Source organism: Melanaphis sacchari, unplaced genomic scaffold (assembly GCF_002803265.2).
Source record: "Melanaphis sacchari strain LSU unplaced genomic scaffold, SCAv2.0 Contig0_pilon_pilon, whole genome shotgun sequence".
In the NCBI taxonomy this organism is placed as follows: Eukaryota; Metazoa; Arthropoda; class Insecta; order Hemiptera; family Aphididae; genus Melanaphis; species Melanaphis sacchari.
In genome coordinates, this window is record NW_020270366.1 from 1,688,609 (window position 1) to 1,760,697 (window position 72,089).

At 25.5% G+C, this 72,089-nt stretch overlaps 6 protein-coding genes and 1 long non-coding RNA gene across 14 annotated transcripts in view; 4 read left to right on the forward strand and 3 right to left on the reverse strand.

Annotated features, from left to right (window-relative positions):
- The window catches only part of LOC112591570 (60S ribosomal protein L24), a 4,758-nt gene extending 1,131 nt beyond the window's left edge, over positions 1-3,627 (forward strand). The window contains exons 5-6 of the mRNA XM_025335416.1: positions 3,375-3,447; positions 3,518-3,627. Of these exons, the coding sequence (XP_025191201.1) occupies positions 3,375-3,447; positions 3,518-3,589 (145 nt within the window). The 3' untranslated portion in view covers positions 3,590-3,627. The remainder of the gene's footprint in view (positions 1-3,374; positions 3,448-3,517) is intronic.
- Positions 1,843-2,247, reverse strand: LOC112591582. Its single transcript, XR_003114515.1, has 2 exons — positions 2,216-2,247; positions 1,843-1,961 (listed from the first exon to the last, which is right to left on the reverse strand). It is a non-coding gene; the product is annotated as an uncharacterized LOC112591582 (long non-coding RNA).
- A 1,997-nt stretch (positions 3,628-5,624) lies between the features above and the next one.
- On the reverse strand, positions 5,625-14,668 carry LOC112597052 (mitogen-activated protein kinase kinase kinase 4). Of its 8 annotated transcripts, XM_025343062.1 has the most exons (24): positions 13,900-14,668; positions 13,493-13,698; positions 13,252-13,425; positions 13,005-13,165; positions 12,889-12,950; positions 12,625-12,830; positions 12,256-12,401; positions 12,112-12,167; positions 11,832-11,997; positions 11,585-11,705; positions 11,310-11,516; positions 10,491-10,798; positions 9,931-10,035; positions 9,660-9,852; positions 9,270-9,419; positions 8,975-9,190; positions 8,741-8,900; positions 8,284-8,648; positions 8,050-8,218; positions 7,855-7,977; positions 7,683-7,789; positions 6,225-6,404; positions 6,051-6,140; positions 5,625-5,734 (listed from the first exon to the last, which is right to left on the reverse strand). In XM_025343062.1, exons 1-23 carry the CDS (start codon positions 13,904-13,906, stop codon positions 6,057-6,059), a joined length of 3,672 nt encoding a protein of 1,223 aa, XP_025198847.1. In that variant the 5' UTR covers positions 13,907-14,668; the 3' UTR covers positions 5,625-5,734; positions 6,051-6,056. The 8 variants fall into 8 exon arrangements, with proteins under 8 accessions (XP_025198847.1, XP_025198781.1, XP_025199229.1 ...); XM_025342996.1 differs by lacking the exon at positions 5,625-5,734 and having other exon boundaries at positions 5,792-6,140; XM_025343444.1 differs by lacking the exon at positions 5,625-5,734 and having other exon boundaries at positions 13,493-13,651.
- A 19,197-nt stretch (positions 14,669-33,865) lies between these two features.
- Positions 33,866-36,371, forward strand: LOC112604191 (pyrimidodiazepine synthase-like). Its single transcript, XM_025353120.1, has 6 exons — positions 33,866-34,203; positions 34,273-34,378; positions 34,450-34,669; positions 34,908-35,037; positions 35,869-35,987; positions 36,056-36,371. Exons 1-6 carry the CDS (start codon positions 34,179-34,181, stop codon positions 36,173-36,175), a joined length of 720 nt encoding a protein of 239 aa, XP_025208905.1. The 5' UTR covers positions 33,866-34,178; the 3' UTR covers positions 36,176-36,371.
- Positions 36,372-38,119: 1,748 nt separating this feature from the next.
- LOC112595896 lies at positions 38,120-39,079 on the forward strand. Its single transcript, XM_025341285.1, has 2 exons — positions 38,120-38,320; positions 38,408-39,079. The coding sequence occupies exon 2, from the start codon at positions 38,444-38,446 to the stop codon at positions 38,912-38,914; it is 471 nt and encodes a 156-aa protein (XP_025197070.1). The 5' UTR covers positions 38,120-38,320; positions 38,408-38,443; the 3' UTR covers positions 38,915-39,079.
- An 874-nt stretch (positions 39,080-39,953) lies between these two features.
- LOC112594139 (metallophosphoesterase 1 homolog) lies at positions 39,954-42,526 on the reverse strand. Its single transcript, XM_025338793.1, has 6 exons — positions 42,143-42,526; positions 41,289-41,670; positions 41,070-41,201; positions 40,849-40,968; positions 40,518-40,767; positions 39,954-40,242 (listed from the first exon to the last, which is right to left on the reverse strand). Exons 1-6 carry the CDS (start codon positions 42,253-42,255, stop codon positions 40,085-40,087), a joined length of 1,155 nt encoding a protein of 384 aa, XP_025194578.1. The 5' UTR covers positions 42,256-42,526; the 3' UTR covers positions 39,954-40,084.
- A 333-nt stretch (positions 42,527-42,859) lies between these two features.
- Positions 42,860-52,072, forward strand: LOC112593913 (lipase maturation factor 2-like). The gene is made up of 11 exons (XM_025338511.1): positions 42,860-43,181; positions 44,553-44,733; positions 45,987-46,088; positions 46,161-46,396; positions 46,739-46,917; positions 47,045-47,150; positions 47,223-47,369; positions 47,433-47,879; positions 47,951-48,167; positions 49,349-49,500; positions 51,466-52,072. The coding sequence occupies exons 1-11, from the start codon at positions 43,085-43,087 to the stop codon at positions 51,588-51,590; spliced, it is 1,989 nt and encodes a 662-aa protein (XP_025194296.1). The 5' UTR covers positions 42,860-43,084; the 3' UTR covers positions 51,591-52,072.
- The last annotated feature ends 20,017 nt before the right edge of the window (positions 52,073-72,089 follow it).

Here is a 72,089-nt window from a genome sequence, read left to right on the forward strand (position 1 = left end):
GAAATTATTACTGAGGAAATTATTTTAAATTAATAATTTATTGTTAAGTTTAATTTGAATATTTATCCAGTGATTAGCTTTAATAAGTATTTGCTACTATTGAATAATAATGATTAGAAATCATGACTGAGGAAATTATTAAATTAAAATAAATAATATTACATTTTTTAAGCTTAACTTATCTCCCACGATTATTTTTTCTTAACTCTAATATATTTACATTCAATTATATGTGGAAAAATTTACACATATTATAGTCTAGCGTTTAATAAGAATATTTCTGTTAAATGTTTTTTTAAATATATGCTACAATTTTAAAATTAATATTATTTTTTTCACTGTGTTATATCTCTGTGATTATTATTTTTTAATTCGAGTATTTGCTATCTTGAATATAAAACATGATGAGAAACCATTTATGAGAGATTAAACTTGTATAAATAGGATACATTAGAATAAATAGATATATTTTATGAAGAATTTGTGCTATTAGTTAAATATAACTTTCTGTGATGTATATTAAAGTATTTGCTACTATTGATTATTCTGATAACAAATTGAATACTGAGAAAAACATATAAATATGTATTATATAATATAATCTCTTAATCTAGTATTCATGATTGTGTTAAAATTTCAATTTAATAGCATGAAATGTTTAAATATAATATAAATATTGGTAATATTTGTTATAATACCATTATCAAAATTAGTATTACTAAGTGAAAAATATTCAATTTAATAAAGTTGGTTTTTCATAAGATAACTCAAAATGTTAATTCCAATGAGAAAACGGTTTATTTTTGTTTAATTTCATAAAAAAAAAAAAAAAAAACTACTATCCTTATGATTATTTTTTTAATTCGAGTATTTGCTATCTTGAATTTGAACATGATGAAAAACCATCTATGAAGGGTTAATATTTTAGTATATGTTGTTTAAATGTGTTTAAATATTTAGATCCTTGTGATTATTTTTTTAATTCGAGTATTTGCTATCTTGAATTTAAACATGATGAAAAAACCATTTATGAAGGATTAATATTCTAGTATGTGTTGTTTAAGTGTGTTTAAATATTTAGCTCCTTATGATTATTTTTTTTAATTCGAGTATTTGCTATCTTGAATTCTAATATGATGAGAAAGCATATCTATGAAGGGTTAATATTTTAGTAAGTTTAAATATTTAGATCCTTATGATTATTTTTTTTAATTCGAGTATTTGCTATCTTGAATTTGAATATGATGAGAAACCATCTATGAGGGGTTAACATTTTAATATGTTTAAATAGTTACGATCATTATTATTATATTTTTAAGTGTTCTCTGTCTTGAATTTTAACTTTATGAGAAATTATCTATGAAGAGTGTATGTATTCTTTTATAAGAATCCTAAATCTTAATAGACTATAAACAATATTAATTTTTTGAAAAATGTGATTAAAAAAAAAAATTAATTCTTACTAATTATTTAAATTTATAATTCATTATTTATCAAATATAAATATCGCTAAAATTATATTATAATTTTAAATTGGAAGATTAGACCTTAATATTTTTAACATTGAAATTTTCAAATTGGCTTTTAAAGTTAATTTTATTTTAAGCCCTTGTTTATCGTGTTTAGATTTTACATAAATTTGAACGTACTGGCAAGGGTATATTAAATAATTTATCTTTTAAACACTCATATATCAATAAAAATGATTTAATGAAAGTACCTGTCGAGATAAACATACTCAGTTTAATTAAGTTCATCATACAATTCTTGATCTTAATTAATTTTCTATTTGAATTAAAGTTTTATTATGATAGTCAATTTATTATAAATGCTATGATTTTCTTTTTCCCTTGTTTATCGTGTTTAGATTTTACATAAATTTGAACGTACTGGCGAGGGTATATTAAATAATATATCTTTTAAACACTCATATATCAACTAAAATGATATAATGAAAGTACCTGTCGAGATAGACATACTCAGTTTAATTAAGTTTATCATAAAATTCTTGATTTTAATCAAATTTTTGTTTGAGTTTTAGTATCATAGTCAATTAATTACAAATACTAAAATATAATATATAGATTTGTTTCTTTTTTTTCCCTTGTTTATCGTGTTTAGATTTTATATAAATTTGAACGTACTGGCGAGGGTATATTAAATAATATATCTTTTAAACACTCATATATCAACTAAAATGATATAATGAAAGTACCTGTCGAGATAGACATAAACATAATTAATTTTATTAAGTGTATCATATCCATAATTAAAATTACTATTGTAATTTAGTCAATTTATTATATATGTCCATGACTAATCATTATACATTTAAGTGAAATACCTAATTTAGATAGGATAGTGCCTTGGCAATCGATAATAGTTATTGGAATATAAATACTTAAAATTTGTCTCATATTTTAGTATGGCAAATTTGCTGATTAGTGATACCTCCTATCAGATATTTTTTTTTTTTACAATACTGTTTAAAATTTTCATCATGCCATTCATAAATGCTATAGTTTAAATTATTATATATTATAATAATTTTAAATATAAATAATTATTGTATTTACCTATAGACTTAATTTTCTTTTTCCCTTAATCTTCGTGTTTTGATTTACATAAGTTAGAATAAAAGTATATTAAATAATACCTTTTTAACACTCTTGTATCAATTTTAAATAATATATTGAAAGTACCTGTCAAGATAAACAATTAGGTAAATTACATTTAGTTATTCTTTATAAAATTGTTATAAAGATTTATATACAAATTTAAAGTCATTTTATCATCTCCGTCTCATCTGTTTGATATAGGGAATTACATTTTTAAACTAATTAATACAGGAGTAGTAACTTCTATTTTTAAGTTAATTTACTCTGATATCATAAATTCAAACCTATTAATTATACAGATTTTTAAATTGCTTTAACTTTGTTGGATATAAAACTTCTTAATTCTTAATGTTAATTTTAGTATAATGATAACATTTTAATTAACTTTATGAGCTTCTTTTATGTAAAAACTATTATAAGTTTAGTTTAAGATTAAAAATTTTAAATTGGTAGTAATAATCACTTTAAACATTTACACATTGACAAAGGCATATTTTATAAAAGTATCTTCTACTCATGTAATACAATAAAAATATCTGTCCAGATGAACACCTAATATTTAAGATTATGAATATTTAACAATTAATTGTTAGTTGTAATTAATTATTTAATGTAATGTATCATTTAAACATATTAAATTATGCAGAAAGTATGATTACTTATAGATATCTAAATTACTAATATAGTGTATAAGTTATACTAAAAATTAAAGTCTAATAACAGATCTAGATATTTATTTTACATTTAACTTTTAAGGGCGGCTAAGGACCAAAAGAAGGCTGCTAGGGCAGCTAAGAAGCCTCCTCCACCACCTCCAACAAAAACGAAGGTAACACATTTATTATAAATAATAATTTTTATTTTTATTCATTTTTTTTTTTTTCATTTTATTTATGTAGAAACAACCCAAGAAAGTGCAAACCAAATCTGTACAACAAAAGGCTGCTCCTCGCGTTGGTGGAAAACGATAGTTATCATCATTTATTAATAAAAAATATTGAAAAAACAATGATTTAATTTTATTTATAAACCTTTCCCTTTTTAAACTATAACATGCAAAAATTGATACATTTATTTGTTAATGTTTAAGTAAACCTATTTCATCTATAATTATGATCTTAAGATTCTCAAATATCTAATTCTGTTGATATGTAATTGTCTAGAGAGTTTATTAAACAATAATTTTTTTTTTATTATTATTGAACTTAAGCCCAGTGACTAGGGCCATTAGCTGTTGTATGGGTTATGAACTATGGGTAGAGGTAAGGTTGGTACAAGTAGGTTGTTTTTACGATGGTTATGGTGTTACAGTTGATAAACACGTGTATGTGTGGCAAGGTTTTTAACCACTACAGCCCGGGTGGTCACCCATCCGGAAACTAGTAACTGTGGATGTTACTTCCAGTTGCATTTCTCGACTGGCAATAACCAACGCACCATACCAAGCCACTACAATAAAATTTGTAAATAGGTAATTTGTCATTTTAAACTATATGAAGGAAACCACTAATTTCAAATACAATTTGATACTTGAGCAATACATTATAAATGGGTAATTCCTATTATCAAACATGGTTAATTTAATAATCTATTAATGTTTATGAAAAAAAAGTTATAGTTTTATATTTGATTTTTTAATTAGCATGTACATTTTTATTTTATATTCTAAAATGGAAGATCTTAATAGACAATTGAGATTTGGACGAGTAGCTTATAATTTAAGTGTTTTAAAGGAAATACTTTTAACTTAGAGTTTTGATTTTGTGTATTGAAATACTCCAAAAAATATTCAGTTTTACTATACAAAATTAAAATATAAAATTTTTTGACTAGATGCCAAAAAAATGACATAAATAAATTTTAAATTAATGATTGGTATAAAAAACCTGCTATATGTTCTTTATGAATAATGTATTAAATAATATTTTTATACGTTTTTAATTAATTTATATGATACAAGTGGCAATTAGAAAAATCAGAGGCAGACTATTTCAGCTTAAAATTTATGGAAAAAAAAAAAGAGTTAACTCGATTATTATTTCAAATACAACACAACCACAACTCCATAATTTTTATTATTTATCTTACAATGATCTAATAACCAACCTGTGCTAACATCTAGAACCTAAAATTTATTATTTTTATTCCATCTTTAAAAATTCTTTTCTAAAACATTTACTTATACCATTGAGTATAAAATTAGTTATGCGTAAACTTATTCTAATACAATCTGCTCTTTGAATACTTGAGTAATTTTATTGATATATAATAAATTTTATAACCAATTAATGATTATGTTTTTTTAAAATAAAATGGATTATTTACATTTTTTTGGAAATAGTATAAATTACTTTGTTCAAATAAATATATAGCTACAACTGCCACTAGTTTAAATTGAGTTATTGCTGATCAGTTTGCTGCTTTTAATTCATTGAATGATGATTATTATTCATCAGTATACTCTAGAGTGGGTTATTTTCTGTCTCTGAGAGATGGTATAATGTGTAAAAACAACCAAACTTTTTAATAGTATTATAATATAATATAATATTTATTTATAAATAACAATAATAACATATAATAAAATAACATTAATACAGATAAGATATTAACTATTTTTTATTTAACATAATTATATATTTTTTTAAGGACGGCATGTATAAAAATAAATTTTAAATAATTTAACAAGTACTTGATACATAACTTAAAACAAAAATGATAAATGGTTGCTATAAATATTATTGAAAAAAATAGGTATGAGGTATTTCATATTCAGTAAAACAATATTGACAATACTAACAAATGGTCGCATAATAAGATATTGCACTAGTTGTGATGTGATCGATAATTAAAACTAATTCATAGAATGTAAGGCACTTTAAAAAAAATATAATTTGCATTTAAGGTATAAAACTATCTACATAATACATAACGATGAAAACATTTACAAATTACTTACAAACATCGTAGTATAAATGTAATTTGTTTTTCAATAATTAGACTGCAACACTTGATTATTTATTATTTTTTTCATTAAAACCACCAAAAAAATTAATTATAATTTTTAGTCCAATAATTATGTCGCCCAATGACTTGATTGCATATTTTTTAAATTTCTAAAATGATAAAATTGAATTACTAGGTAACACATATAATTTTCATTATTACATAGACGTTGTACTTTTAAAAATAGATTAAAAAATAATATTTACAGTTTTATCTACCATAAGCATATGTTGATCTTACAAAAATGATTACCACATTTTTGTGAAATCAACATATTTGATAGTCTAGTTTTAGTGAAGTTAGCAAAAAAATTTATGTTAGAAAATAAAACACATCTCAGAGTGAATATGAGTAAATAATTAAAATGTTGCACAAATATTATGTTTCGAGTATACAGTATAGGATTTAAATAATATAAAAAAGTACTGGATGCTATCGTTTAAAACCCAATTTAATGTATTCCTCCAGCATTGCAGTTGAAGATATTCGACAGGAAACACACTCTTCGGGCATGACCTAAGTGACACGGGTAAATTTCAAACAAATAATTAATATCTGTACAAATTTACTAAATTTTTCAAAACTAATGGAAATCAATACCTTGATGAAATTATGATCTTGTAGTTCCGAGACAGTAGCTCTTGAATACGGATCGTGTCGTAGACAACTGTCGACAAACTGTTGGCCCTCATCGCACAGTGTATCCGGTACAGTTGGCGTGACTCCCATGCCCACTTTAAACATGATTTGATAATTGGAATCATACTCGTGCCACGGTCTCTGTAGAAACAGTTGTAAATTAGTTATATGGGGTGTGATTCGTTTAGAGTGCACTATTTTTAAATGTTATTTTATGACGGATAACGTGCGAGTCGTATAAACTGTCGAGGTATTTTCGTTTAGTGTTGGTCTGTTAATTGACATTTCATCGAGGAAAGACTTAGCCCGGCACAACGTTTACAAATAATTCACCTGAACTACGAAAATAGCGTTCTACGAAGACGTTTTTTGTAAGCTTAGAGAAACTTACGGTCCGCATAATCAGCCTACCGAATCCACAATTTGCTAAACAATTGTAAAATTTATAACTAAATTTTTATTATTAGATAATATATAGCGACCACATCCAGTACAAAAAATGAAGAAAATATAGCGTGGGTAAATAGAAGTGCACGCGATGACCAGGGTAAATCAATTCGGCGCCGTTCTCGATAACTTAGCGTATTTTACGTAAGGACCTCGGTTTCAAAGGCATGCAAAATTCAACTGGTGCAAGAATTAAAGCTAGCAGACCTATCGAATCGTCATTGTTTCGGTTTTGGGCTCTTGAAATGGTAGAAGAGAATCAATCCACTGTTTTCGACCAAAATTGCCGTATTTGTGATGACGAAAAACCCGAAGAGATTCAAAAGATGCCATTACATCCGGACATAATAATAATTTGATGTGGTTTATGTCACATCTGTCCATATTTCTTTAAAAATGAAGCCAAGCAGAACGTAACCTGTGAGACAGTGAATGGCGTCGTTATCGCGCCATAGTAACGGACTATTTGCTGCCTGAAATCTAAGCAAGTGATCTCGATAATATTTGGTTTTAAAAATATTACATTACTTGACATGCAGCACGTGTAATTATGGATTTATTGCGAGAACAATTCATTTCACGATTTTACCATTAATGCATTGCCTAGGTCCATGTGATATCACACCTTTTAACTGTTTTCTTTGGGACTACGCGAGTCCAAAGTCTACATAGCTAAGCCGATAAATATGAATTGGAAGCCAACAACATACGATACACACGTCATTGGCCAAATACCAATCGACATACTTGGACGACGGGTCGTTGAAAATTAGAATTTTAGAATGGTCCATGTCAACCGCAGATACGGTCGATATTTAAATAACATAATATTTAAAAATTAATGTAAATAACAATTTTTTATGATGATAATGATCAGGTACTCAAAAAAATTGAAGTTTTGAAAAAATACGCCCAAACGAATCACTCATTATAATAATTATACACAAACGTTATGATGCTGTAAATGCTTACTTTGCCTGAAGCCATTTCAATTATCACACATCCTATTGACCAAATGTCTGCGGCTCTACCGTGTCCTTCCGTATTGGATTTCATGAAAACCTCTGGTGCCATGTACGCTAAAAAATTTGATTTCGTATTAATTTCAAATTTGGTAATAATATAGCTGCTATATAATAGTTACCTTGTGTTCCGACAAACCCTTTAAGTTCTCCCGGAACTGTTGTGTGCGCTTTCATTTTTACCGCCGAACCAAAATCGCCCAGTTTTAAACAGTTTCCTTCGTCAGTCAAAAAAATATTTGCGCCTAATTTAAACACAATATTTTATTATTAGATGAACATTGAATACACGTTTAAAGTATGTGGAAATATCTTACTTTTAATATCTCTATGAACGATAGCATGTTGATGTAAAACGTCTACCCCACTAACCAACTGTTTGGTAAACCTACGTAGAAGAGCTTCTGGTAGTCCGTTTTCCGTAGCAGCAACTAAATTTTCCAATGTCCCTTCAGCACACAGTTCCATAAATATGAGCATCTCTTCCTAAAAATATAATTTAAATGAAAATAATTCTTTAGATTAGTACTGATTATCTTTTAAATCATTACCCTATGAATTTCAACGCCATAATATCTAACGAGATGTTCATGAGTAATCCCTTCAAATATCCTCAACTCAACAGCTACATTTCTGATGGCATTATGATCAAATGGTTGCAATTGTATTTCTTTCATAGCCATCAGTTCTCCAGTTTCATTATTGACAGCAGTGTACACCTTACCAAAACGACCTTGTCCAATTTTTATGCCTCGTTGCCAACTAAAATGTACAGGACGAGGACGAACATACTCAATACGTTCAATATTGTAATCATGTCGAATGTGACCAATTAATTCTTGTGATCGCAATTTATCTTCTAATTCACGATCCAGTTTATTAACAGCATCCATGACACGCACATTTCTCTCAATATCTTCACGTTTTTTTTTTTTTTTTTTTTTAATAAAAAAATATATAGTTAATAAAACCAAATGCAATTATTGACGAGATCATTTATATAATTACCACTTTTAAAAGTTTTTTCAGTCTTTAAAATTTTATTTCTCCCTTCAATTGCAGAAGAATGACGTTTTTTTTTTATTACATTTGGGTTTGAAAACGAACCACCATCGTCCAATTTCCCAATAATATATAAAACACAATTTTCTACTAAATTCTTAAAATCCTATATAAAAATATTACATAGTTACAAAACTTTACTTTTAAATTGAATAGATCATAATCAAGTTATTTATATACCTTAAAATCCACATCATTAAGTCCGGCAACATTCTGGGGTTCACATACACTGAGTAAAAAATCAACTCCATTATTTGCCCATTTGGGCTTTAATCCTCGACCAGGTTCACAACGCTTGTGAACAAAATTTATCCAACGTTTTGAAATAGATACATTGTAGAGAGTTGCTTGATCTTTATATGGACCACACATAATTTTGTTAGCTTCTTTATGATACTACAAATAAGCACGTTACATAAATATATATTAAAGATTGACTATTATGGGTATTTTAATGTGATATCAGTAAACATACCTCAAATCCAAATTTATACATTTGATGTAATACTTCTCGAATACGGGGGGCAAGGGTTATATCATCAATATCACTGTTACAAGTGTCAACTGCATCTTCTAATGACGTAATTATTTCAATGATACACCGACAAACTTCTAATAATTTTTCCTATAATATGCATTAATTTTTTAATTCATGAATTTTAATTTTATTTAAGTATCTAAAAATAAAATTAGCTAAAATATTTACATTAAATTATATATATATAATATAATTTAGGAAGTAAGCATTTTACTATGTTGTCAATATTAGTGCCAAACAATCCAAAATACTAATTCAAACTTAATAAATAAAATATTTTTTATGAACTTTATTTTACTATAAATAATAGACTAAACATATACATACTTTTAAAGGTACCATTGTAGTCAAAATTGGAGACAAAGGACCATCAAACTTAACATGGTTCGATTTATCTTTTTTATATTGTTCAATTACATCTTTGCATAAATTTTTAGCTAAGGACATCACAAGAAAAGATTTTTCTCTGAATAAGCTCAACAAATTTTGTAATTCTCTGCATATAGCTAATAAATTTTGTCTAAAAGTTAATGCATTATAGTTTATTTCTTATTGTATAGTTAGTCATACAATATTTTGCTTGGAAAATTATATTTACTTGGTTTGAGAATGATCAACATTTTGTACTATCATTTTAATTTGATTATGTGTTTGGTCATTGTGATGTTTTAATATTGTTTCTAACATGTGTTTGGCAATATGACTAAAAAAAAAAAATAGTGTCAAATGTTTTCATTAAATTGGAAGGAAAAACTAAATTTATGAACATTATTGATAAAATTATTACATTTTTATTTTTGTTGAAATAAAAAAAATCGGTAAATGTTTTTAATAACTAAAAAAAGGAAAAACATTTTAATATTTTAATTCAAAATTTTATAAATGAATAAATTTTTTAGCAAAATATACTTGTTGTAGTATTTTTTAACATAATAAAAAATGTAATTAAACATTATATTAAAAATTAATTTAAACGTACATTCCAGTAATTAAGATTAATAATTATTCATTCTAGCAGTCTATGTGGTAGAACTTTAAATAACACACTTATGCAACAAAATAGTACTCTTAAATTTTGAATGAACTTTAAAGTAGTAATTATATATTACAAACTAATTCTTATAATGTAAAATTAATGTAAGGTAAAACTTTACCTACCAAAAGGTTTTTGTAACCGTTGTCATAGCATCAGGAATATGTGGAATTATAACCTTCATGTCATTCCATTCTTCTTCTAATATATTTTTTTGAGCTTTACAATAACCCATCATCACTACCCATTGTTCCATATATCCCAAATAAACTTCCAAAACAATTTTAGTACACTCGTCAAAGTGGTTTATACGTTCTTTGAATATTTTCATACCGATTTCTTTATCAGACCATAATGTTGATTGTATGTGACGAACAAAGCGTTTTCTATGCACAACAGCTAGCATTAAACCTTCCTTTAGCTCGCAAGTTAACTAAAAAATTAGAAATTGTTTTGAAATGTATTTATTTTTAAGTAATTATTATGCCTTACAAGTTCACGAATTTACATAGCTTACTATATTATATGAAATAATAGGTAAGATACAAATATGCTTAAGGTGATACAAAATTTATGAAATTGTATTTAGAATATAATTGTATAATTAGCATATTTTGTATCAATCATGCATTTAAAATGTTTTAAATTATAAAAGATTTTAAAAATAGTAATGACTGCACTAAAAAATATAATTCAAAGTAGATGGTTAATAATTAAAATTAAAATGTTAAAAAAGTTGTCAATCAATAAATACAATATAAGATGAGCTTGTTCATACAAGTTTAAAATAATGTAATTCAATTTTGTTTATGAATACTAAATATCTTTATAAATTGACACATTTTTTTTTTATATTTAAGAGTATAGTCGAATATATAATAAATGATTTTATAGTACATAAACTTATGAGCCCTAATAATTAAAAAAATATATTAAAATATTACTTGTCTGATGCTCATTATGGAAGGTTTTTCTGGTCTAGTATCAAGTCTCATACGAAGATAAGCATGTAAAAGATCTAATGGAATACGACATAGAAAAATAAATGTAGCTCTATACGAAGGCAAGTTCAATTCCTCTGATTCTTGACACCAATAACCATATCGCAACAATTCTTCATCATGAGGTACATCATATTTAATATCATCTTCCTAAAATAAACATTTAATTCATGAATGTTAAATTAATCAATATTTCGTGATAAGCAAATATTATATACCACTACCAATTTTTCTTTAAGAGTTAAATGTGCTTTGCGCAATACATTTTTGTATAATTCATCAAGAAATTTTAATGCTTTTCTTAAACCCTTAGTCTTTAATACACCAGCAATAAATTGCCTAGAACATAAATTATAATTTAATAAAATGTATTTATTAGTTAGTATTTTGATAAATAATAAAAACTTTAAAATATTATGATTATCAATGGTTTAAAGAAATAGACCATTCTAAAAAATTACCCACCTATAAGTTTGAGACGCATAGCAAGATGAATTCATTCCTATTGTGTAAGGAAAAAAATGTTGTCGAAGATGTGCAATAGGCTGAGTATTATATAAATCAAGATCTTTGTATGATATTGGTTCACGATAATTTGCTGTAGATCTTTTGTACTTGAATTCATAATTTTCTGTAATACCATTAAAAACAATTTAGTTATCAATAAATATAAATTTATTTTAAAGGTTAAAAAAAAAATTATTTATTTTGAATTATAACGTTCAAAGTATACAAAATAATTTACCAATACTAGTTCTAGGAGAAGGTGTTAATGAACCTTTACCACTATCATTGGATACACTAAAAAAAAAAAAATAATAATTTTATATTAAATTAATTTCTAATATTTATTAATATAATATATTGACTATAAATTAATTAAATTTACCAGGGAGAATCTGAACTGCAATTATTAGTTGCTATCAAATGATTTATTGGCTCCAATTCTACTTCTTCTTCTTTCATCAAATGTCTGCCTAAAATTAACAACATCAATCGCTGTCTCTTAGTCATGTTATACCAAACACACATTGCCTAAAATAAAAATACAATTTATCATTAAATATCTTTTTCAATGCTAAAAAAAATTTTAAAACATTAACTATATATATTTTTTTTTTGTTTGTGTAAGCAATAAATTTATTTTCTATAGTTTAAGTTTTACATAATAAAATGTTTCAGTAAAAAAAATGCAAGATTATAGTCATTTTTTAAAAGCTAGCAAGTAATTATTTAACAAATTAATTGAAAATCTTACCTTAACTCTATTAGTGAATTCTAAACTTTTAAATAAAGGATATTGTACAGCAAATGCTCTGCTAGATGGGAATAATGATTCAGCATACTCTAATCTTTCCATAAGTTTTTGTACTTGACTGAGGGCTCGATTTTGTTGTTCAGTACATCGAGAACAAAATAGACCAAGACATCCACTGCGACTTGAACATTGACCAAGATCTTCATCTATAAAACTCATATTTATAGAACTCAATAAATAAACTACAATAATTTGATATTTTACCTGAACTATTCGATTCTTCACAAGTTGGTGATGTACTTGAATGCAATTGATCAAACCTAAAACTAAAGTTCAATTATTAGATAAAAATTACATAAATATTTATAAATAACACAAACCTGAAATTTATAATTTCGTCAAGTAGATGGCAAATATTTTTTCTCTCTTCGCAAAGATACTTGTCTTGACTTGTTATAGTTCGATCGGTTAATCTAGCACGCAACTCCAACCATATTAAGTCTTTGAGTTCACTTTGCCATATTACCTCCTCCTGGCTTAACTGCACAGACAATTATTGTAGTTCAAGCATTAATAATTATAGTATAACAAAAAAGTATATAAATAAAATTTAATATTATTATTTACTTGTCTGTTGAGTTCATATGATCTAGTCACTTTTTCATTATTTGCTAAACACTTGAGTTTATTATAGAAAGCGATTCTGTTGACGTCTTCAGACTTAGCCAACTTATCATTGATAAACTTTCGACAGACCACTAGTTTAGAACCAACACTCCAAAACCGGTTATTCGTTTCGACCTAAACAGTTTAAATGTATAAATTACACGTCAATTTTAAAATTGGTAAGCGCCTTGCATTTACATACCTTGAATTTACTAGGAGGTTCATCATGATTGTTCGTTTGGTCTTGATCCTCAACAACTGAAACAGAATCCTGAACTTTGCTCTGCTCTCTGACGTCGAAAATCGCCATTTCGTAATCAAAGTAAAATCGAAACTTTTTGTTCACATCAAAACGATTTTTCTGGCAGAAAAACGAAAAGACCATGACTCCGATTATATAACTGTACACTATAATATTACGGTCATGTGGTGATGACGACTGTGATGTATTCAAAATTTACGTAACAATAACAACTATTATGATTACCTATTACTAATATCTATGATATGGCCTATTCAACAATGAAACCTTTCTCATTTCCTAACAGAAGCGTTGGAGATCTCGTGATGAGGAGAAGAACGTTTTTTAGTTTTTGTTTTTATACTTACTTATCATAGACTATTAGAAACTGGTTTTTCATCGTCGTCAACACATTTATCTGTGTGTCCGCGCAGGTCACAACCAGAGGACATAGTTCATCGGATTTATCTCCAACTGCCTAACGCGATAACGCGCAACAAATAATCAGCCGACCTAACGTTGCTGTTTATTTCTCGTTCTTTTCTTATTTCAATATTAATTATTGGTATTATTACAATTAATTCTCCTCTGTACTCGAAGCAACGGCGGCGACAGTGGTCAGCAGTTGTCGAGCAGTGTAACGTGACACCGATATTATCACGGAATGTAATACGGGATTATCGTACATAAACGTTAATATTATTTATGAATTATAACACTATATATTTATAACGTAATAATAGTAGTAATTGTCATGCAGTGTAATGTGTAGTTTGAAACGATTAATCATAAATCATATTATTATTGTTGGGAGTTAGGTTCAATTAGAATAAATTCAATTAGACATTATCGCCGCGAAATCCGGGCAAGAAACGGAGAGAGTCAAAGAAAAACACGTGACGACGATGCAGTCAAAACCGATCGCACATGACTCCACCGGGGGGGCAAACGAACGCGAACGTTGCCGAGAAGACCGTACGAATAACTGTGCTGAGTAACACTGTCGTCAGAAGTCGCCCGTCAAGAGACACTCGGCGAGTCGTGAACAAGTATGCTAATACGAACAAAATCCGCTCTCCAGACCGTGACCGTTGGACTGAAACTGGCGCGTCGCACTGGCACGTCTGGCACCGTATTTTTTTAATTTACGATCGGCACAGTGGCACACCGAGCGACTCGCACGCCGTCGCGACCTTAACATGGCCAATTAAGCCCCCCCACGAGTTTCATGTTATTATTATTATTATCATCACTGAAAAGTTTAACCGATGTTCTAAAATACGCACACTCAGTAACTTCGGTGGAATATTGCGCGACTGCGTATGTACCGATAGAGAGGGAAGGCTGTGGTATAATATCATTCAAATAATAATATATCGTGTGCATGCATCTTTATATAAATACCACATTATATTATATACAGAAAAGTTTCATCAAACATGTTTATCCCTGTTTTTTTCCGTTTAATAATGAATTTAATCAAATTATGACTTTTGATATTTTTTGAATCTTTTGATTCTTTGATAAACATACCTCTACTTAGGGACAATATTTCAAAGCTTTAGATTTTTATACAACAAAAAGAGTGTCTTGTGGTGATACTACGTGTTTTTTTTTTTCAAATGAGGATCATCATTTTTTTTTCTATAAATTGTCAAATAAATTATTTTTTTGAAAATGTTTCTATAAATAGTATTTCGAAATTTTAACGAGTAAGTTTTGTGTTTTGACTTATTTAACTTATTTAACTTCTTATACTTATCTACTAAATCGTCTAAACCGATAGTAATAAGTATTAGGTAAGTATGTAAAATATAGAAGCTATGATAATTTGATATTATAATTATAGTATCTAATTAATATTAATTTATCAATTTATTATGATTAGTAAAAATTGTTTGAGCATGATAAATACTATATTCCAGTGATACTCAATCTTTTTAGGACCGCGACCCAAATTTTCTTCCAAAAATCTATCGCGACCCCTATAGTCTTACATTTACAGAATCAAAAAAGTTATTTCAAAAAACAATTTTTTTTTAACTTATTTACTACTTTATAATAATAATAATTGTAATAATTCTTATGTTACTTTATACTTCTTTTATAGTTCTATAGTCTATACTCTATAGTTCTATACAATTTTAAAAAAACTTAAATTTCTTACAATCTGTATAATTAAAAAAACTTCTCGCGACCCCCCCAAAAATTGACTTGCGATCCACAGTTTGAGAAACGCTGCTATATTTAATATTAAATTTTCATACACGTTTTATATTTTTGTAAAACTTACATATGTTTTACGTATATTATCATTAAAATGAATTTTAATAACTCTGAAACTGTTGAAGTTTTGATTAGATACATTAAAATTTTTAAAAATTAATTACCTACTTAACAATTAAAAGTATAGAGAGATTGATTATCGTTTGAAAAATAAACTTATATAATTATTACAAGACTCCTTAAATAGTACAAAAATCTAAATAACTAAAAGTGTGCTTCTTACATACACCTACATACAATTTATAAATATCAGAATTTGAACAAATGCATTCTTAAAAAAAAATGGAGCTGAGCATACTTAGTGATTTCCTTGTAGTATATGTCAATATGGTGATGTATGCATATCGTAAGTGTAGTTGTATAGAGTGATCTATTTGAGCAACTATGTTTATTTAGATATATATGGGACCTAGCTTACGAATATTATTTCACATTCTCACCTAATTGTGAGAGTAACTGTTTTCACGAAAAAAAAAAATTCTCAATTATTATAAAAATGAATTTCTTCACGTTTTTTAATGACTTCTCATGTATGATTTTACTTTGTTAATTTGATTACCTTTTTAAAAACTTTATAATGTTTACTCAAATCAAATAATTTTTATTTATAATCATTTAAAGTTTAAATTCTAAATTATTGAGTTTGTAGCCCATCATAATACGACGCAATGATTCAACCGCTCTTTAAACATTATATGATAATACAAATAGAAAAATAGCTGTACATTGTACACAATAATTTATCATAAAACTTCGAAAAGTCTACATCAGCATTAGGTTTATGACTTTAAGATTAATGTTTAAAAAAATTAAGAAACAAATAATTTAAAAAAAATATATTTTTACTGGCAATTTAATGTATAAAGTTAAAGTACCTATAACCTTATATGGGTAAATATATTACCTATACAATAAAAACATTTCGATATTAAAATTGTACTTGTATATTTTTTGTTTTGCTAACACGAAAATCTACTCATAAAGTTAGAAATTAGTGTTTTCGATTAAATGAAACACTCCGTATACATGATGTACAATTTTAAGGCCCCGATAAGTCGTGTTATTATTATGTGATTTTTTTACTATTCAATTACCGCTGTTGTCTTTTTGTGTCGCATTAAAAACGTTATAAAGTAAGATTATACTGTACGTTACATTATAGCACTCTTACAAAATTAAAATTATATATTGTCAACTGTTTATTCAGCAAGTACCTATAAGCTTGAAAATTTGGCAGTGTAGTTATAAGACCGGCCGGCGTTACAACATGTCATTGTCATAAATATATATATATATTTATATATACAGCTGTATATCAGTATATATATAAATAATATAATATTAATAATGTGTGAATTATTTGAGGACTCGTGTGTATATTATAAAAATACTACGTCATCTTTATATTACATATCTTTATGATGTATTTAGTATTTGTAAAATTTAAATAATTAGTAAGAGGCACTATTTATACCTACCTATACTATACCTAGTTTTACCTAGCTATTTCTGAGAATTTCCTGTTGTGAAGTCGTAAATCATAATGTATAAAATGTAATACCTTTGCACTACTATTATAATATTATGCTTATACATATTAATTAAATATTAATATTATTATACATCGCAGGAGTAGATATAGGTATATAAAATGTATTTCGATGACGAACAACAATCCACCCGAGGGCCAGTGCTTAACATACTAATATTATATTATGTAAATATATAATCGGAATTTAAAAAAAAAAAAGTGGTTTGTAGACTTTCCATTATACTTTTTAAATATATCAAAAAATAAATTGGAATCAATAATATGTGAATTGTGAATCAATGTACATGTGAATTCGAACAACTTCAGACATGACTTATAATATATACATATTTTGAATACTGTATTAAAAAGTATAATACTAATAAAATAACTTGTAGATACAAGTATCATATACCATATAGTCATATACCTATTTATGTATTCCTCTTTGGCATTTCGTTATTAATGAGAAAACTTTTATCGAAAACACATTTTAGGTATTTTTTGTTTAGAAAATTATAGCATTTTAAATGATTTGAAATAGAAAAATTGTATATTTTATCTATAATAACTTCTTTTATTTTTTTTAAATAAGAAATCTTGTTTTCTGTAAATTTTTAATCAGATGACTTTTTGAAATTTTGATAAATTATATAAATTCAAGTTTAAATGAATAATTTTGAGGTGGGTATTTAACTTTGTGAATCAATAGTAGTAGGTCTATGATAATAAGTTTGGAAGATTAGGAAATTATGGTGATTTGAAAATTATAGCTATTAATATTTATCTTTTAACACTACCTATATAATTTGTAATAATTATCTGATAGTATATTAAACACCAATAAATGCCGATTGTGATATAAAAGTATGAAATATAATAATATTATGGTCATACATTTTAAAATTTATAATTTTTTTGCCAATTTTCGATATTTTTCACTATTCAGAACTTTATAGAAGGTTGTGATAACCTCCTCCCATAGCATGTTTTCTAACTTTAATTCGAAACCTAGAGCCATAAGTACCTATAATAGTGCAAGTATTTACCTAGGTATAAGTGCAAAATTAAAAAAAGTCAGTTCATGCTTTAGTACCTACTAACCTACGGAGTTAAATATTAAATATCTATCATTTATATTTTATATTTTTGTAAACCATTTTTAAGGACTATTTATTATTATATCCTTAATATATACGTTTTAATAATTTATAAACTACTCATTTGATTTCTGATTTAGATACGCTTGTGAACAATATATCGATATTAAACATAAATATGTAATTATTAAATTTATTACAAGTTTTTAAGCTGATTAAAATCTTGTAATTTAAATTATATTGATTGTAGAATATGAGTAATTTTTGTATTTATAACTTATTACAAATATTTAATTACATTATAATAAGTAATCATTTATCAACGAATCGATATTAATTAATTTGATATGTATACAATAAATATAAATATATTAAATAGATTTTAATATGTTTTGTAAAATTAAGTTTATACGATTGAATTTATACTAGTTTATTACACACTAATAATTATTTAATTTTTGGTCTAAACTAGGGTGTGGCTGGGTAAATTTGTTAAAATAAAATAAAATATTATGGATGCCGCTGTAGACGATGCATTAAACATATACCATAGTGCCTCTACCGTTTATAATAAGGTATAAATTAATTTAAATTAGCCTAGTTATAACCTTTTCGTGACTTAAACCAATAATATACGCGCGTATCGTTTTGATAAAAATGAACTAAATATTTTGATTTTACAAATGATAAATCAAATGTTGTATAATAAATATTATTATGATTTTTAATTGTAGCAACGTCGGAGTTATCTTTATAGTTTTAATATGGGACCAAAAACTAATAGAATTTGCATATTTGTTCTACACGATTGTAAAAAAATAAAAGACCATTTATGGAATATGGAAACAAATTTGTAACTTTGTTTTATAAAAATAGATATATTTTTTTTTTTTATTTTTTTTTTTGGTGGGAGAATTTTGTGGGATGCATTTTCTTTGAATAGCGTTAAAAACTACAATCAGTTTTTACTTCTTTCAACACTAGATTATCTGAAAGTTTCTTCACACTATCGTAGTGGTGGATAGTTGGTTAATTCAGTATTATTTTAAGTGTACATATATGTACAGACTCACGTATTATTCGTGACATATTTAATGCCGTTCTTATTATAGATGCAGTTAATGTTTTTTTTTTTTTTTAATATTTACAAAAACTCTACCCGATAACCCTCAACAAAAGTTAAAAAGAAAATGGTGCAGGGACCTTTTATCCTAGATTAAAATTAAAAAAAAATATATATTTATAAATTTAACCCCGCTTAAAAATTGGTTAGTACATATTTTAGGATTTTTAAGTGTATTAATTTTTACATATACTATGCTCTTTTAGGGCTATATTATATCTTCTGCTTCATATAGCCTACCGAATCCATTAATCTTATGTATTCAGTATATCGATATATATATATATATATATATAATTCTAAACAATTGTTATTCATTATTAACAAAAAATCTTGAATAATAATATGACAAAATTTGGAAATAAAAATTAATATAGTTTTACACCCAACCATCTCCTATGATTTTATTATACTAATATACTATCGATTGATACTATTAAACATTAAATTATCGAATAACCTAACCTATTGAATATTGTCGTTGGGCCAAGATAACCAATATTATATGACTGATGGGTCTTGGTCATAGGTAAGTAAATGTAATTAGGTTTATGTAAAACCTACTTTTAAAATATCTACATTCATTAGTTTATATTATTATATTTAATTATTTAATATGCCTAACCATTTAGATATTTATTTTGAAACATTGTATAGAGTTGTAAGAAATTTTTTATGAGATTGTCTAATCAGTTTTAATGCAACTATAACCTAATACATATTTAATAATTGTAAAAATAAATGTAAAAATGTTTCGAAAATGGCCACATCTGTTGACGTTCAGCAAATTAAATCTTTCCTCCGTATGTTAATTATAATTAATATGCAGTCTTAAAACAAACTATTTCATAATATGTACAAATTATAAAATTTATCAAAGCCATTTCCTAATATACTTGTTTAATTTACTACACTTATATAAAATAACCTATATAATATTTTTAAAACTAATATATATTTATGTATATGTATAATACCATTTTAAGTATAATAATCACCTGATTATGGTCTTAATGCATCATGCCTAATAATAAAATCATACGTTCAGTAATAATTACAATGATACAAATGAAATAAAAAACAGAACATACTAAAAAATATGTATATAGGTATATTCACTTTATCCTATACTAATTAATATGATATGTATATTGTACTCAATCCAAGTGTTTTTGTATACTACTCTTTAACACGTTAAACAACCTACGACTTGGCGCGTTGAACAATCTAGAACAATAATAATTCTTAAACATTAAACAGTTATTATTACTCTGTTTAATAAAGTATATTACCTAATGCGCAAACGCACAAGTTCCTATATAGATTGTAATTATACAGGTGTTAACAGATAAGATTATTTTAAAAGTAGATAATAATGTACATATATAAAAAAATCTATTTCAATAGCTTTTACTATATATACATGATGAAAAATAACATATGCATATATGTGTACACTGTACAGAATATTCAATTGTTTGTTTATTTTAAAACAACAAAATAATCGTTAGTTCTTTATATCGTAGATGTCATACATTTTAACTATAATATTATATACAGGGTATTTCACAAATATTTACTTCTTTTTTAACATTAAGAAATGAGTGGAAATATTATGTATTATATATATAGAATATGATCATACCACCATTTACCATACAGCATTGAAATCGGTTAGTAGTAGATATTTTTATTTTAGAAAAATTACAATCTGTATTACATGACACAATAAGTAAAATAGATGAATGACATAACACTATATTATACATAATAAAAACAACACATGAAGCACAAGATAAGGGAAATTATCCAGCAATGGTACCTTCCAGTAGTTTATTTATTTTTTTCATTAATTTGATAGGTCACGGCACCAATTTCTTTTGAGTCGGCGCGGAGAGTTGTCTGGAAGAATTCATGATGCTAGGTGAGTGACTAAAAGATTGGGATGGTGTTGTAGTTTAGAGTGGAATCTGTTATAGTACAATTTATCTACTGTTAGAATTCTTAGATCTTTGTGCGGGGTTTCATTTATTACGTACCAAGGAGCCGAGGCTATTAGCCGGAGAGTGATGGACTGGAAAGCTTGGATAGTGCGGACTTGAGGTTTGGCACATCTCCAGATTTTCATACCGTATGCCCAAATGGGTTTGAAAAGAGATTTGTACAATGTGGACTTTGTGTGTATTGTTAGTTTGGATTTGAGAATCGGTCTAAGTAGATAAAGGCGGTTATTAAGAATTTTACGTTTGGACTTTAAATGCGGTCTCCATGTCAATCTTTTGTCTAACAAAATTCTCAAGTATTTTACCTGATTCCATGTAGGAATCTCAAATCCTTAAAGTTAAACCGAGGGGGGGGGTTGTTTTTTTGCAGTGTAAATGGTACATGAAAAGATTTATCGGGATTTATTAAAATTCTCCACTTATTGGTTGCTCAGGTGTTTAATAAATTGAGGTGATTTTGGAGATAATTTGAAGATTGAATGAAGTCTGAATTGGAGTATAGTATAACCGTATCATATGCATAAGTTGCTATGGTATATATATTTAAAATAATACTCGTACACGATATTTGTATATATATATATGATGTTAATATAATAAGTAACTAGTCAAACAGATAAAGTCAATATATTGTACAATTTTTTTCTCGAATTTCTTGTTTAAGAACTAAATAGACTTTATAATGAAATAATGTATACTACGTGTAAAATAAAAAAATATATAACATAATTTAAAATTTTTGAAATTTTTTGCTATAATGGACATTTTTAATTTATAGATAACTATAAATAAGTATTCGATAAATAATAAAACAATAAATTAATGAAAAGTTTCCTATAAATAATAAATATATAATCAATTTAATATAACATTTTATTATGAAGGCGAATGATTCATTAGAAACATACAATAGATATATACATTTCAATCCTTATACAATTAAATTTGTATGCCAACTGATAATAATAGTAGAAAATATAAATTAAAAATAATAAATATTTATTATTATAATAAATATAATATAATATATTATAATAAATATTGTTAACTGAAAAATGGAACAACTATAATACTGCTTAAATATAAAAACTATACACATACATAGTATGTGTACCTAACACACATACACTGTGTGTATTACGTATACAAAAAAGTTGAACTTTGTTAAGATAATTCTTTTATAGGTTATCAAAAATCATTTATTCTAAAATATGTTATAGAATAACATTCAAATATAATATAGGCTTGAGCTAGTAAAATATTTACACTAAAGGTCTAGTATCAGGTGCACGGAAACTGTAGTACATAATGATATTATAAATGATATAATTACTATCTATATACTGTTCTTGAAAAACTAGAAGCTTCAATGTATAGATCCTAGAAAAATAACAGGATCACTATACCTGTGAGATTCTAGTTTACTTCAAAAAAATTGTGCATAACTTTTAATAAATAAAATATAAATATGCGATAGGTATATTTTCTATAATAGTTATATTTAACATACATTTTTAATGAACCGTAAGAAAAATTTTTTTAAATTTCTGAATCCAATTATTTTATTTTTCTAAGATGAAGATAATACTAAAATCCAGAATGTTAACTAAAAAAATATAAATATTTTAAATAGATTTAGGAACTATTATTTTCTAAATATCAAAAAACTGATGTACTTATAATATGGCTGAAATAATTTCATCATATGAATATTGTTTTTTCGTAATTATTCGGTAAATTTTTGACAGACTCGAGTATCTATATTAAATTTCTAATACATAAATAGATATGTTCATACTTATTTATACATATATTATACTTATATATGACGTTAAGAAAAAATCATGCACCGACAGTCCCCTTTACATAAAAAAAAGATTTTCTGCTACCATCCAGGAACCGTGACCTAACCTAACCGAATACCACTACAATGTACTCGTTTATAAATTTTTTTAAGTATCATAAACTTGTTTCAAAATTATACTCAATGAATGACTATGTGAGCGCCTATAGAATATAGTATATGTATAATAATACATATTGCCATTTACTATGCGTATATTAAATTTATTTTTTAGCATACCTAGTCGTTGTTGGTTGTTTGTTAACGCGTATGATAAGTTTGTTCAAATACGAAATTTGGTATTATATAGTGGCAGATTAATCCACGATTGATTTTACTGTGCATGCACTAACATTGGCGGATTTTGAACTCGTAACTCTGTTGAAATGCATTTGGATTGTGATATTATAGCGTCTTCAACTACAATGAGCAAGTCCCTAATTTAATAAGCAGACTATTTTTACTTTCAAAATCTTCTACCAAAACTGGTTTAATAACGTGTTGAATAACTGTCTAAAAATTTGAGTTTCTGATGCTGTGTTGGAATGGCAATATTCTAGTGCGCATGCTCCCATTAATTTACTGCAGTGATAGTTTAAATAAATGTCGAAACAGATTTATACATATCTCATGTTCATTTCCTTAACTAAGCATGTTTATTTTTTAAATTTTGATGATCGATTTTATTATATTTATTAAAACAGACAAAACAGTAGATGTTTTAAACAACTCCTCAAAAATATCTCGTTCTTGTTATTTTGTGAGTTATATCTAATCTATATAATATGTTATGCAATATATAAATATAAAATAATAAACCGATGATGTACTCGTATCAACGCATAGCCTAAACTGCTGGGTTTAGAGACTTGAAATTTTACACAGAAGTTCCTTCTACACCGTCGGCAAGCACTGACATCTATGGAATTTTCAAAATTCTTACCTCTAAAGGATAGAAAATGGGATTAAAAGTTTGATATATCGATCAACACACAGCTCAAATCGCTAGGTCTAGTAGAGACTATTTTTTAATTATTTCATCATTATCTGTATAACATTGTACAGGTACGATGTACAATGCACATAGTATATACTATATAATAATAATATATTAAAATGTTTTTGCCAAATAACAACGAATGATAAATAAATAATAAACTAACAAAATAGTGTACCGGTGTGTGTTAATATGTAATTTTAGCGTGTGTGTGATTGCACAGTTATCAGCATTGCGGCGGCGTGCATACTCTCTAACATAGGTACAGTTGTCGCCGGCCGGTGGACGGTGATCTTAAGTGTTTGCTGTCTGGTGATTACCGGTAATATTTACGTTGCGATATTCAACAGACGTCATTTGATTGGCTGCGAACTGTATGGTGGTGGGGCGCACTGATTTTGATGCCGAACGAGTGTATGATACCATTAATACCACATGTTGCTGATTGTTGTTCAATGTTCATTCGTCGATTGTGTATGCTGTACAATGTACATCGAATTTTGTACGAAAGACGTGTTCTTCGTGGTATTTACTATTCACGTCAGTAATTCTCGTTTATTCACGACCCGTTTTAGTGCAATTTTTTTTTACTTTTTGTCGATCGCCATCATAACCAAATCGAGCGTTCTTTAGAAACCCGAGCAATACAGTTGCTATAATATATGTATATAGTCAGAAGTTACCTGTATTGTACTTCAATATTAGTTGTTTTTTCACTTTCGATAATCCTATGTATTGTGCATGTAGCGAGTGATTTACTAAGTACGACGCTTATTCCCTTTTATTCTTTATTTATGAATTTATCAATATTCTGATTTTCGCAAAAAAATTTAAATATATATATAGGTACTAAAGGCCATATCTTAAAGTAATTAGAATTTCCTATACCATTTCAGCAGTAATTTTTTGTTAAATGTTGATGTGTTAGTGTGTATCTAAATTAAAATTTTAATGAATAGTTCTGAATTATTAAACTTATTAGTTATTATGTAGGTACCTATTTATAATAAATGTCTTGGTCCTTAATAATGATAATACATAAAATATATTTAATGTATGGAATATGCCATTTGTAAATGTATAGTAGTATAGTACTTAAGTAGTCATTGTAAGCTTTCGAAATTTTTATAATACCTATAAAATATTAATAAATTAATAATTTTTACAATATCACTTCTCTTTCACTTAAACTTTTATCGTGGACTATTATTTTAAGTAGGTACTTAGTTAATGTTTAATAATTCAGGAATTACATACATTCGAATGTAATGATATCCTCACATCTAATCAGTGTAACAAGGAAACTTAAATATAATCAATTATTAAATAACGACTAGATTGTTACACGTAAATAACAGGGACCCTTAGTTTAAATTTTTATCACCGATGAAAGAGTATCCGTATACATAAATCAATTTGTAATTGTAACGAATGATAAAACATGATAGACATGTGGTTTTCTCATATGTTACCAAAGAAAAGGGATGGCCTAAAAATGGTCTCTACGCCACTAAAGAGAAAGCTATTATTTTGGAATCACAGAAACTTTTGATAAATTAATATTACATGTTATAAGTCCATATAGTTGTAAATGAATACATACTAGTATTAGAGACAAAATTAAATTGTAGATAATTAAAGTCAGTAGCGATCCCAGGGGGTGGACTCTGGGTCCAGACTCCCCCCTCCTTGACTTATTTCATAGTATTTATTTTTATTTTTTAAAGTTAACCTGAAATTTTCATCAAATTTTATTGAATAAATTGAATATTAGATTTGGTATAACACATCGTATTCGATGTATAGATAAAATCAATATGAAATCAAAAGGAACAGGTGACAGTAGTTCGTCTTGCTGAAGTGCAATGGAAAGTGTTGGAGGTGAGGATTCGCTTTTGCCTTTTTTAGAGGTAGTTGGCGGTGGAGTGCCGATCCTTCTTTTTCCGTCATGCAAGTCGCGGTCCATGGAGTGGTAGGGAAAAAGGATGGTGGTTGGGGGTTGCGCGTGTGCAATCTACGAGAGACAGCCGCTGCAGAAATTTCCAAGTCAGAGAGGATTTGGATAGCGCAATACTTCAAGCGATACAGGTCAACTGTATAATATAATACTATATATTATCATGTACAATTGGTATTCTAGAATATTATTTTATCGTTTACAAATCGCAATACTATTAAATAATCGTTTATTTGTTTCTATTATATTATATCTATCGGTATTTTATCTATTGTGACATGTCGTTTATATTAGTACTTGTCTTTAGTCTTTAATCTAAATTAATATAAAATATACTTACGAGTATATATTGAGCACACGTAAACTGCGCCCAAATGACTTTTTTTTTGTAAACTGCACCCAAAATATTATCTATGTTAAAAAGGTATAATGTAAACTGCACCCGACAACTTAAGCTACGCCCCGTTTGTAAAATATACAAAACTTTTGACTTAGTTAAGTCTCTATGATTGTGCACTTTTTCAATTAAATCACAGAAATTTTATTTTCGTCTAGAAATACCTACACGTTGTTAAATAACTATTACATTCAAAATCATACATTTTTTTTAATTTAAATTTAAATTATTCATATTATATGGTTATAGTGAATTAAATATACATTAAAAATATAGCTATTGATTTTTAAAATTTTACTCAGGCGCAGTTTACATATGTGATTTTGGGTTTATCTGTATTTTGGGCACAATTTACTATCACCGTGTATATTATATTGTTTATGAATTACAGTAATATTTAAACAGTAACGGTCTAAAACTATAATGACAATCAAAAGAAATTACACAAATATGTATTTATATCACTCCACGCACTCATTATATACGTACACCATAAATATAGATAAGTAGTAAGTACTACATGTATGTTTAATTCAATTAATTCTGCATGTATGATATATATGTTTTTGACGCCACTGGATTAAATGCCTGCTATTACTAGTAATTTAAGTATCAATACATTGTAATTACATTATAATGTTAGGTATTAACTGTAATTCGTGAGCATATCCGCAACTATCAATTTTACTAGTAATGAATTATTTTAATTCAAATGATCATTAAACTATAAAGTCATTGCAAACTTAATATTAATTTCATAACCAATGAAAAATTTAAAATACCGTGCACGCACACGACGTCACAAAATTTAAGTATATTGAAAGAAAACATTATATTGTATAATATGTATATTTGTATTAACTGAATTACCGTACGACCTACTTACCCGTATAAAGTTATGAAAGACATTTTACCACCTATATAGTTTAATTTTAATTAATTTGATTTATGTATTAAATTCTTATTTATATAAATAAAATACTTTGTTATTAAATACATGTTATTCAAAAATATTTTATTAAGTTTCGAAACTTAAAAATCTAAATAAATTTTTCGATGATCGTATATTATCTGAAACAATGGTTGGGGCTGAATTTTTATTATGGTGTGAAAATGGGTAAATGTAGAAAAAAACCCACTAAAATTATGGATATTTTGGATGCATGTGATGCAAAGTTTTACACAAACATACATTTTTTATTAAACATTTTAGTAATACGCTACTAGTTTCTATAACAGCACTTGAACGCTTAAAAACATTCTTTCGTAATAAAATTGGAAATGAGTGTTTAACGGGACTTGTTCTTTTGTCAATACATTGAAAGTGTCTATCTCTACAAATGAAGTATTGGCTATAATAGCTCAAAAAAGTAGAAAATTTATACTTTAGATAATAGTTGAAAATATTAAATAATTATAAATTGTATTGTATTGTATTGTAAAATATTTTCCGGTCTTAAAAAAAAATAAAATGTTTTATATATTAACTATGGATGAAAATTATACTAAAATTTATTTTAACCCCTCCCCAAATAAAATCCTAACTATGTGTTTGACGGTACAAGCGTATAACATGGCGTATAACTTCATGTGTAAAGGTCTGTTAGTAGAGAGGGCTGTTTTGAGAACTTAAGCATAAACTAATTGCATAAAAAATGAATCGATATATTTAACTAATAATTTCAATATAATTTAGTGGTTTATTTTATTACATTTTTGCAAACCATTAAATTAATCATTTTTTTATGCGACCCGGCGATATAGAATATTAATAATGACCTATAAAATATTACCTCATGTATATAACATTATCAGCTTTTTCGAAAACCACAGCATTGCTGCTGTTAGAATTTCAATAACTTCTGTAAAATGTATTATTGAATTGTCACCACTGTTATGTCATCCGTCTAAACGAATAAGTACACAACCAGTGGCGTGTGTATTTAATGCTTAAATAAGGAATAGGAGGTGGATTAAAATGTTATACATAGTAAAAATCTATTGGTACCAATGTTTATTATACCTTTTTTTTTTTTTTAACATAGACATTCATTTTTTGTTTTATAAATCCATGTTCGTACTATTATTAATACAAAAATCCGAATGGAAACAATCCGCCACCCATTGTAAACTCTTCAAATACATATTTCTGTGCATGAGGCGCGAGTATAGTGGATGGGAGTGATGGGATAACATTTATATAATACTTATTAAGTGTCGACAGGGGTGGATTTAGGTATGTGGTGACCCCTGGGCGGAATGCATTGTGCGGGCCCCTTATACATAAACAAAGAAATATATTTTTTTACTTATAAAATAACATTTATTATCATATTTAGTAGTAATAACATTAACTACTTATTTAATAATAAATAATTATAAAAACAATCAAATTGAGTATAACTAGTATGAGTAATATCATTAGATTATTAAATGTAAATAATTAAATAAAGGATAATAATAAATAATAATATCAAGTATTTACAATCAGCACTGGCCGGTCTGGCCGTAATATTGTACCTGTATAATAGTCAGTAAGATAATGGACATAATATATGTATTCATAAATCATGTGTTAATAGTAATGTTATTGGACAAAGATTAAATATATGTGTTATTTCTGTCTTAGCGTCTTACATACAAATATGTACATATAAACTATGATAAAACCGTTTTTATAGAGCCAAACTTAGTTTGGATATCTAATTTGAATTTTAGGTAAACATATGGTATTTTTACAGAAGTTATATAGGTAACAATAGTTTTTGGTATCGATCGAGTTAATACGTAATTATTATAAGTTATAACAGTAGGTATAATTAGAGAGCGCCAGCCACTCATCCTGCTGGCTCATCCCTATACCGGTTTATGGAAATCTGATGGATTTAAATCGAAAGAGATACAATATTATATTTCAAAAAAGAATTACCTTAAATTATAAAACGGGTACAGTACAGAAGTCGAATTTTTCGTTAAAATATGTTTACATAATCAACAATAATGATCTTTGGAAAGATAAACAGCTAAACGGGTCCGAAAGCCGATTAGTACAATAAACATATTGGTTGCTGGCTAGTAATAAACAATTCTGTATTGTCGCTATAGAGATTTTCAATCCTCTCGTATTCGAACTGCAATATTCTAATTCATTAACGATTCTGAGTCCAAACAAAAAATTTTGTCACACGTTCAGCCAAACTTGAAAAATGCTACATTTTTTTCTCATTGTAAAATGTGTATTAATTTTGAATTTTTTCAAAAAAATATTTGTTAAAAAAAATTAATAAAACTAAAAATTGTTCACGAAAAAAGTTTTATTTACTATCGTATTGTATCGATTATATAAATCATTACAAAATGTACAACTCGGTGTCATAATATAGTTAAAATATCATACACTAAAGTCTATAACGTAATGAATGGTTCGAAAATCGAAACAAAACAATTATGGCATTTCATTATATAGATCACGGCTCAGATAAAACTATCTAGTCTAAACTTTGAATAAAACATAAAATGTGTAGAACATGAAAAAATACCTGAATTGAAGGAATAAAAATATCTATCGTAATATTATGAAGGCTTTTGAAGTACCTTAATTCGTTTTAAAACTTCAATATATGACATATTAAATAAACAATTAATTTCCTTAAAGTAATACAATTGTATGAGATGGGCTTATAATAATATTATCATTGTTGTTACGTGTTAGTTGTTATACATGCTTGCATATTTGTAAACATGTACCTATACTATGGTTTTCTGTTGACAAAAAAAATAAGAATAAACAATAATTATAACTTGTATTAAAATACATAATATAAACATGTATAATATTGTTCTATTATATTATTCAAAATATTTTTTTTTAAATAAGAAGTTTATACCTATTACATTTTTTGATTACTTTGATTTATTTTAACTTTATGAAAATATCTATTTATAATAAGTATAATAAAGATTTGTGTTTATAATAGTAAATATAGTTTATATACATTTATAAAAAATTTTATGAATTATAGAGTTTATACTGAAAAATATAGATTGATTATTATTATAAATTATATATATAGGTACAACTGAATTGATATGTTACAGTCTTACAGATTATTTTATCCTTATATAAATCATGAGCCACCAACTACCCAAACTACCCACCATCCACTCACTGAAAAAATTCAGAGACCATGGCCTCAAAACTTCTTCACCGCGGTACTGTGGTCTGTGACTAACTAATGAATATTTAATGGTGACCGGGTAAGAAAGTAATAATATGAATTTGAGAACTATCATGTGTTTATATCACATCATTAAACTAAGTCTCATTCTATAAAGGTGTATAAATATTCATTATCTATGAAAATGTTTAAAGTCCATTCCGTGACGATCATTCAGTTTTTTTTTCAATACATTGTCATGTTCTCGAAATACAAGTGCTTAAACGCATTGACATCTGTCCCTACTAGACGGATATAATAATAATAATTAACTGATTAAATGTATGTCGCGCGATCGGCGGCGGCGGCGGGTTTAGGCGGTCCTAAGCTGTGATAACTGATAACATATATGTCGCGCACATACGCGACCGAACGGCGGGATGTGCACCCGGTATAGTCGGGATGAGCAAACCGGTATAGGGATGAGCCAGCAAGATGAGTGGCTGGCGCTCTCTAATTATACCTACTTACAACGTTATGCACTACAGGAAGAAAGAAGGATAAGATCATGAGGAGCACAAAATGAATCAATTTTTTGCATTTTGACCTTTTTTTACAGCGAATAACGATTATAGCTAAAAAATTTAAATAAAATGGAACATGGCATGTACATGATATGACCCTAAATTGCCTACTCAGAGCGCCGTCCTAGATGAATATGAGATGTTCCAACTTACAACTATTATAAATTACCACTACCTACTACTTAATTTAATCATACCCTAAACGCCTAGCTGTAATAAATTATTTTTCTTTTGGAACTAATTTTATAATAAATTTTTGAGTTGTCAATACAGTTAAAAATTTAACATACTCATAACAGTGACCAACTTGATATTTACTATACAATAGAGCGGTGCCCGCTTATTTATATATTTTTTCACGATTTCAAGGAAATATACCTAAGAAAATCTATATAAATGTAATATTTTTGTTTTATAGTCTTCCAGGAAAAAAAAATTAAAAGTGGATACAAGGATACACAATGAACTAAATTTGGAATACAAAGGTATAAATGAAGATAATTAAGATAAATCATTAAAAAGTAAAAATATGTTTTAAATTATATGTACAAAGTATTTGTTTAAAAAATGTTTTTCATCACAGCTAATGAAAGTGCAAAGATAATTAATAAGGCTAAGATTTGTACATTATATTGAATGGTAAAATATGTATTTAGTTTTATTAAATAGGTATTCAATAAAAGTATAATAGGGTATTAGAGTATACAGTAATGGTTTATCAATATTTTTCAAACTATTAAAATGAGAAACATCTTATAATTAAAAAAAAAAATTATTTTTATGTAAAATAAATTATTTCTATTACTTTTACTTTTGATTTTTTAATAAATCTACAGTATTTTTAACACCAACATTTTACATATTTCGCGTCAATGATAAAATTACTGGTTTTATGAAATAAAAATTGGGATTTAGGTTTGTAATATGGTATATCAATATATCATATAGTATTTTACAATACTTCCATAGATATATTTCATGAAGTATGAATTTTTTGTGTTTGTATTTAAAATATACAACCATGTTCATTATATCTATCCTACTTAAAATAATGTATTTTATATAATGATTTTAAGCGGAGACGATCAGTCTGACTATATCTCTATCTTACTATAAGTATATCTTATAAAAAATGTTTAAATCGCTATTAAAGTAATTTATTTTACTTTTAATATCACAATAGGTTGATCAATTTTTTCCGAAAATATTGCATTCATTGTAATATATCAGTTTTATAACTCAAAGTTTAATAACATCTGTCTGTAAATACCGTAAAACAATAAAAATAGATTCATAGGTAATATAAATAAATAATAATATCTTAAAATAAACCAAAAATGTCATTACGCATATTAAGATTCATAATAATATAATAAACGTAAAAGTTTTAAGGTCTCACGAATTTTGTTTTTAAATTATTACAAAATAATTAACATAATTATATTTATCGTTTAAAAAAAGAATTTTATCCAAATTTGAACTTTAAATGTCAATAAAAATAATTGCCTTTATATTTTTATTACCTATATTTTATGGTTTCAGTATGAACTTCTTACGATGAACTTAGTAATACATTTTCAAAATTTAGATATAAAAAATAAAGTTTTTATCTACAAAATAGTTTGCAATTTCTTGCAATTTTTACGAATTTTACTAAGAATTCTAATTTTAAATGGTTATAAAAAAATTTTTCACTATTTATTTTAATATTTTTAAATAGATATAACAACAACTTGTATTAAATTGTCTGTTAAAATTTTGTTTAAAGTTGGGTTTGCATAAAAATTCTCATTTTTCTTTAATTTGTTTTTTTTTTGTTTTTCTCTACACTTTCCTCAAAATAATACCAACTATATCCTATTTATTACCTGAAACCACCCCCATGATAGAAAACTGATACATTTTTACCCCTCCAAAAAGTGTTAACATTAACGAATAGACACACCACACATTTAAACTAAAAAAAAACTCATTATTGTAAAATGAATACATTCATCGCTCTACTCATAATCTAAAAAAATACTATGGTTGAGAAAAATAGTAAAAAATAATCGAATTGATTGAATGAGTGAATGACGAACTTCCTGATTTGGTGATGACGATATTAATTATGAATACGGTCATTATTTTTCCGTTCGCACACGAAATGTTATCGCTTATCGCCAGAATATTTTATCCGTCGCTTATTCGTATTCATAACACCTAGTAAGTTTTTTCCTTATAAACGTAGATCATAGATTGCTGAGTACTGACCATTGTTTGTGATTTATATTTACATTATTAGTATAACTTTATTAGTTCATAATATTATTATTTATTATTTATTCTGTTTATGAATTTTGTAGTAGGTCTGACCACAGAATAAGCTAATGGTCTAACTATGATTAAGTACTAATCAGTACTTAGTATAAGGAAAACATTTACGCCGCTGAGTTCAAGGCCACCTGGTTCGACCAAATTATAGTGTCATAATATCGTATGAAAATAGGTAACCGCGTTATCAAAAAATAACAATAAAATGTTCTATTAATTCTTATCTTTGTATGATGATTTTAAATCGTTGAAACAAAAGTAGTCCGTTGTTACTTGTTAGTTGCTGGTGTTGCTACTTGCTCATCAATTCTCAATTAATCAAGTGTCAAACCTCAGATCGTCCTACAGAAACTTCCATGGCCATCAAACACTTGTCCACAGGTAAGTGTGGTGCAACATCATTGATTGATGAACTGAACTAAGCATTTTACTTTTACATACTTTTTCCAGATTCCGTCGAACCTCCAAAGGTGCCGGGCTCGTTGCGCTTCTATTCTATGCGATTCTGTCCATATGCACAGAGGATCCAGCTGGTATTAAATGCCAAGGGCATGCCGTGAGTAATCCATGATTTGATACCCAATCCACCAGTTTGTTATGATAACTTTTTGTATTTTATTTGTATAGGCACGACACGGTGTTCATTGATCTGACAAATAAGCCCAAATGGTATTTGACAATCTTCCCGGCTGGCAAGGTTCCGGCTTTGATTTATGATGACAAGTTTCTTTCTGAAAGTCTTTTACTGGCAGACTTTCTTGACGAACAGTTCCCCGAACCGCCTTTGTGGAACGGCAGTCCTCTTCAGAAAATATTGGATAAACTCGTCATAGAGTCTTTTGCAAAAGTAAGTTTTTATGGTTTAAAACTGCTTTTTAACCAATAATACTTGAAATTGTAATATAAATATATATATATTATATAAAACCCATAAAATGAATCATTGTTTGATTTACTTTTCTTAAAATATAATGATTTATTATTTTATTCTGTACACTATACACTGTTATACTATAATAAAGATAAAGTAATTACTTCATTGAGTTAACAAATTTTATTAATTGTAAGTATTATTTAATTTTTAGGTGGGAACAGCATTTTATAAATTAATGATGACTACAGAAAAAATAGAAGAAACACACTTTGATGAACTCGTTGCTAGTTTAGTCCCCATTGAAGCTGAATTAGCTAAAAGAGGATCAATATTCTTTGGAGGTAAGTAAATAAATACAAAACATTCTGTTAATTTTTGTAAGTTTCTGAAATCTATTAGAAAGCAAGTTAATTATTGGTAGGTACCAGTTCAGTATGTTATTTATACATTATTAATTGATTCAATATGCTACCTACTCAAATATTTAGATAATATATTTAAACTTAACTAAATTGTATAAAATATCTGTATTCTTGTATCTTAATTTATTTTGTCAAGTATAAAGTAATTATTGCTTCGCTTGTGTTGCTTTCCAAAATTTTGAATATTATAATTAAACAGTTTAATATAGGCTTATTTTTAATTAATATTTAAATATAATAATACCTAAAGTAAATGCCAGTTTATGTCTTATCTAGTTAGTGCCCAACTAAAATAAAATATCCGTTGGTATTGTCTCTGTCTTGTAAGTGTATAACATAAAATATTAAGTTCAACATTTCTTATTAGTTTTAAATTTTTATTATAGTTATTAGGGTATATTAGAATGAAATCACCTATTATTTAACTTGAAGATTAAAACATTATAAGAGGTATATTTGAATTATTTTAATTTTAAAAAAAGGGTGTAAAATAGTACAATTTAAAAAGCTCATAAAACTCGCTTAAAAAAAAAAAATATCGAAAAATGTTGTTACTTATAACTTATCAGTAATTAAATTCATTTTAACAAACTATATGAGAACGGCTTAGTATAAACTGTCTATTATGTACTTGTTAGACTAAAACTATATGTGTGGAAAAATATTCTCTCAATTAAATAAAATTTTGAAATATTTGGGAGGTATATTTAAAAATATTAATTAATTTATTATTTTTATTTTGATAACCAGGTGACAAGCCAAATATGGTTGATTATATGATATGGCCTTGGTTTGAGCGTTTAGATTCCATTAATCCTTATTCTCAGGGAAAGTTTGTTATCCCTTTTGATGACAAATTTCCCAAACTGGTGAGATTTGAGATAATAATAAAATTATATTTATAAATTTAAAGTTTTGTATGGTTTTATATTTACAGGCAAAGTGGAAAACCTTAATGATTGTTGACAAGGTTGTTGCATCATACTATCTAACACCAGAAAAACACGCGGATCATTTTAAGAAAAGAAAAGCTGGATTACCTGCTTATGACATTTAAAGCAATCCTTGTTGTGTACTTGAGGTTGAATATTGTATTTTTCAAATTCATCACTGTTTTTAATATTTTTATTTTTATTTATTATTATTTTATCATAGGTAATCAATTATACAAAGATAGATTAATACGTAATTGTATGTTAAAATGGAGTTTGTATAATTTTATTATTTTTTTTACAATACAATTTATGTTTAAAATGAAGCTTATTATATTATATTTAAGCTGTTAAATTTGATTTTTTTATTTATTTTGGTTAAATTACCTTTTAGACATTTAGTTAATTAAAGTGTTAATTTATATTTTTATAACTATGATGTGATTTTAATTTAGATACACTGTTTCAAAAAGAATTTAAAATAAGTATACATTTCCACTAATTAGTGTTAAAAATTAATAGTAAAATTATTATATTTACAGTTTACACGTTTAGCAGTTAATATAACAATTAACAATGTCTCATATCCAACACCATTCAATAAGTATTTATTTAATTGGACAACCAAATGATAACAATAATATTACGATCAGAGAACTTTATCTTGGTAAACTTAATACCATATATTATATGAAAATAGTATGATAATAGTCCGTACTAGTAACTCGAAAAAAACCTTTTGTAGTTTCTAAAAACTTTCTTTTACTAATATTCTTATAAAAAGAATAAGAAATTACACCTGACTTGTTTAATTTTCATTTTAAGACACATGTATATTTTTACATTATGTAATATTGAGTAATAGAATATAGTAGTAAATAAAATCTTACATTTATTTGATGACATAATCAGAGTTAAAAATTAACTGAAATTTCTGTGGGAGACCATATAAATATGATTGAAGAAAGTAGTGATACCAGGAAGATAAAGTGATTGGTATTAACAATAAATGAAGAGTAGTACAAGAAAGTGAACTTATTGAAGCTTCTATTCAACTTCAGGCGACTAAAACACAAATGAAGATAATTTAAGAGGATGCCTATGCACTTTGTTTTCTCTCAGATCCTTGCGCAGTGTGCCAAATTTTTCATTCAACAGAACAGCCCTAAATCTAGCGTTTGTTATTTACTTCAATGTAAATTGTCAAATAATTCTTATATTTATACTCTAGATTTACAATATAAATTTTTCAGTGATATAATACAAACATTTTTAATTGTAGTTTATAATATTTTACACACTGATAATTATTGCATTAAAATTTAAATACCTATCATACCAAAACAATTAATACATAAAATATAAATGTAAAAAATGTTAATCTGTCTTTTAGGTTTAATAATATTTTAAAATTAACAACATAATATAGATTCTATATAGGTTAGATACTTAACATAAATTTGTTTTGTTGAATGTGGGTCAGAAAAAAATAAAATTGTATGCTGAAATCTCTCTTAAGGTAAATCAATTTTAATGATGAAATATTGAAATTACAAACAGAATAAATATTATTGTACATTATAAATATAAATTCTAATGAACGCCGTCCGAGGTGGCATAGTGTAAACAAATACATAATACCATTAATTCCATCAGTGAATTACTTCTATTTGTCATTTGATGTATTGATGACTAATTAATCATTAATTGTTCTTTAGTTAATCCACAAGGTCAGTGAAGTTTGAAGAATACTGAATAGTAGAATAGATTGTTATTATCATTTATCACTACTCTTATCGAATATAATTTACAGTTCGCACAATTCAATATTTGGTTAAATGGTCCTCCAAAAGTCCAAACCTTAGCCTATTATATTTATTTGACCTTAAACGTATTAAAAATTAATATTCATTACGTAATTGAAGAATCAATTAATAAATATATTTATAAAAGAGACCAATTGACATAAGAATAAAAAATAATATTCTAAATATTTGAATATTTTCAGCATATTTAATTATTCCGTGTTTGTGGTTAGGAAAATTTGAAAAGTGATAACTGATAAGTTGACCCAACATAACATATTATTATCCTTCAAAATTTATTCAGAGGTTTGAATGTCTAATTTTAAAAACACTAAAGTGGTCCATGGATTTTCGTATTTATTTTACAAATTGCATATTACATTTGAACAAGTTTTAAACAAAAAGTCGAAATTATTTTAAATTTATAGTTGTTAATCTCTTTAGTAGTACTCCTCTACAATTTAGGTAAATATTAAATAATCAACTAGATATTACAGCTCATTTTTTTTCTGATAAATTCTGATTAACTTTAAATTAATTTTTTTTTAACAGATCATCTATTGCGAGTTGTAAAAATCATATGCCAACATGGGCGGAACATCTAGCACCACTCGAACATTAGAAATTGAGAATCCAAATGTGATTACTTTGTCAGACAAGGTTGTCGAGAGACTCCGAGGTCAAGAGCAGATAGCACCAGTTGACCAGGGTTCACACATTTTGCCGACATATGTGCAACCATCATCTCTTCAAATACAGAAGGTTGTTCAGCAAGAGTTAGAAGCCAATGACAAGAGGTGGGAACAGCGTTTTCACCTAGTTGACAACAGTCAAAAAGCCCTTACCCGCAATATTGAAACAGAATACAAAAAAACATATGAAAACGTCAAGAAATTATTACCTATAATTAAAGACGGAGTACTGAGTGAAGCTACAATAGAAAAAGAAAATGTTTTATTGGATTGTCTAGCCAATAACAAGGGAACCCCGTTAAATTGCACAGACGCTGTCAAAGATTATCAAAAGGTGTTATTTCAATCTACAAATCAAAAACTTTGAACATAAGTAGTTCAATAGAAACTTTTATATAGGTATTCAACTGTTTCAATGATAATATGAAAAATTATGCTTAAATATGTATTTTAATTATAAATGATTTACCTTAATATTGTGGTAAGTAGTTCTGTTTAAATGAATAAAAGGCTACTTTGTTATGTTGTTGAATTTTTGTTTATTGATATGATGAACTTATTTTAATCAATTGGACACTAAGAATAAAACACAGTATTGTAGTTTTTTTCTTAAATAGAAAATACCTTAAAATAGTGTTAAAATTGCTCCTTTTTTTCTTCTTTTGCTATTAGTAATTTTTTTGTTAATGACTTGCTCACTACATATTATAAATGATTTAAATATCATTAGAGTGTAGCAATATTTAAGCATCAATGTTAAATAATTATCATTAGAAATTTGATCATATTTATAACACTAAGGTAATTCATATAGTATTGATCAATTTTTTAAGCAACCCAGCTATAATATTCTAGTTATTATGAAATTGTTTATTTGACCTATTAACACTTGTCAAAATGAAGGTTTTCAAACATGAGTTATTTTATTTTGTACTAAATGTCAATGGTGGATTCAATAGAAGAAGTGTTTGTAATTTGCAAAAACAGTAAGCAACTTTAAATTGGACATAGGTATTCATTCTTTTTTATACTGATGAGTTGATAATAAATATGTTAAGATAAATTATTTATTTATCAATGCTATAATAATTAATTTCTCAACATTACTGAAATTAAAAATGTAATATTTTTTTTAGATTGAAATAAATTCTAATGCTTTGTATGGATTTTAATAATTTATTAAATCAATAGTTATAACTTATAGTTTTTATGACGTATACAATTGGTATTAGTAATGTAAATTTAATGATAAATACATATTTAGAAAAAGATTGTCATAAAAAATGATTCAATTGATATATTTTATTAAAATATGATACCAATAAATACATAAAATATCACATCTTATTTAAATTTTAAACAAAATTACTCTAAGTATATATTTTGTGCATTATTTTACTTAATTGAGATTATTTTGCATAACTTAATTTTATTACTACTTTATTATTATTGCTCAAAATCATTTACAGTTAACCTTATTAGTATATTAATAAATAATATTATAATTAAATCTAATATATAATGTGCATTAAATTGTTTACATAACCCTGTATATGATTGTTTTGCTATTTCTGGTAATTAAATGTAAGAAATACAAAATAATGCATAGTATTAAAACATAAAGGTACACGTAGAGACAAGAAAATCTTGATGGAAGCCACAAAATAGTGTATGTAACAGAGTGTCTGAATGTATCTGAAAAAAACAATACTAATTAAACAACTAAAGTTATGTTTAATTAGATATTCAAAAACATGAAAGATAAAATTATGTGCAAATTATTTTATACATAACACCGTCAATATTATATAAGACATATTTACAAGGTTGAATGCTTTATTTTTTTTTAAATTCACAAAATATAACTTAAATCTTACTACCATGAAGAATACATATTAAATAAACTAAAATGATTTTAGACGCCAAATGAACTAAATTAATGTAAAAACAACTATTTAATGATGTCTTACCAATTGTTAATACACCATATCCTACATTATTTGATCCCATTCTATATGAACAGGTTGGCACAATTATTTCACTGACTGAATTTGGTGATTGTTGTCCAAACCTCCATTGAGCACTGGACATTTCGTCAAAACTGTTACGTTCAAGCATTTGAACATATGTATGTTTTCTTTTTTTAATGTCACTAATAAAATTGTAAGAAGAATGATCATGAGCTGAGAATACAAATTCACTCTTGAACTCATTTATAACCTGAAATAATGTTTGAATGTTTTCAGAATTATCATTAAAACTAAATTAAAAGTATATATATATATATATGATTGCATGTACTTTATCTGCGAATTTTGTCCATTTTGTAGTTAAAGGAATATGTGAAAACATAATTTTTATAGTATTTGTTCGATTTGTAGGATTAATGTTTGTTGGCATTGAATCTATTAGTTGATTTACCTACATTCAAATTTGATATTAATAATAACAATAAAAAAATACAAAAATACAAATACTTCTAAAAGCATATTTTTAAAATATTTTTAAGAATTGTATTGTACCATAATAAATTCTATTTTTTCATTTTGAATTACTCCTGGCGAACCAAAGTAAAGATGAAATCTATCAACTTTTTCTCGAATTACAATTTCTTCATCTCCGCCAATATCATTATCACCAGGGATAAAAATTACCTAACAAGTAATTAATATTAATAAATAATTATTAAATACAATTTAAATTTATAAAAATTAAGTGGTTTAAATAAAATAACTACTTACATTATTAGATGCAAGAGGAACTATGCTTTTTAAAAAAAATATTTTACTAAATCTATGTAAATATCTTTCAAAAGTTTTTTGATCAGCTAATGATCCTTCATCCATTAGATCACCCATAAATATAACATTATCAGGTTTTACGTGCTGTAATGCTCGACCATATGTATTGAATAAATATCGATCACTATCCCAGCGTGTTAATACATTTTCTCTTTCCTCCCCTAATATTTGTGGATCAGCAACTAGTAAGATGGTTTTGCAGAACTTCTCATTACCACAATATAATGTTGGCCATTTACTTGCATACAATGAATAAACTAACCATTCATTGTAAATTATAGTAGAAGCGAGAAGCAATACTAAATAATAATACATATATTCACTGAAAACACAAAATAGAAAAAAATATTGATTAATTTAAGTGAAACAAAAGATTTGCTTAATTGTTATATAGTGATTTTTGAGTATATATTATAAATATATAACTATTTATTCTAGTCACTTTTATAATAATTTATTTAAGTTAATAGAATTTATGAAAAAACTTTTTCACTTTCTGCTTTCTACCTGTTTAGTAAGACTTTTCAAAATTTTAGGTTTTTAATCAATTGATAGATCTTATTTCATATTATATATTTGTTTGGTTAATAATACATATATAGTATCACACATTTGTGTATAGAATTTTTCTACTAGATACATGGTATTCAATAATTATTATACTTTTTAATTAAATAAAAAAATATTTGCATAAATTAAACTAAATCATTACTATGTGATAACTTATACTCTTTAATTTTAAATTGCTATAGTATAAATGTTGTATACATTCAATTGTATAAAAACCAACATACTTTAATTTATGTTTGATCAATTCAAAAACAGTCTTCAGTCTTGTTAAATAAAACAAATGGAACATTTTTATAATATTAATTTCATTGAAAAAAAAAAAAATAATAATAAACATAAGTAGCTTTAGATGCACTGTTACAGATGAAATTTAAAGGGCAGTCATCACTACAGTCGACAAGAACGAAATTGAAAAAAAATTTGGACACATTAAACAAAACCAGTAATCAATTATGGTTGTCTACAAGTTTTATATTTTTATATTTCAAAAAGACAAAACAATGAAATTTAGTAGGTAGCTATTAGGTAAACGTAACAGTCGACAGCTTGTAAGTATTTAGTGCAATAATTTAATATAAAATTATAATTAATAGTTTTAGTTATTATTATATAACTAACACATTATAAAATATAAATAAATTATAACAAAAATATAATATTATTAATTTTGCTTATCACTTATTATCAACCGTTAATAGAGATATCACATATCAAAATATTTCTAGAGATATCAAGTTGGCGCGTGGAAGATATAAATATTTACCATTATACCGTAACCGCGAAGTGATCCTTATTCGGTTACCGGATAGCGTCACAACGTGATCAGTTATGGTTCAACCAATCGGCGGGCTCCACACCTGCGAAAGCCGGAGACATTTCGTGCCAGTAAGGTGGCTACACCGGGTTGTTAAAGGCAAAAGAAAACCGATAATGAATAAATATGATGGGGGTCGCCCGGCGAATGACTATTAGCGTTTAGTAGTCCGTTTCTTCGATTCTTCTCTGTAGTCTGTAATATTACAACAATTTAAATTTTTTTAGGTAGTTTAACGCTCTTATTCGATCATGATTTCTGAATATTGATTCGTTGACGTGTAACGGTGTAAAAATTAAATTTTTCTCAAGCTTTTAGTTAACTTGCTGCCCGACTGACTATCGCAGCAAGTATGCAGCAGTATATACGGTATACCAGGAATCTTTTCCTGAGAGGTGTCTCTGTCATCTACTTGCAGGCGTTCATCGCACTTTACGTCCAAAATTCAGGTGAGTACGGGATAAGGTTCAACGGTCGGCTGGTAACCTTTTTTTTCTGTATTTATCTAATCGAATCTTAGCATGCATGCTCGTTTCGTTTTCACTGGCCTCTTGTGTTTCAACCATTTGTTTAAATCGAGGACGGTGTCATATTAGAGAATTTATTACCTTTTTAATGATAATTTTATCCTTTTCGTTCTTACACCACGACCTCTGGACTTTGCTAGCCCTCCGCCTCACAATTTTTTATTAATACGAACCAAAACTGTTTCATTTTTCTATTACTGTCATTCAATGTCACCGTGTTAATAAATGTTTTTGTGATGACATTGGATTGATACATTTTAAACTAAATATTAACTCATTTCTAGATTTTATGTAACAACAGATTTATTTTGTTGTTTACACTATCTGCCTATCTGTGTCAAATCAAAATCAATAATAATAGGTACATATTATAAGTATACTCAATGACATCAAATAATATTTGTATAATAAGTATAATAAATGGATATTAATTTAAATTAAATATAATCATATTGTGTACTTAAGGCTTTAAATATTTTAAATAATTTATTTGTATGCATAATATTTAATAGATTTTATTATTATTTTTATACTCCCATTTATTGTTACATGTAAAAACTAATATTTTTAAAATATTAAAGCTAAATCAAATGCATCACTGTATAAATGTTTCATTTGGTTATAGTTAAAATGATAAATTAATTTATTCTTTGGTAAAAGTAAAGCAAGATAGTATTATATTTTAATCAATTATTTATACCTTCCTATCTATACTCATACATTATTTATTATTTATCAAAGAATAAATTTAATTAGATTTATATCAGTTTTTACTTTATAAATTGAGATATGTATGATTATATTATATGTTATATATTTCCCATACCTACTTATTAATAACTTAAATATAATAGTTGTATCAGCATGTTAAAATTAATTTTATCTGTATGATACTTGGCTTGAAAGTTAAATTTAAAAGTACTTATTTTAAATTGCCAGTTGAATGCTAAATTCTTATTTAATATTCTTAATAATTTTTAATACTTTGTTAGTTAATAGTTATTAATGGTAACAAACAAATTAAGTGGCTTGGCATAGTACTTTGGCTACTACCAGTCACGGAATGCAACTGGGAGTAAGTAACAGCCACAGCTACTAGCTCAGAGATAGGTGACCACCTGGGTTTATAGTGGTTAAAAATCTTGCCACACATGTTTATTTTCAACCGTACCAACCTTACCCCTACAACAGCTAATGGCCCTAGTCGCCGAGCTTAAGTTCAATAAAAAAAAAAAAACTATTAATATATATTATAATCTATTCATTTTTAATATTTTTTATTACATTTTTTAGGTCTATTTGGAGAAAATGGTGTATTACCAGCAAAAAATACATTGATTAATGAGAGTCCAAAAGTATTTGATAAATTCAATTTTAAACCTACATTATTATGGTTTTCATCTGAAATTGGTTTGAATGCTGAGTATATGTTTGATGTAATATGCTTGTTAGGAATTTTTTTTGCATTCCTTGGGTAAGTTATCTTGGATTAATTCTTATATCTCATATAATTTATTAAAATATAAATAAACTGTGTGTGTAAATAGTTATGCAACTTTATGTACATATTATGAATGAACAATTTTTACTGTGAGCTTTCAGTAAACAATTTTATCATTGTTAAAAAAACGTATTTGTATACTTTAATTTTTCAAGGGGATTTTACACTACTGATTTTGAAATATACCTATGCACGTTACAATCTATTAATTGAGTTTTATTTCAATAATAATTTTGAAAATTTATTTGAAGTGTCATGAAACATCTAAAATCAAAATCATCACATGGTAAAATGTAAATCATAAAAATCTTGTATTTTTAAAAATTTTAACAGAGAGAAATATAGCTAAAAACTTATTTTTTTATTGAATTGAAGAATTTAAAACAGATTACATAATGCGTTTGAATGTTTTCAAAATTTATTTTAGAGGTAGACTAAAATTATTGTATTGAAACACATATAAGTTGATTGTATACCAAAGCAATAATTCAGGTTCTTTTTAAATTCTGAACAGTAAAATTAAACCTCTATCTAAGGACTTACAATGCATATTGAAGAATGGATAAAATAATTTAATGAGTGTATTTATCTGTAGTATATATATGTATTAAATATGTTTTGTGATATTTCAAGGTATTTTTTATTAATAATATCAACTTAAGTAGTATACAGGTTATAACATATTTTAAGAGTATAACCCATAGATTTTTAAACTAGATACAAAACCAAGAATATAACAATAGCACGGAAATAATCTTTTTCTAGTCTACTCATTATGATTTTTATCTGAAGAAAATCTATGAATAAAAAATTGTATATTATTTCAAGGATATGAATATTTTCTCATTAGTTTCTAACTTTAAAGGTTTTAATGATAAAATAATTGAAAGTCTGTAATTGAAGCCTTAGGGTTGTATTATAATGTTAGATACAATTGATCCTCTAAGAATTTCCAATTAGGGAGTTAAAACGGAATAAACTGAATCTCAATTATAATTGTAGAAGGTACAGTTGTAGTTCTAATATCCAACTAATTGTTATACCTATAGTTTTATCATTATTTGTTTTTATTTAATACTATTATGGGTTTAAAAATAGTTTTTAACTTAGTTAGTTTTCTTTAATAATCATAAAAGAAGTTAGTTTGTGTACATTTTTTAATAGTTAAAAAGTTGTATTAATTACTGTAATTGTTATGTAAAGTTATTATTAATTTGTTTTTCAAGGTTTTTGACACAAAAAGTTTGCAACAAATTTTTATTTTTCTCTCTTTGGATTTCATATTTATCATTGTACAATGTTGGTCAAATATTTTTGTCAGACTTGGCGTAAGTATTTGAGATTAATTAACACAATTTTGCTGTCATAAAAATTTAACTAATCAAATGTTTTTAATTTAGTGATGAACTTCTATTAGAAGTAGGATTATTATGTATATTGATTGCGCCATTGCCTTTTCAAAAATTAAGAGTCCCTTCAAAGAAACGCAATTTACGTTTACAAACCTCACTTGCATCATTACCACATGATTCAATTCCTTTTTGGCTTGTGAGATGGTTGCTATTTAGAGTAGCATTCTCTGCTGGTGTTGCTAAAATGAGTTCAAAGTCATCATCTATCTGGTATGATTTAACTGGTATGTAACATCAAATATTTTTAATAATACAGGTTGATCTGTTTAATTATAACATGGTATTTTAGATATTTTTCATTGATTTTTGTGATTATATACTCTACTTACTTAAAGATTGTGGTTGCATACAAATCAAAACACTTAGTTGCATCAAACTATTTCTCTACTTCTTTTTTGCAGTTGTATGCACAAATAACCACATTTTCTTGGTGAATAGAGTTAAGTTTTAAGTATTTAAAGACTAAAGTCTGTCAAAATGATTTGAGATTTGATATTTTTCACTAACACATAGTTTTATGAATATTAAAAATTAAAATCAAATGTAATATTTTTATTTTATTTCAGCTTTATCAAAATATTTTGAAAGTATGCCTTTACCAAATGCAATTTCCTGGTATGCTCATTATTTTCCATTTTGGTTTTTGAAAACTATTACAGTATTTGCAGAAATTAATGATTTATTGGTTCCATTGATGTTCTTAGTACCCATTCGTTCAATTAAAAAATTGGCCTTTTATATCCAGGTATTATATAAATTTAATAGTATGTACTATTTATATTGTTAAATTATCAAACTATTGTATTTATGAAAATAAATTAAATTTTTAAAGTAATATTCAAATAACTTTCATATTTTATTAATATTTTTAGGTATTCATGCAAGTTGGCATTTTGGCATCGGGAAATTATAGCTATTTTAATCTTTTATATATTGTTTTGAGTTTATCATTGTTAGATGACCATACATTTTATAGAGGTATACACAGTTACTTAACTATTGCTTGTTTGTCATTCCATAATTAAAATCAAAATTTTTCAATTTTTTTAGAATTAGCTCTTGCTAGAACTCGCCAATGGTGTTCTACTGTATTCACAAGAATTATGACGATCAATGTTATTAGCATACTAATAGCTGTTTTCCCTATGTGGTATAATTTCCGCATTACTCCAGCAAATACACCAGATTTCACAATAGGTAAACTTTTAATAATATTGTTTAAAAATACATTTTTTAATTATATAATTGATTTTTTTTCAGCATTTACACAGCAACAATTCAATTCGGTGTTAAGCAAAAGTTTGCCATTTATTGCTTATTTTGCATTAGGTTCATTCGTTTTTGAATGTTTAAAGGCACTCTATTCGTCTCTACCTTTAAAGAATAAAACTGATGGTTCCTTTTCAGCTTTAATAACATCAACATTGTATGTATCCATTTGTTTGGGTATATTCTCCTTGAGTTCAGTCAATTTTTCTGCTCTTCATCCAAGTGTTAATAATACTGTTCCAAAGGATTTAAAGTTATTTTACAATAAATTAGCTCCTTATAAAATTAGTAACTCTTATTTACCACCTAAAGAACTCGTCAATTTTGAAAACCGTAAAGAAATTATAATACAAGGAGCTAGTGATATAAAAGGACCATGGTATGAATATCAGTTCTTATACAAACCTGGCAATGTAAATGTTACACCACCAATTATTGGTTTGTATTTCATTTAAAATTGATACTTTATTTTAATTTTTATCCAAATTATAACTTGATATTATTTTCAGCTCCTTATAAGCCATTACTTGATCGCCAATTATATTTTGCTGCTCATTCTTTACCAGCTCAAAATCCATGGCTTATGAGTGTTTTGTATCGCTTGTTAAATAATCAAAAAGAAGTACTCTCATTATTAAACACCAATCAATTACCATTTGGTAAAAATCCACCTAAGTTTGTTAAAGTATCTTTGTATAAATATCAGTTTTCGTCAAAGCTACAAAGGTAAGTTTAATATATTAGAATATGTATAATATAGTTTTAAATTATTAAAATCTGAAATTTTAAATTTAGTATAGAATAATAATGATTCATATTATTAACCCGTTGTTGGTGACGTTATTTTTATAACACCATTTTGTGATGTGTTAGCGAAATACTCACCTATTAAAATACACGTATGAGCCTACAAATTTATATATCCCGGAATTGATAAAATATCAATATTGAATTGCTAAAGCATAATAATAAAACAATATAATGAGATAATAATAAAATAATATAATAATATAATAATAAAATAATTAGATTATATGGTAATGCGATCAGTGACGTACGAGCACAACGCTAACATATACGTTATTATTACATGTACGGCAACATTGAACTTCAATAACTTAGTTAGTTTATTTATAACATTTAATGTTTTTCCGTATTTATTTTTGTGAAAATAACTCAATGAAGCATTTGTATAATATTGTCAAAATCGAATGAAATATAAACCAATGGTTCTAAAAATACTAAATGTGTGAGCGAAATACTCATAGCGTCACCAACGATGGGTTAAAAAAAAATAAAAACAATAATTCAGTTTAAAAATTTAAAAAAAAATTATATATTATTATGTTAATTTTAAATAAAGCTCTAATTTATGTTTTTTGATATTTTTATTGATCAATTTTATACTAAATAAGCGTTTGTTTAAACTGTTTCATGAAAATATGGATTCATTTAAAGTATATTTCATAATTCTATAGTTTTTAAAACATATTTTAAAATTTTAAGATTAAATTTGATCTTTTTGTTACACGTTTTTCTATTTTTTTAAGTAATTTCATTAAAATTTGTATTTACAGTTTTGAGATGATAAAAATATAGATTATAATAAAACCACTAATATTAATAAGAAATTTAAATTCAAAATGTACTACTCAATTATTGTTTAATATATTATGTTATGATAAATATTGCAGTAACTTTTAGTTTATGAATTTAAATCCTAAATTATATTTTTTATTTTTAAATAGATGGTCTTTACTAACATATTTAGCAATTTTTAATTTTATTATTTGTAATTTTGTAGTACATATAAATCCGAGCCTTAAGTATTAATAATTTATTTTTTAAAATACCTATTAAAAAGTTAAGTTAAAAAGAAAATACATGTCGTTAAAATTATTATATAGGGAGAGAGGAATTTGGTGGAATCGGCAAGTATTAAATTCTGAATTCATAGCTCCAATGGATAAAAATAGTCAAGTATTATTGGATACATTGAAGTCGAATAAAATTTTACTAAGTAACAGAACTCCGTTACCAGTGAATCCAGTTTTTAAACGTAAGTTATTTTTTGATAAATATTTTATAATTATTTTAATCTAGACACAGTACAATTCGATTTTACTATTTTTATCTTAATTTAATATTTCTACTTTTTACTAAGTTTTTTCTATGAATTCTATTTATCACTCACTATAGACAAATCTTACATTTATATATTTAAAACATTAAAAATATTCATTATATTTTTATAAACATAAAATTAGATTTTGTCTTTGATACTTTTAAAGGTCATATTAGAAATTGGTACTTTTTTTAAAAAAAAAATGTAAAATAACAATGTGTATTTTGAATAGTCATCCAACAATAATTATGAATGCATATTTTGAAGTTAGTTAATTTAGAGTAGCCATGATTATCTTAAAAATAACTAATAACCAATAATAATTATATTTATATTTTGTATAAAATGTGGAAACAATTTTAAAAATCCATACAGAAGGATATCACTTGATAGAAAAATTATATAGTATGAATTTTAAATTTACTTATAACTGCTCTTGTCTTACAAGTATTTTACTTTTGGAGATTTTTACTATTAATAGTTCAATTGAAAAAAAAATGCCAGTTTACTGTATATATTATACAATTATATTATGTATATGTTTGGCCGTAATTCTTGGTTTAAGACTACTGTTTAATCTTCTCTTTTATGTAATTCATTAGATAAAACATGTTAAAGTATTTAATACCACATCAGATGCTTCCCCTTCCCAAATTTAAAAATAACTCTACTGTTGCTGTATGTACTTTACTAATATATTTTTTGTACTTTAATTTAAACTTCATTTTTTTGAATGTGTAAAAGTTAAATATATTTGATATTGTGGCATAATTTTATTTTCAATAATAAGTATTAAAAAAAAATATTCTAGATTTATAATCAATGACTGAATGTACTCAGTATCAAAAGTGACCATGGTGTTTCATTTTATGTACTGTTGGTGGTTAATTAAGTAAGGGAAATAGGTCCATGTAACTTGTGCACCATCAACATAGCCTGGTCACCACCAGAGTCATTTATTTTCTTGAAAAGAGTATACTATGTATAATTTTAAATATATTTTTCTTTTTTGCGATATACAGTCTTATTGTCTATACCCAGTGAACACAATAAACATATATGGTAATGGAGAATTCATGCATATTTAATTATCAAACACATCAATTTTAATGAGTGTTTGGAATTCAATTATTTACAATATTGCTTATATGTACATCTTAAAATAGCAATTTTTGCTTAAACAATTTTTGTTATAATTCAAAAACAAATAAATCATACCAACATAAATAATTTAAACTTTTACCAATTATTTTTATTATCATTTTCTATACATGCTAAAATGTTCAAAATATTTTGACTGAGCTAAGGATCAGACACTTTGATTTTTTTAGCTTTTTTCTATTCAAAGTGATAAAAAACTATTCACTAAGTCAACATATTTCAAAATTAAATGCAAGATCCCACATAAGTTTTTCTTAGTCTGTATAAAAATATTATATTATATTATATAATATTTATATAATTAATATCTTAAATATTTATTATATAAATACTTTTATACAATTTTTTTTTTATATTTTTAAAGTTCAAGTTTTTTATTTAATTTAAGATTTGAAAATTTTTTAGAATATTGCTCATAAGTAATTCATACTAGATCTAAAAAAAAAATATAAAAACATTTTTATAGACATTTAAGTTTCAAATCTGTCCAAAGTTGGATATTTAAATGATGAATAACAATATTCTGAATTTTACTTTACGCTATGACATTTAAAAAAATATAAATTAATTTTAAAATGTTATCTATTATATCATGCACCTATTTACACTTATTGTTTAATGGTCAAGTGGTATCGACTTAAAATTTAATGATAATTATGTAATATGCTATAAATTATATTTATTTAAATGTGGATATAAATTAAACTTAATTATGTATTTGTATGTTTTTATTTACAGAAATATTGGACCAAATTAGATCGATTCTTTTGGCAGTTGACCCACGAATATTGATATTTGCATTTTTAATGACTGGTTTTGTATTGATATTATTTCCCGTTGGCTCTAATGTTTCTTCTATTTGAATGAAGTTCATAAAGTTGGTGTGCTGCTGAAGACTTAATATAATTTTTTTTATTCAATTTAAACACTTTTCATGATACTGTTAAGCTTCCAAGATAATCTGAGGACTCAGAAAGTATTCATTTTTTTTTTAAATTTGTATTAAATGTATATACACCTTTGTATTACCTAATTTAATTTTTAATTTTTTTATATTCTCTTTTAGTTCGTATTTGTGGTTTGTATTTACATTATTATTTTTTTTTGATGATACAATATTCATTAAATTGTTTCTTTATATTAATTATATTATTATTTTTAGACTGTTATAGTTTTAAAATAATAATTAGTATAGTTAAAATTTCCGTACCCTCGTGTAGTATGTTTCGTGTGTAGGAATCGAGTATATTCATGTTTTGTATAGCGGTTAGGTTAATCATAATAATTTTTGTAGTTTTGGATTTGCATTTAAAATATTAATAAATAAAAATGTATTAATATTTCATAGAGTAATTTAATATATTTATTACATTTTTTAATTATTATAAAATTTAAATTATAATATAATTGCCTAAGAACAACATGAAAACAAATAGAATATGTTATCAGCAAACAATTCAATTATCGATTCAATTTAGTGAGACCATACACAATAATACGTCACCTCTCGTACGATTTTAACTTACACCAATCATGGGAGAGTCGTCAATCTGATATTTGTTGTAGTCTTATTTTAAAATTATTTTGTAAATTATTACTTTACTATTTAATTTATTAATACGTGCAAGACACCAGAACATTTAGAAAACCCTAAGGTAAGTCGTTAAGCACACAATAATATTTGTATTAGTAAATATAAATAGATTTAGAATATCTCTATGGCTCGTAAGTACTCTAGTATTCGATGTATTGTAATTTATTTTATAAAATAATAATTTTATCGATATCGTTTTATCAATAACTACAAATGTACAATATAAAATTAAATAAATAAAAAAAAAAAAACAATTTTTGCATTAAATAGTTTTTTGAGTTGTTATTTTTACTATTCGATATATAGCATGTTTGAATTTTCATTTTTTACCCATCTGTTCTTAAAAATGTTATTGTTAATGTTAAACGTTGTAATTTTTATGCATTGTATTTGATTAGGTTAAACAGACATATGTAATTGGTAAAAATTTGTCCCAAGAGTGAGAACTTACTCGTCTCTGGACTTCTTTGATCAAGTCCGATGACTAATAATTATGAAAATACCAGTAAGTCATTAAAAACAATATCCAGTACATTTTGCTCTACCTACATACTACATTATTATTATTTTTAAATAATTGAGTACATAAATCTAAGTATCGTTATATTTGATTATTTAAATTAAAAATATTAGTTAACTGGTAAAATACTAAATTGTTTGTGGGCTAATTTAACCCTATAGCAGTGGTTTATCCAGGATTTGGGAGGTATAATTGTGAATCAATTTAGTTAATAAAAGACCATCTATGTAGTCAACTTAAAATTCAAAACCTATAATAAAAATAAACAGCGATAACCCGATAAGCATGTACTTTTGACTATTGTGTTTTAATTCATATTTCTTTTATAAATTTCTAAAAATTCTTGACACCAATTCTAGTTGAATCGTTTAAAGACTCAAAGTTATTATGAACAATTTTTTGGTTTTTTTTTCTATATTGGTGTTTGGCAATTCTATATTATTGACTTTAAAGTTTTGATTAAATTTAAGTTTATTATTAATACTTTTAAGTATCTACTGAGTGTTGTACGTACTTCAGTACCTATTAATTATTATACATTTATACTTAAATATTTCAAAAAATAATTTTTGATAGCTTGTAATTTGTATTATTATTACTTAGTGTTATAAAAATATCTAGGTCTGAAAATCTTATCGTATATTAATATCAATCATAATATTCATAATATAGTATAATTTATACATCTTAATATAGGTACCTACCTAATTTATATTATATTTATGTTCTTTAATTATTGAATTACCTATTCTTTGAAAAATACATTGGACTCGCATCTAATAATAGTTTAATGAACATAATAGTTAATATTTGCAGTTTCATTGGTGATGCTTTTATATTGATAATAATATAACTCATAAGAGACTGTGTATGATTATACCTGTATGTTATTGTATGCAAATTGGTTGTTAGTGTTAATAGCCCTTATACTTTATAGTGTTGAATCTCACAAACAAATTTATTTTTAGTTTTTAAAAATCATATGTAACTCTTATAAGTGCTAGTTAAATGTATTTTTAGCGTACTGGAGTTTTTTTTAAAAAAATGAAAAATTTAATCATTTACATAGAAAAATAGCATTTGTATTCCTCTTGCAAATATATATATATACCTACCTAATTACAAAACACATTTTAGAAACGTATTAATTAATTGATTTATTTAAAATTTTAAAATTAACATATTAGGTATTAGTAAATTAGTTTATAGTCAATAATATTTTAGTTTAATTCTTGAGAATTAATTTTGTTTAAACTTCTGCATATTATTTTCTGCTTTTTATTATTTTATACTCCTGATTCGTTAATAATATAATATTTACTTCGTTTATATTATTATTATTAATAATAATAAGTAAATGTAAATTACCGATTTTACTATTTATAGACATTGGACACAGTAACGGTTCGTCACAAAAATGGGCCGGTGTGCAAAAGTAAAATAGGAGCTCCTTTTTTTAATTCTAAAATAATGAAATCATATGCAAATTTAGTATAATATACATATTACACACTTATACAATCACTGTAAAATATTCAATTGAAATTTCCTTTCCGTGTCTTCTACAAAATTACTTATTATTTCTGTTAAATTTAACTGACGTGCTCAATCATTATTAATAGACAGAATTCCAAGTCCATTTAATCTTTCTTCACACATTGTGCTTCGTAAATAATTGAAAATTACCTTTAATTTAGAAAATCAACATTCCGCTATTGCAACTGATACAAGGAGTGTCAAAAATAGCATACCTACATGGCTACACACTATATATTTTAGAAATGTTGTCTATGTGGTATTCTCTATGACAAGTATACCTAATTACATAACGAATACCGATTGAACCAATCGAATCGATGTTCGTTTTGTAATTTCTTCTTTAAAACAAGTTCTGAACAGTAAAACTTGACCAGCAGGAGAAATATATGTAGGTATCTAAATCATAATATTCTATCCATTTTAACAGCGGACTGCAGAGGCGGATAGGCCCACCGGAATACCGGGAAAATCCCGGTAGGCCCTCCTCTCTATAAGCTTTTTTTTTCCTACACTATTATAATTACAGAATTCGATATAGTCGCTACTCGATAGCCAATACTTAAAAATATACACAGGCACACAGGACAGAACTAATATGTAACTTTTCATACAATTTATACCTAATAAAATAAATAATAATATCATTATAGTGTTATCATAGGTATTATGAAAATGTATATTTAAAAATATTATAGCATCTAAACTTTTGACTATCATATGAAAAATTAATTAATGAATAATGATTACATTTATAAATATAAAAAATATGTATTATAATATGCGTGTGGTCTAAATGTATTTCTTTTATTTTTATTGGGCCCTTACGGTAATGCATTTCCCGGTAACATTAATTTAGCCTATCCGCCTCTGCAGCGGAGTTATAAATTTGTTTGTCATTGAAATTAATCAACGAATTCGGTCATTTGACTTCAATTATTTTGAATAATATATCATTTAATCTGGTAAAACGCTATTTTAACTATTTTGCATTATTCAATGTCAAATAAAATAATAAATATATTGATTTTAAAATGTTTTTCTGCTGAAGTAATACAATAATCTTGAAGGATTTCGTCATAAAATCGTTTTACTCTTAAATTTCTTTTTTTTTTAATTTCTGTGATACATCCTTTTTTAGCAATTTTTGCCGCCATTTCTAAAAAGCACTATATTTGTATCTGTATTCTTGAAGGTTTGTCAATGCAGTAATAAGTAAGGAAATCGCTTTATTCAGTTCTTGTTTAGGAAACTGGAGAACTTTTGATACAACTTAACAGACTCCAGAATCTTTGTGAAAATTGCACAAAACATAAATAAAAAAACTTCCATGCATAAGAGTTTTTAAATAATTTGCTTCGAATATTTCATCTTTATTTTTGTTTTTAAGAATTATTTGCGATAAAATTTTAAAATATCAACATTACGATGTTGAATAGTTAATAAAGAATTAAACATTGATGATCAATGAGTTGTCCATAATCTTTTAAATGTTGATAATTTAAATATCTAATAACACTGAAGATAATAATATCTGATTGCCAACGTTTTGTATTATTCGAAAAAATGTATACATTTTTTCCACAATTTTAATGAAAACCTTTTCTTTAGTTGATGAATTTATTGCATCGTTTAGAACTAAGTTCAAATTACGTTAAGCGGTGAAGCGCAATAGTTATATGTTGCTAATTTTTGTTTAAAGTTTAACCTAGCCTAAACGCCTGAATATACACCACTCATGAGTCATGTTGACCATGAAGTTTTGAAAAATTAAAATTAAGTTTTGAAATATACAATTAATAATTAATTCTTTTGAACCAGCACTTGATTGATCGAAAAAAATTTGTGTTAATAGTATCACGACTAGATGTTTGTGTACTTATACAGTTAGTTTTGAGATAGAATTACTAGTTACTACCAATATTCATTTTATTTGATAAAATACCGGAGTCATCAATACCTTACTCTTTTTCTATTTCTTTGTGGTGCTTAAAAAATGTGTCAATTTTTATTACCTAATTAATAGATTTTTATCTTTGTTTTTTTTTTTTTTTAAGTTTTCGTTTCACAACACCACTATACCTAATAGTATATAATTAAATACCTATTTATCTCATTATATTTTACTTTTTTAGTGAATTTAAATACTATCTATTCTTATATTGCCATATTGGCATTGCATTGTCGCAATCTAACTTATATATTTTAACTTCAAGGAGGTGGTACTGCTATAAAAAAAAAAAAAAAATGCATTTCTTGATGGTATTTAAGTGCTAGGTAGTTACTAATGAACTTACTGTCCATTCATGCGAGTATTGGTCATTGGCCATTGCCATTCCCCATTGGATTACACTAATTTATGTTACTGGTATTATTATAGGTAAATGAACAACTTAAAAAATATTTACCATAGCAGAAATAAATTTTAAACATTTATTTTGAAAATTAATTTAATTACGGCATAAAATTATTTTATGTAGTTGAACAAACTGCATATGTGCAAAAACCCATCATAACAATATGAAATGTGTTTACGCATTAACGCGCATTATTTCAATTAAATTACATTGCTTGAAAAATGCAATTTTTACGATAAAAAACGGCAAATAATATACTTACTAATTTTTTATTTGAAGTCGATTTCCGATTGAAATTTAAATGGATCAATTTTTTGGTGTTTATAATCCAATAATATTCGAAAAATATTTGGCTGCAATTTATTTTGCTTCATGTCACAATATAATTTAATATTTAGAAAAATTAATATTTGAAATATGATAAATACTAAATTGATTTTAATCTTGTTTTAGCCTTTAACTCGTATTGTTATGGAAATACATTGAATAGATTTTTTTATATTATGTCTAATGTTCATTGTTTGACCAAAGAAGACGGTAAATCATAATTGTACCTTTACTTGAAACGTAGAATCAAATTTATCACAAATCGTACTGACAATAGTAGTAGTTAAGATTCAAACCTGAACCCATCAATAGATTAGCTCGTCATGAATTCTAAAAATGTAATCTCTTGCATATCATCCTTTTATATTTTGAATAATCTTTCAATATGGCTAAAAAAAGAAAATCACTAAAAATATGTCTAAATTAATGACCTAATTAATAAAATACCTTGAATATAAACTATAAAAAAAAATTTCTGAAATTCTAGAATGCCATACAGCCGGGGCAATACAATTGCGTACTTTTTATATTTAAAAAAATTCCACACGATTGTGCACAAAATTTATTTAATTTTATATTTTTGGCTTAAATGAATATAGTTTAAGAAACTCACATGTATTATAGTATACGTATATCTATACCATAGGCGTAGGGTGGTCAAATTTTTTGAGGGGGCCTTTCTAGGGGTAGACATGTACTGACACATGAAGGGCTTAGTTTACATTTTAGGGGAGACTAAGCCCTCCAATCCCCCTCTAACTACTCCTATTATCTATATACAATTGCTACGGCCAGTGAATACTACCTATATGGCAGCTACGTAAATAATATTTTATTACTTTAATAACTGATAAGACGTGTTAGTGGCTGTAGTTTTAAACGTATTGATTTTCCAACGTGTACTCGTATTCGCATCCAATAATATTTATTGCACCGGATTTTATTGATGGTTAACTAATGCTGTACTTTAACGAGAGAGATAGTGTAGTAGTCACATACTCACTTCATATCTAAACGTGAAATTATCAGATCGCGCAAAATGTATATTTCCGTGTTATTTTTATGCAGTTTTGTTTTGGAAAAATAGAGTAACAAATACAAAAAAAATTTAAAACAGAAAAAGGTAAGCCGTGTATTTTAGTTGATGATTAAAAATAAAGTGAATTTAAAGTTCTGAAAAAGTGTGGGAACATTCGATATCGCTGTATAAATAAAAATTGTCTAACCAGTATACTTGTTGACAAGGATGTGACTAAAATGTTAAGTATGTTAAACGAGCATACACATGACGTGATTCCAGAAAATATTGTTGGTAGGCTAATTGTGAGTTTTTATTTAAAAAGAAAATGTGAAAATGATTTTCTCATTAGGCCAAATAAAATAATTAGGCAAGAACTTAGAAATACCGAAAAAGATATCTAGCCTGTTTATTCTGATATAAAGTTATGGAGAAAGTATATGTATGATAAACGTAGAAAAAACATGCAAAAATTCCAAAATCTTTAGAAGAGGAAGCAATAACTCAGTTGTTTGATGGTCGAAAAAATATTACAACTAATACTGGTGAACTATTTTGTCTCATGGAAGAAACTTCAAGTCCAGTTATATCCACTTTTAAAACTAATCTTTAACTATTGAGTCAAGTTTCTCATATTTTTGCAGACGGAATATTTTCATATGCACCCAAACATTTTGAACAACTGTATTCAATACATATATTACAAAATGGTTTTTATATTCCTGTAATTTACTGTTTTTTAATTTCAAAATCAACTGAAACTTATGTACAAATGTAGCACACAATTATTAATTTATTATACAAAATGCACTAAAGCATCCAAATTTTCATTTTGATTTTGAAAAAAGTGCTCACAACGCTGTAAGACATTTTTTTGAAAACTGCATAATTATGGCCTGCAGATTTCATTTAAGCCAATTTTTGTTCAGGAAAATTCAAAGTAACAATAATTTATTAAAATATTATAATTCCAAATCTGAACTAGGTGTTTAGTTAAAACAATTTTTCGCTTTTGTATTTTTACCTTCTGAAAATGTAGAAGATGCTTTTACATATTCGATTGAAAATTTCTCAACTGATGATTTTGAATTTATTGATTATATACTCCACAATTTTATATTATCTGATGCCACTTTTTACAAATTGTATGGGTAACTGAGCGTTCAACAGAGTCACGAACGACCAATGGGTCAGAACATGGGCGTCCTAAGATATTTTTCTGGGGGGGGGGGGGTAAAATTAATTTAAAAAATAAATAAAAAATTTTTTTTTATACATTTTATATTATAGTACATTATCATGTTTTATCATTATTACAATTAGGTATTATTATTATACATTTTATTTATAGAACATTATTATGTTTCATCAGTATAACATTAAATTATTACAATTAGGAAACAAATTTAAAATTCTAGGGGAAGGCAAGTGCCGCGTCTTTCCCCCCCCCCCTAGGGACGACCATGGGCCAGAATCTTTTCATAGCTATTATAATGCTCAATTTTATTCATTTCATCCATCTATTCACCAAGTTAAACATATTTTATTGAATATTCAAAGTGAATCTTATTTGAAAATATATAGTATAAAACAACAAAATATTAATAAGCCTGGATAAGAGCAAGAAGAAAACATTGCATTTAAAATAAATACTTGGAAAAAATATAAAAATAACAAAATTTCTTTAAATAATTATTTGCTGACATTAGGAAGACCACGTTTTTGTGTGAAACAATTATAAGAACTTGATTATTGTTAAATATTTTTTTTTTTTTACACGTAATAATAAATTACTGTGATGTATTATTTTTACTTTTTTTTTTTTTTACTATACGTATTACGTTACTAATTATTATTATTGTCATCGTTATAAGTAAATCTTAATTCTTCATTTTTATAGTCGAATATCGTCGTATTATTTCTTTTTTTGAAACGTTATTACTGTGATTTATCATAAGATTTTTTTACTTTATGTATTACATTATTATTAATGTTGAATTTGAAAATATAAAAATTATTTAAATATTTGCGTTTGCTCAAAGAAAAAAGGTAAAAGGTGCGCAGTTGTGCTGTTTTTTTTTCAGGTAAAAAGGTAAAAAGTGTACAATCGTGTTACGACTATTCTATAACCATAACTTATTCTAAACTTACTCACATAAATTTTTCTTATCATTCTAAACACATGATTTGAAATTTCGTATATGAATGTAAGAAAAATATTTTAAACGTATACCAAAAAACTTACCTATTAAACAGGTATAGATATATGGCAGTATATATATTTTAAAAAGTTAGTTTTTGTAGATTATCATAGTTTTTAATGACTTTATATTAATAACCAATCTATATGTTCTTATTGTCTGTTTAGTCTACTACGGTAGTTCGTTTTCGCGGACGTGTAGGTTGTCTTTGGACAAAACATAATAGTATGTTTTCCATAAGAATGGATATTTTTTGGGAAGTTGATTAGCTTGAATTAATTTCATTCTAACGGAATATTATGTATAGGCACAGCTTAATAATATTATTATATTATTAAGATTTCATGATTGTGATCAATTCTGTTATGATTAAAAAAAAAATAACATTTAAATACGTATTTTATTAATCAATGTCTACCTGTTTGTGTCTTATGAAATGCCATAATCCATAGATGCTTTTACGCGGCTATCACAATTACAGTAGTTTGTACTCTGTACTGAGTACATACATATACACTGACTATAAAAAGACAGAATAAATGAAATAATGATAAAAGTAATAATACCTATGAATACAGTATCCGTCTCACAAATCAAACTTATAAATTTGCGATCAGCAAAACTAATTTTGTCTTATTAGCTTTAAATTTTAATATTACAATGAAATAATCTATCATCAAACTTAAATGCATATAAATATTATCTATACTTTTGGGTAAGTAAATATATTTTTTACGTTATTATATTTTTTAGAAAAGTTACGAATAATATAATATTATAAAATTGTTCATATTAGCATAAACTTAAATGTATATTGGATTTTTTGAAATTTTATTTTTTATTGTATTTTGACTATAATATTATGTTCATAGCAGCTAAAGACATTTATTTATATTGTTATTATTATTATTATTATTATCATTATATATGATTGAATATTTTTAAACGCAACTTAAATGTATATCGTTACACTAATGACAATATCTCGTAACTAAATTTTTGGTACTTTTCAGAAGCATAAAACTGAATAATTATTGTTACACATTGACTACATTCTTTATGTTTGCATTTTAAAATAACTTATATTTTTTTGGAATATTATATATATAAATAATCCATACATTTTTTTATGTACACAGTTTAAAGGAGATACGTAATATTGCTCTACCAGTAATTTAAATACGTGGTATTTCTGTTAAATATACGAGGTATTACAGTTTGTAAAATGATTAAATTTTAACCATACATTTTATAATAATTATTACTTAAATATGGGTAAGTAGTAGTGTGGATCAGTATTATGCTCTTTTGATCAGTCTTTACCGAAAACATAATGTTATGAATATAAAAACAGGATTATTAAAAATAACAACACAAAAGTAAACTATAAAAATTTAAGAAATTAAAAAAACATTTTAGATTATAACAATAAAATATTATTATATTAATTATTAATTAATGGAGATCAGTCTTATAATCAATATTATAACAAAAAAATATAATAAAAAGTAGTTATTTAAAATAATAAACAATATTATGATGTTAATCAAAATAAAATACAACATTTTAGATTATAACAATAAAATATTATTATATTATTGTTATTATTTATAATAGATAAGTCCATCATCATCTTTAATCTGCGTCTCGTCATTGTGCCTAAACATATTAATTTACTAATAATATAATATATTATAATAAATATAACAGTAGGTAAAGCTATTACAATACAATAAAACTAACTGTCTATAATATTATTAATACAAAATATTATATTAATTTAAAAGTATTTATTATAATATACTAGGTAATATTATGTTATAATGTAATTTGCGCAATTTCACGTAAGTAGGATGCGACAGAAAAAATTAATTATGCAAAATGAAAATATCACGTATCTAAGACGTTTAATTACAAATAATATATTATAATATCAAATACATCTATTACATACATAACTATAGCAATAATACTTAAATGTATTAATAATTAATCGATTTTAAACAAAATATTATAATTAACTGTTGTTAAATTGATGTAATGAAGACTTCAATCCGTCACTTTTTCAACCCATACGTTTGTGTTAAGTTACGTGGTATTATATGTGATAAAGAGATACCTGTTATTACTTTAATTGATTATGGAGGGAAAATATCAGTCTTATCATTACGGAGGTGATTAAAGAAAATAACCACAAAGAGATTACAAATATTTTGATACCAAAATGTCATTATCGACAAAAATTGAGTTACGAGGTATTGTCATTAATGTAACGATATTAAATTTATTTTATGATTTTTACTAGACCCGAGAGAGTTTACATGTTTCCGTTAGGAAGTACAGGAATAAATCCGGGAGAGTTAACAATCGCCCTATCCAAAAAGGTAAAACCCGCGCAATCGTAATTCGCCGAGTCATTTCCATTTCATACTAATATTATAGCTAAATAAAAATCTTCTTTTTATACTAATTAGTTTTCATGTATTTGGAACAATAATTCTTTTTTTTTAATAGTACAGGAAGATGAAATGTTTTCATAGGTTGATAGGTGATATCATTAACTAATAAATGGTTAATAACTTCTATATTTGTAGTTATTTATGGAGTATATAATATATTAAGCATTAATTTGACTTCAAAATAACTTTTCAACTTTATACAGCTGGAAAATGGAAATGGAATCCTCGATTTTATCATTCTTTTGCATGGCCAAATTTCTAAATTTTGCGCCACTTAGTTTTCTTTTTGTTCCGCAACACCCTACTGTGGTAATCGACTGTATTATTATTATTATTATTATGTTATTACTCATTATACTTTGTAAATTCGTCGTGTATACTGCATAGTGTTTACCTATCCGCCGTCCGCCCAACTAGATAACGAAATTATGATTGTTGATAAAGCGTGGATCGGACGATCGGTGTAGTATCGTGGAATTAAATTAATTATTTAGTGTAGTTGTGACCGCAGACCGTGCCGCAAGCAATCGGCGTATTAATAAAAATTGCAATTAAAATATAGAAACCTTTGTTTTATTAAAAAAAAATTTCCGTTGCCATTTGTACGCTCCGGTATACGTTATTATAGTTTTCATTATTTTATACATAGTGTACAACACTACTTAGCTGAAAAAATTAATAAACAATTTGAAATAAAACTTACCACAAAATTTCACTACATAGATCCGTAGCTGTGTAGTGCAATGAGCATGTGTGCGCGTGCACTGTGCACTGTGGAGTATAATAATAATTAGTTAATAATTATACATAATATTATCAGGAAGGTAATAAGAAATAACAATAATACACGCAAAGCATAAGGCTATACGGGTATGACTAAAAATATAATTTTATTTCCACAGTAATTATAGAATTATTTTCTTACATAATATAATTTATTAACAATATGTATAAATAGTATTGCTATAACAACTGACAAAATTTATGAAGACAACATATTATTAACCTTACACTATTCGAATATTCTTTACACTATCAATTATCAAAACTACTCGTACACACTACCACAATATAAATAAATATAATTATCTGTATACATGTTTATGTATAATATATTATTACATAAATGTCCATATACTACGAAATAATTTTATATACCCATATAAGATGTATAGTATATTTTTATAATAATAATAATAATTATTAGTTGTTTCTCAATTCTGTTTTTTCCATTATATCATGCAATTTGTATGGTTCCTTTTTGACTCTATGTGAAATAAAAAAGCTTATTGTGTATACACAAAAATAAAATTTACCGCCTCCCAAAAACTTCTGCCCGGAGGAAATATGCCTTTTTCCTCTTCCATATAAGGCGCTACTGGCCTTGTTCTAAACACGATTCAAAACGTTTTCAAAATTCTATTGATATTGCAGTATTTTTTGGTCTTCTCTAAAATTAAGAAAACATAAGCGATTGTTTAAGACTTATCTTTCTATAAACAGTTATTCAGCAGTATTTGAGATGTTATTTAAATTTTTGAGTTTAAGTTAAACATAGTGTTACGTCCCGAGTAGCTGATTCATATATCAACACAGGAATTAAAACATGATTATATTAAGTGTTGAAAAATCTTTTTTTAACGTTTATATAGAGATAGAACACAAAAACACAATATGAAAGATATATAAGATGGTGAGCGGTGTTACGAGTGTTACGACCTGACTCTCAATGTCTCAATATCCCCAACCATCTGCCGAGCTTTTACATCAGTCTTCCTCAGAGACGGATTTCCCATAATCCCATTAGGCACTGTAGACAGCTGACTAGGGTGGCAAATTTTGTAGTGTTTTATTAAAAACATTAAACTTTTAAAAACAAAATGAAAAACTTTATATTTACGAAAAATAATTAATAATGTGCGTATTAATTTTATATTTTATATTTTTCTATATCGTATATGGTATACGGTTGTGGTAACTTGTTCAGTTGTTCACCTTTTATAGGGGTGGCAAATTTTTGGTGCCTATACTCTATAGCCGTAAAAAAGATAAATCCGCCTCTGGACTCTCCCTTATGTATGATTAAATCATAAAGAGTTGTGTTTGCAGCTCTACTGTCACAAGGGGTCTCATAACATGATTTAGTATGCTTGTCGACTCTTATCCTTAACCGTGGGACACCCGGACATGAGTCTTGAATTTTGCAAGAAGAGACGTGTGAATATACTTTAATGGTAAAATTAAAATAATACAATGTTCATGATTTTCGTCCTGACCTCAACATGTTTGTGTTATTAATTATTTGATAAAAATGTGTTGTCACACTGTACGATATGTGTGTTATATCATTTGATTTATATATATGCAATATAATATATTATAGGTAGCCTATAGAGTTTGTAACAATAGTTAAAATTTAGTAAGAAATAGATTAATCATAAATATTAAACTTCATTTGTCAATTTTGTGATGAGAAAACATTTTTTATACAAAGATTATAATAAAATAAATATTTTACTCGAATCTGTAGAAATTAATATAGCTTGTTACCTTTAAAAAAAGTAATTGTGTTGCGTATGCGCGTATCGAAAGAGTTAAAAATCTGAAATTGTTTTGAATAATATGTGTACTTCGGTACTCCCTTTCATTCTTCAAAACCCCTATTTAAATTCAAAGCCATCCAACTGAAATATTTAGTGGTACCTCTTAACGTATGTTTGTGTATTTCTTTTATATCCAACATATGTTATTAAAAATTACTAAAATCTTTACGTTTCATCTAACATATTTTTTTGAAATTTATGATTACCTGACAAATTTAATTAGTAATAACGAATATTCCTTGATTATATTTTAGTTTTGCTATAAAAAATAAAATAATGCAGACTGTTAATTTCATTTTTTATCTGCTTATCTGATTACCTATGTAATCGTATTTTTTTAAATTTAAATTTGTTTTAGTAGTATTAGCCATTAGATGAAATACAAATTACAATATGTACCAATATTGAAATGAAATTTGACAGGTAGTAGAGGTTTAATTGATAATTTTAAACAACACTTAGTAATTATTTGAAATTAGTGTCAAGTTATTCTAATAAATTAAATAAATGCATATCTTTTTATACAAAGATTAAGTGTACAACGGGTTTGTGTGTAATGCGCTTCAAAACTACTCAACCGATTTTGATTTTGTTCATGTGTGTGATTTGGTCCAATTTAAAATGTTGAATAGTTCGTGTCTCGATTAAACATATGTAAGTATGAAAGATCATCGTAAAAGAGATAAACGTGTGAAAGAAGTGAGAGAAGAAAAGAATAACTTGTTTAATTTTGGATTGTGCGTTTAATGTTGTGTTATAATTCCAATTATAACTCTAAAAATAACTTTAATAATTTTGATTTTGCTGTAACAACTGATAAAGGGTGACGGGTAGAAGATAACACGGATAACATTATACCTTTTTATAATTTAAAATAATAAAAATAATTATTAAAAATAGTTAAAAATAAACGTTATCTACCTCGCTAGTAAAATTAAATTTTCATGTTATCAATTAAGAACTTAGCAAATAGTTTAATATAATATTAATTCAACGGATTATAATTTATAACAGCTACAGCAACGCGTGGTCGGGTCAACTAGTACAGTACATGATTAGGGGGGGTGACGTGGGGGACGGAGTCCCCCTTCTTTTTTAATTTTTTTTTAGCGTACCCCTTCTATTTGCCCCCACGGTAATGTTACGGTTAATTTTGTGTGAAACGTTTGTTTATCAAACATCCGATGAGTCCCCCTTCTATTTTTTTTCCGAATCAAGCACTGAACTAGTAGTATAATTTACTAAACTTTCCTAATACATTATACGTAATACATTGCAACCTTCTTCACAAATGCATTAAGAAGATAGGTACAAATCTAAGAGAGATATTATTTTTATTATATTGAATTAATTTATAACATGTACAAATTTTCTTTTGGTTTAATGAATAAAAATAATAAAATATAACATTTTTTAAAGCTTCATACTAAATTAGTACTCGTAAACTTTTTTACGAATCTATTTACCAAACGTGCTGATTGGCAATGTATTCTTTAGATTCTGAGTGATACGATGAATGTTTTATTTAAAATAATTTACAATGAATGTGGTAATTTTACTTTTTTGTATCTGTCATCACATTTTTTGGAGCAGTAAAATTGCTTTTATTTTAATTTTAGATAGAAATCAACTGGAATTTAGTTGGTACTTAAATATTGAAGAGTTCTCAGATCTTTACAGGAAAAAATATAGAAAATGGAAATAATACTGCACTACTTGCAATTTTCGATAAAACTTTTGTTATTTTGTTGTAATTATTTAAAAAACGAATAACCATTATATTCTAGGAATATTCACCAAATATTTATATTAGTATTTATTGTAACGTTTAATAGGTATTATTTTAAAAATATTTCTGTACTTTTTTTTTATTTGCATAAAACAATTTTTGTTTGTGATTATTCAAAAATCTTGAAAATTTATTTTGAAAAGTTTTTAAGTTGTATTTTAATTCAAAAATATACAAAGACAAATATTTTTAAAGCATTTAGAACTAAAATGTTGATCTATCAAAAACATGAAAATGTATAAATTATTTTGTACTATATTTAACTAAAGCTTGAATATTTTTTATAGGATTTATCATTAATTGATCTAATAATCTTACAGAATTAAAAAAATTTTGAAAATAAATATGCACAGATTTTTTTATATTATTTGTAAATTCATGAAGGAATCATTAAAATATCAGGAAATTTTTAAATTCGTGTTTGAAGATATTAATTATTAAATAACAATTAGTATAAATTCATAGTCATAGTATATATTTTATTCGATGACTTATCATCTAATGATTTTGAACATAACGATTAAATCATTCATACCAAACTTAAATAATTTAATTTTGATTATTTGAAATTAATGTTCTGGGACAAATTCTTCTGAAAAAAACTTAAGACTTCTATACATTGTATATGTAGTTTTAATTTTTAATGTCTATAAAATATGTGTGTGTCATTAATTTATATTTATAAATTAACTAAATATTAACAAAATAAAAATATTAATCTTAATACGTTTCTGAACAAAATATAACCCTAATATTTAATAATCTTATTTATTTAGCACTACTGAACTTCGACGATTTGATAATGTTATAAAATGAAAAATTTGAAGTTTACAATGAAACATTTTATCTTATTACAATATTTAAAATGTACGTATATTTTTTTAATACGATTTTAACTATAAATTATTATGTTTTCATAATTATTAGAAGACGCGACAAAAAGAACAAAACAAATTAAATTCATAACAATGATAATAATAATAAAAACAGTTAGCGAATAAAGTAATAATACTTAAAATAAAAACCGAGACAAACGAATCATGTGTAAAGTTCATATAGTTAAACTTTAAAGTCAATTTTGAGAATAAAATTGAGTAGGACTTTTATTATGATGATATTATTAGTGTAATGAACATTTAAGTTGAAAATGTTGAGTTTAAGAGAAAAAAGAGGTAATTTAGATAAAAAATGATGTCTGGAATTTACTATAAGTTATAATTGAAAAATCATTTATTTATTTATTTTTTTTTTAAAGCTCTTAGAATTTCATGAAAATTATTTATTTAGATTTAATGACATTATAAAAGCAGAATTTCAAAGTTGTAATGAAATAATAGACATCGTAGTTATCGTTTAAAAAAGTAATTTCGTCCAAGTTTGTACTTAAAATATCTATAAAAATAATTGTTTTTATGTTTTTATTAAATATTACGGTTTCAGTATGAATTACCTATGAGAAATCATGTATTAAATTTTCAGAATTTAGAAGTAAAAATTAAAGTTTTATGATTTTCTAATCACAAAATAGTTTGCAGTTTCTTACAATTTTTATGATTTTCATCAAACTAACTTAAAATGAATATAAAAAAAATTATGATTATATATTTTAATATTTTTATACAGATATAAAAATAATTTTTATTAAATTTTTAAAAATGTTAACTTAATGAATAACTTTTTATTGAAAGTTATAGAAAAAAAAAATTAAAAAAATTAAATATTTTTCAAGCCTATAAATAGGTCAAAGAAGAGTTGAAAAAATTCGAAAACTATATAAAATAATAAAAATCATAATACAAATATTTGGTGAAAATTTCAAGTATTTTAAAAACAGTACTAGGTATTTTCTACTTTGACCCCTCAAAGTACCAACTAAATTAAATTTGCTTCCGTAAACAACTCCCAACTTTTAAGTATTTTTTCTATCCCAAAAGATGATGACTGACAAACACACACATTTCATTTTAAAATCAATACATTCATTGTTCCGTTCAGAATCTAAAATACTAGATATATATTCTAGTATCTATCGTTATAGCTAAACTTAACTTCTCAACGTTAAGAAAACTTGAAACAGTCGTATATATTTAAGAAACTCGACTAGTTCTTAATATAATAATTGAGAATTAGATAATTTCAGTAAACGCCGCTGCTCCCCTTTCCCCCTCGACTAAAATAATATTTAAATACGCTCCTATAATAAACAGTATTATAAACATAATTGAGCAAAACATTGTGGTTTTTAAAATTATTTTTATTGTCTATTGTTTCTTGTACTCAATATTGTTTTCTTCAAAAGGCACGTCGTAATCATATCTACCGAATCAATTTAAGTACTTAAATTTGTATATTCATATATAGTTACTATATTCTAAGTATATATACCTAAATTATTAAATTTAAAAAACAAACTGTATATAATTATGATTTGTTATAGATTTTGAACAGAGATGATTTTACAATTATAAGTGTTTTCTCTGCAGTCATTTCTTTTTTGGTAATACTTTTTTTTACACTTAACCAATTTTAAACAAAATTAATTTAGTTATTTTGTTTTAATATAAAAACGAATAGGTTGAGAATATTTACGAATATGTTTTATATATGTAAAGAATATATGAAGTAAATGAGTACTTACTCATTAATTCATACTTCGGTATTCATTTAAACTTTTACAGATTATCTATTCTATAGATACATTATGATTTTTAATAAAATTATATTTTAAAAGAATAACTCAATAAATCAAAAAATGTGAATAGTTTCAATTATTATATAATTTATAATTATAACCATACATTGAACTGAGTTTGGTTTCTTACACTTTTTTGTATTTAATTTTTATGATATGTAACTGCAATATTGACACTGTAATAAGTACCATGTATTATTTTTTTTTATATATTTAATACACCAATTTTTTTATTATTCATTCATGTATAATATACGAATTTTTATACATATTAATGTACTTTTATGTATACCGTACACTACTTTATAATTTATATTAAAATGTTATCTCTAATTTTTTTAAACGAAGTGTCTGCTATACATAACATATCAACTTCATTTTAAAATCGCATATTATGAATGTATTTAATTCAGTAGAGATTATTCTGTTGAAAATTTTGATGTAAATAATTACATAGTTGATATCTATATAATAACTAGTATACAAACTATTGAATATAAAATCTAAAATATCTTGTTGGTTAATTATAAAAAGGTATTTTAAGTTTTGATTAAATGAGTAGATAAAATAGTTATCTAAAAATAGATAAAACCAATCTTTTTTTACATTTCACAGCAGCTTCAACTTAAAATTATTATTATTATGTTTAATAATACATAAGTCTTTTATTAGATTTATTTTAGTAAATTTAGATATATTAGTTAATAGTTATTATACAAGTGTAATTTTAAAATTATCATAACTGTTCCATATATATATATATATAAGTACTCTGATCATAAACTTTGGGCTATTATCATTAATATTTATAATGTGATATGTAAAATATTCTACGTAGAATATTCATTGCTTAATCAAGTTACGATTTATATGCATCAACTTTTACAAATATATGAGTGATAAACTATAATTTAAGAAAAGAAGTTTATTATCAGTTACCCTATAGGATTCTTAAATTTTGTCAAAACTAAATATTTAAAAATATGATGGTCCTTAAATTTAGTAAGTAAAAACTGATAAGTACATATACTTAAAAATGTAAATATTTGAATAAACGTATTTTTATTTATTAAAAGAAAATGGGGGTGAGCATAATATTAGTGAATCACTCTGTATAGTGTATATTAAAATATTCGGAATAATCTATTTCACAATTTAAAACCATTTTTTTTTTGTGCATACTGAAATTAATAATTATTTATTATATTATTACTTATGTAAGGGTTATAAAATTATCATAACAAATAATGAAGAATGCAGAATATTGTTTTATTTCAAAAAATGACTTACATTTTTGAGATAACTTATGATGTTATATTCTATAGGGTATCTACCTACTAATTATTACTATCATGTTTTTATATCATAAATCAGAATCAATATTTAAAAAATGCATAGGTGTACACGTTTATGGCATATAGATAAAATCGCCTGAATGTCTTGATGATTTTCGTACATTCTCTAACATCAAATATTTTTTTAACAATATTACAATAATAATTATGAGTAAATTATTGATAACCAGTGAACAATTAATTTTTATTAGATTTTTCACATTCATGAAATACATTTATTAAATTACGAAATTAAATATTGTGTACCTACTTTTCATTGCATTACATCTAATCTTTTAAGCACCGTATTTATTAATTATCTATGTGAGGAAGATACGATTCATTTTTACTGAATTTTGTTGAATAATTAATTGATAATTTATCGATGAGTAAACCAATTGAAGTGCATTCTTATGTTATAAGTAGGTACCTATCAAATATAAAATGTTAATGAGAATATTGAGAATAAAAAAAAAACTATTATGTGGTGTAATCAATATAATTATAATAGCATTAGTTATACTAAAAATGTAAAACCGTATTTTACATAAACAACTATCAAGTACTTATACATTGAAGCTTTTATTAAAATGTGTATATGGATTTATTTATGTACGATGACAGTGTAAAATTAAAAGTTAATAATGTAAGTTTTATGATCTATTGATTTTATACTTTGATAAAATATTTAATTAAAGTCCGAGTCTGATAACATACCGCGATAAGTATTCACATATAACGTCATAAAGGCTTTATTATGTATAGATATATTTTTATATAGGTATACATTGACTGACCATTATATTATATAGATGTTACATCACGGCTTAGTGTTCGTAGCCGAATCTGAAATATTGTTATTACAACTTCTATAGTGTAATATATTTTATTAGGTATTTATATTTGTTTTTTAATTTTTTTTTCGTTTACAT

Excerpts from the sequence above, each read along its gene's own strand:
- LOC112597052 (XM_025343062.1), bottom strand. Across the intron at positions 12,951-13,004 it reads GACGAAATTATAAATTTCAG|TTTTAGGTTTGATCAATTGC; the intron begins GTTTGTGTTATT and ends ATTGAACTTTAG. Across the intron at positions 6,141-6,224 it reads AAGATCATAATTTCATCAAG|GTCATGCCCGAAGAGTGTGT; the intron begins GTATTGATTTCC and ends CGTGTCACTTAG.
- LOC112604191 (XM_025353120.1), top strand. The coding sequence starts at position 34,179 with ATGGCCATCAAACACTTGTCCACAG. Across the intron at positions 34,379-34,449 it reads TTAAATGCCAAGGGCATGCC|GCACGACACGGTGTTCATTG; the intron begins GTGAGTAATCCA and ends TTATTTGTATAG. Across the intron at positions 34,670-34,907 it reads TCATAGAGTCTTTTGCAAAA|GTGGGAACAGCATTTTATAA; the intron begins GTAAGTTTTTAT and ends TTTAATTTTTAG.
- LOC112595896 (XM_025341285.1), top strand. The coding sequence starts at position 38,444 with ATGGGCGGAACATCTAGCACCACTCGAACATTAGAAATTGAGAATCCA.
- LOC112593913 (XM_025338511.1), top strand. The coding sequence starts at position 43,085 with ATGCAGCAGTATATACGGTATACCAGGAATCTTTTCCTGAGAGGTGTC. Across the intron at positions 44,734-45,986 it reads ATTTTTTTTGCATTCCTTGG|GTTTTTGACACAAAAAGTTT; the intron begins GTAAGTTATCTT and ends TTGTTTTTCAAG. Across the intron at positions 46,397-46,738 it reads TATCTGGTATGATTTAACTG|CTTTATCAAAATATTTTGAA; the intron begins GTATGTAACATC and ends ATTTTATTTCAG.
- LOC112594139 (XM_025338793.1), bottom strand. The coding sequence starts at position 42,255 with ATGTTTATTATTATTTTTTTTTTTTTCAATGAAATTAATATTATAAAA. Across the intron at positions 41,202-41,288 it reads TTCCTCTTGCATCTAATAAT|GTAATTTTTATCCCTGGTGA; the intron begins GTAAGTAGTTAT and ends ATTACTTGTTAG. Across the intron at positions 40,969-41,069 it reads AAAAAATAGAATTTATTATG|GTAAATCAACTAATAGATTC; the intron begins GTACAATACAAT and ends ATTTGAATGTAG.